Genomic DNA, 72,089 nt, shown 5'->3' on the forward strand with positions numbered 1-72,089 from the left:
ACCTGCTTTTTATGCAGTTTTCCTCCATTCATACAGCCTGGTTGTCAATCACACAGCAGGGTGGCTGGCCTGGCAAGGCCAGTCCCCTTAGCCAATTAGATAGGAGTGCGACTTGGGTTACCAAGGAAGCCCATGGCAGGGGTCCTAAAACCCCTCCCTCACATCCTGCCTAACCAGGCTCTCAGGCACCTAAAGGAGGGCTTTTGTGCAGAAGCCTGTGAAAAAGCGATGAACAAAGGGACCAAACCTGTTTTGTCGCGCATAGTAAAACACGAGAAAGACTTTAACAAAAAGAAATGGTGAATAAACCGGGCCGGAACCAAAAACAATGCATTTGGTCAAGCGGGTTTATGTTTGAGGCTAATATAATAGCCTAAAACATTACCACGTTTATGTAAAATAATCATGGTAGAAAAGCCATGTCTTAATGGAAAGGGAGCGAACACTGCCCCAAGAGGCACAGACAAAAAGGGATAAGAATGAACCCTTTCCAATACTCCATGGAAGATGGGGTGTACTGGGTCTGTGGTTTAAAGTGACTAAGGTAAAGTTAATGGCAACTTTACCCTTTTCTAGGGGACTGTAGTAAGCCCCAGAAAATGGAGTCAGTGGGAAGTCTAAAAGACAACCTGGTGTCACTGCACTGAAGGTTCTAAGCGACTTCAATTCAACACTACAGCTAAGTCAATGCCTAGTCTGGGATGCTGATGGAAGCCCTTATTGATGTATTTTTATGTCCAGTTCATTTACTCTGGATGACAACCCTTATATAACACCCCTCTCTCAGAATCCCCCCGACCCCGCTGAGCCAAGAAGTAGGTTTGTTTTGCAAATTTAAAAGGTTTATTTGAAAATTAAACAATATATATATATATATATATATATATATATATATATATATATATATATATATATATATCACACTTTTATAATAAATTAATGTTTGATAGCACACTTGTGAAGATGATAGTGATCAACAATGGATAATGTTACAGTGGTACACTCTTTTTGATGGCTTAGAAGTGATATAGAGAATATAAATTAGCTGAGAATGCTTTTATGGCTTCAAGGATAAGGCAATGATGAATGAACAGGCAGTACAGAAAATAACTTGATATGACTTCAACAAAAGACAATGTAATCACTTTTCTTTGACAATTCACCCCCCCCTTTATGCAAGGTAAAGAGATGGAAGGAAAGCACGCAGTTCTCAGGAATGCAATCACATATAATTCAGTTCCCCCCAGCAAGCTTAGAGGAAAAGGGGTGATTTTAACACAGGCAAAGTACTTTAAAGGTGGTATGCAAAGAAGTGAAAAATATGCTAAAATGATTTTAATTCCCTCTATAGGTTCAGGGTGGGTGACAGCTACTTTGTATTAGTTCAGGATCACTTTAGCAATGCTCTATGAATGATTGTCAGGTGGCAAATGAATTTTAGCAAGGAAAGCAAGGACAAATATTTTTACACGTGGCTGAAATTAAGCAAAATGTCAAATCGCGGCAAATTTAGTCGCGTGCGTCGAGCGCAATTACGGAGGCACTATAAGGAGTAGGAAGTTGGTTCTAGGTTCGTTGGAACGCCTAGAATCTTAGCTTTAAGATGACAGTTAAAACTCGCTCCGGTTCCGGAGAAACGGCCGATTTAGTAAAGGTAGTTTTTCGGATTTGAAATTTTAAAGCTCAGAATGACAGATGACAGTTTTCAGTTTTAAAGATGGCAGAATGACACGATTCTAGGAGGCAGTTCTAATAGGCTAAAATAGTTTGGATTAGATTATTTTAAACTAAGAGATTGGTTTTGGCACAGTGCTAGCTGGGTACTCACACTAGATTTTGGACAGGAATGCGACTTCGTCACCGATCTGGTCAGGATTGGCTGGACTTCTGCTAGCGGTTCTTCACAGCGATCTGGTCTCTGGGTCTCCGGTTCTGTTATCAGTTCTGCTCGCGGTTCCGGATACATCGGTCTCTGGTTCTGCGGGTCTGGATCAAGTGGATTCTTAGCAAGCAGCAAACCGCACAGCCCGGCGGTTGAATAGTTGCAAATTATTTTTGAGGCCTGCTGAAGAGAACTCAGCTTGTGGGTTAGCCTCTCTGCTACAAGTTCTGAAGTAAAGTTCTAGATTTGAAGTCTGGAGTCTCCCGGCAAAGCGTCCCGCAAGAAAGTGGAAAGTGAATGTCCCTACCTGGGTTCCAGTGGCTCTTTTTATGTGTTTTGAAAATGGGTGTGTGCCTGGGCCTAGCTAAGCCTGCCCCTCTCACTTATCATTGGCCAAGCTTTCCTCTCTCCCTTGATTGGGGAAAAGAAATGGAGTGTCAGAGTGATGCTGTAGGTTTTATGGTCAGAGGAACCTCCCCTTGTCAAATTGCACACAAATCTATTTCTGACCCAAATACATATTTATCTATGTACCATTTTTCTAATATTAAAGGTCCAGTTAACATATTTTCTGTAGCACCAAACCATCCGATCCTTGTCTTTGTACGATGTTGTGTCCACTTATGACAGAATTCTCCCCTTTTCATCCAGATAACGACCTCTAAACCTTTCCAGATTTTACACAAATGTGCACCAGGGATATGGGTTCCAGATGATAAAGTGCCAGATTTTTAACATGCATACATTTGGAGTAACAACCTTTTTTTCCGCTAATATCCCCAAGAACATACCACAGGGTCCTAACACCTCTTAAAATGTACACAGAAAAATCACAAGAATGATAATGTTATTTATATAATTTTGACAAGTCCGCACTATGAATTATCCATCTTTTTAAAATCATTCTCTGGCCCCAAAGGGGTGTGATTTTCCAAAGCACATGGTGGAATTTCTGGTTTATCCCCTTCCCCCAAGCTCAGCTTGCTCTCACAGGCACTGCCCCTCCCAGTTTCTCCCAAGAGGAAGCCATTTTACGACCCCCCCCAATATAACATTTGCCTGAGTCCAGGACAGGGCTTTGTTCAACTTCCTGCAGTCTGCAGGTACGACTCCCCTAATTCAATCAGAGAAGTGTCACCTCCTTTTGGTGGGGGCAGCAGGATGCAGCCAGGCCTGGGAAGAGTTGTTGAGCCAGTTCAACTCCTGTCGGGGGTAGGTGTCAGGCAGAATTCAGCTAAATGTCACTTTAGTTCCCAGTTTTCTACATTCAAATCCAACTTACAATTTTTGCACATGCAGCTAGAATGCTGATTCTAAGTTTAAAAATATGACATTTAAACAATTGCAACCCATGTGACACTCACAAGTAGGTCACTCATTTATTCTAAACATTTCGATTTTAGTGGCTTTAAACCAAAATTCACTTAAGCTGCTGACATCCCCAGCTATTTTTATATATACATTAAATAATTACTTCCTTCAAGTCATTTCCGAATATGGTTTTACATTGTACCCACCTCTTAGCAAGTCTTTCCTTGGCCTGGTTTGGATTCATTTGTTCAGTTTTGCACAAAAGTCTGGTGGTTTTAATACGCCGGCTGTCTGATAGTGGTGAGCACCAGTATTGCATCCATTTTTCACATTAAGAAAATGAATTCCCCACAGTTCTGGGTTGCTTTTGGCAATCAGCATTGCCATTCCCAATGGTTTCAGGCTACTGTGTGTGTGGCCCAATGGTGGATTTAGGCAGTGCCCTCCTGTGCTCACAACATAGGCAAAAATGGGTGGCAGCCTATTATTCATGTTTTCCCTGTGCACTCTCAGGGGAGTTCTGGCCATCATGATGTTTTCAATGCCAGTAATGCACAGTTTTATGATAGGGCTTGGATGCATGGGTAAAAACATCCCACAAGCCATCTCCCTCTTGCGATGGCCATTCTGATTTTTCACTGATGGAACTCGCAAGATCTGGGATGTTCGCCTCATCTTCTTCCAATTCCGTAGAAGGCACAGTTCAGCATCTTTTCCTCCCTCCAGTTGATCAATCAGTCGATCAATCTCCTTGCTGGTCCTGATGGGAGGATTGGGCGGTACCCCGGGCCCCTCGGATCTTCGCTCCCGGTCCCCAGGTCGCCTTCCGTGGTCAGTCTCCGGGTTTTCTTTCTCCTAGGACAACAAAGCAAAGCGGCAACACACATTCCTAGACCTTTTTCCACCACTATTAATGGTGTGGTGACCATATACATTTTATACATCCGAATACATTTTGCAGTCTGATTTTAAAACAAGATATAACATGAAACATTTTTACAAGAATCAAAATATTTTAGAGACTATATGTGGGATATTTTAGGATGGGAACTGAATTACTCTGGAGCGGCCCCCTCTGGGATTCCAGAGGATTCCTCCAGTTGCTACAGAGTGTGCCTGGGATGGCAACACTTTAGCTGATTTATATGTACCCTCTTGTCTTCCCCTTCCGCCAGACTACCTTTGGGGATGCATATTTTATAGGCTACAGGGGAGATTTTGTCTATAATTTCAAACGGTCCCTTCCACGTAGGAAAACATTTTCGCTGTTTGGCCTGGTTTCTTTGGAAATTGTATAGATAGACCCGGTCCCCCACCTCGTATACTTTCCTGGTGGTTTTCTGGTCGTAGCGGGTCTTCATACTATCAGTTGATCTTTCTAGATTCCGCTGAGCATAGGCAAAAGCATGCTGAAGGTGTTTCCTTAAATTCTCCACATACTCATGAGTTGTGGAGGCATTTATCAGTGTCTGCTCTTGGGTCCTGTAGAGCAAATGCTGGGGAAGCACCATCTTGCGTTTGGTCATCAACTGAAATGGTGACATTTTAGTTGCAGATGAAGGGGTAGATCTGATGGCCATTAGGACCAGAGGTAATCGGATATCGCAACTTGGCCCAGAATCTGCCACAAACTTTTTTAAGATGCTCACAATGGTTCGGTTGTATCTCTCTACTGCTCCAAAAGAAGCTGGCCTGTAAGCAATGTGTAGCTTCCTTTTGAGCCCAGTATCACCCACATCTTTGTCATTACTTCACTGGTGAAGTGGCTACCTCTGTCTGACTCAATCCTTTGAGGTAGACCAAAACGGGAACAGATGTATTTAATCATCAGGGCAGCTGCTGTTTCTGCCTTGCAATTTGGGGCAGGGAGACATTCCACCCACTTGGTAAACAAGCATGTAACGGTCAACATGTACTTGTTTCCTCTAGACAAGCGAATTACAAGGCCTACAAAGTCGATTTGCAAATCTGGCCATGGCAGTGTCATCCCCCTCTTTTGGAGAGGTGCTCGGTGTGTGAGGGATGTTGGCTGAAATTGTGCACACACAAGATACCCCTTCAAGTATTGGTCGAGGTCCTGCCCCATGTGTGGCCAGTATGCAACCTCTCTTAAGATCTCAAGTGTTGTGTGAAACCCCCTATGACCGGCGGTGGCCGCATCATGGGCGTGACTTAACATCAGGCTTCGGAATGAGGTAGGAACCACCCACTGATCATGGCCAGCTTGGGATTTCCTTACCAACAAACCGTCTTGGATTCGGAACCTTTTTGGACATTTCATCAACACTCTTAGGTCCTCTTTCCCAATGTAATCGGTATCCGTCAGGGGAAAGTTCTCAGGGTCCTTAATGTGTTGCTAAAACTTACCAATTATTGGGTCCCCCTTCTGAGCTGTAATCAAATCAGCATCAGGGGTCTCCTTACTCCATTGTGCCGTTGAAAGATCATTGTGAGCATTTGTCTGGGACCTAGTGATAGCAGTGACCTGGATTTCCCCCAACAGGGACTCAATCTCTATTAGATTCCCTTGGATGGCCCCGGTTTTGGCCAGCTGATCAGCTAAGTCATTTCCAGTTTTGTCTGGTCCCTCTATTTTGGAATGACCCTTGATCTTTTTCCAGTAGATGGTCATCCCATTCGATCTGACCAGATCATCAATATTTTGGATCAACTTCCCATGTTTCAGGGGTTTGTTATTAGCACATAACATGCCTCTGGTTTTCCAATTAACCAGGTGCTCCACGAACCCGTTCCGTACATAATCCGAATCTGTGATTATGACCAGTTCGTGGAGTTGATGTTGGACAGCAGTGAGGATGGCCTGATGCACAACCATCAACTCTGCCACCTGACTACTTCAGGGACCAATTTTGTATCCAGCGGAGGGTTCTGGAAACTCCTTCACCCATGCATTCCCTACGCCGGCGACCAGTTCTTTCTCCTCGTTGTTGTCAACATCGTAAGAGCAACCATCCACATAGACAGTGGGCATTCCCTCACACTTGTCTTCTTCAAAGACTTTGTGTGGGGAATTAAGGTATGCCTCTATGTTGTCCTTGATTTTTAGACTTTCATCCTCGAGACAGTTTTCTCTGGCACAATCATGCAAGTCAGCCAGACCTTGCGCGAGGGGACTCTTCTTGTTTTGGCCATATCTGACCTCCACAGGAAAGCCTTGCATTGACAGAATCCAGGAAGTAATTCGGGAATTACTCACATTTCCGGCCCGGATTCTGTCACTTTGGAGATATTGCAGAGGCTGGTGTGGAGTCTCGGCTATGATTTGTTCCCCCTGGATAAACAGGCGGTAATTCTTCAATGCCCACACCGTTGCCAGGAGTGCCTTCTCACAATCGTTGAATTTTTCCTCCACTTAGGATAAAGTTTTGCTCGCATAGGAGATTACTTTATTGACCTTGTCATGCTTTTGGTATAATACTGCTGTCAAGCACGTATTAGAGAACCCTGTCTCCAGGAAGAACTCCTTGTTTCTGACAGGGTAAGCTAGGCAAGGCGCTTGTGAGAGGCTTCTCTTGAGTTGTTTTACTGCCTCGGATTGTTCTGGAGCCCATTCCCACTTGACCCCCCCCTTCAAGAGATGAATCAGGGGTCTAGTGATCTCTGCGTAGCCTTCAATTAACTTTCTGCTGTAATTAGTCAGTCCAAGGAGGCTCCTTAGTTCCCGCAGAGTTGTGGTATCCTTCAGTTTCTGAAGTGCTTCCACTTTCGTTTCTTGGGGACAGAGACCCTAAAGGGGTTAATCTCATGCCCCAAGAAATTAACACGGGTTCTACACCACTGTGCTTTCTGAAAGGAAAGTTTTGCTCCGGCGGCCCTCAACTGTGTCAGAACATAACGGATGTCCGCTATGTGTTCTTCCACAGATGAACTTTTGATGAGGACATCATCTACATAAGCCAGGTTACCCCTCGCACCCAGGTCGGGCATGGCCTTATGTAGGAAAATGTTGAATTAATTGCCGGAGTTGAGGTATCCGAAGGGTCCATGTGTACTGCTGGCCCCCAAAGGTAAAAGCCAGTTTGTATTGGTCCTCTCTACTGACAGGCACGGTCCAGTATCCATTGGTCAGGTCTATTGCAGTGAATACCTGTGACCCCTGGATCTGGGCCAGCCCTTGGTCAATGTAGGGCAGAGGCCATCGGGAAGTATGGACCCGTTTGTTGAGCTCCCTAAGGTCGGCGCAGAGTCTCCACTGGCCGTTTGGCTTCAATATTCCCAGCACCGGATTATTGAAAGTGCTGTGGACTGGACGGATTATTCCCCAGGACTCAAGGTTCTTAATTATTTCAGTAGGGGACTCCATGGATGCGAGAGGCAAGCGATATTGCTTCACAAACACTGGAGTCATGCCCGGGTCCGTGGGAATTGTTGTTGTGTGGATGTCGGTGCGACCACAGTCATATGAGTCTACCGCAAAGAGATCTTGGAAATCCAAGAAAACTTGTTTCAACTTTTGCTTCTGTTCCAGAGTCACGCAGGCATCAGCTAGGTTGACTCTCTCTTCCACCATCTGCCTGAAGCCTGGAAAGACTTCTGGTTTAGCTATCTCAGCGGCCTCCTCCAGCTGGGTGGAGAAGTCCCTGGTCAGAGTGCTGATTTGGACTGGAGGCTTCAGGTGGGAAAGGCAGCCCTCATGGACCTGGAAAATCACCTCATCCCTTCTAAAGTCACAAGTCACGTCTTCCTTACCATAAGGGCAAGAAGTGTACACCAGGAAGTTCCCCCCATGCCGGGTGAAAATCCTGTCTGGTGTTGTATTGTCCTCACTGTCACTGTCAAAACAGTCCTTGGGGATTGATCCTAACAGTTAATTTCCTAAATCAATGGAGAAATGTCGGTCAACAACCGCTATCCCAATAATGGTGCCTGCGGCTAGAGTTATACTCTTTAAGTCGCTGTTATCCACCTCTATTGGAATGGTGTCATGTTCTATGTTGACTAATGGTGTTGGGTTTACCCCTAACCCTTGCTTTTGGAGAGAAGCATTTAGATGTACATAAGCATCAGGGTTTTTCAATTTTTGTCCTCTTTTAACTTTCACTTCCAGGGAGAATTGTCAGGTCCTTTCTGGGATTGTGACTTCCTCTTTAAGCTGAATTTCAACTGCATAAGGTAGCAATTGAGGTGACCTAAATGCTTTTTCTTGATCATCAAAGCCCATGGGATTATCCGATAATCGGGACCAAGCTTTGAAGTTTATTAGGTCCAAACTAATGGCGAAGCAATTGAGAATGTCACTGCCTAAGTAAAAGGCGGCAGTGACGTCTCGCACGACCCAACAATTATGGACTATGCTCTTGCTGCCAATGGAGATTTTGAGCATACACCTGCTTGGCAGGAGATGTTTCGAATTGGGTGTTTCCAGATCCATTTCCCATTTGTCTATCAGTTTGAATGTGGGAATGGCTGGATCTTTTGGGAGTTGGCGGAACATGGCTTTGCTGATGACGCTCTTACCGTTGTTCACACACACTCGGGCGAGAACAGGGTCCTTCCCATCATTTAACTGAACAGGGATGAACAACTGATCTCCAATTTGCTGAATATCAGCCAAGCTCTGAGCTGATTTCACATCTTTCTGGACTATAGGAGTGGGATTTTCTGATTGTGGGTTGGTAAAGAATTTCAGAGTATTTCCTTCCAGTAGGAATACCACCTTAAACTGGAATGAAGGTTGATTTTCAGAAATAGAGAGGACCCCCATCACCAGTCTGTTGTCCTACTGCTATTACTGTCACGTCTGGAATTTGGTTGTTCTGGAAGTGAAATTCTACTTGGTCAGATTTTTATTCAACCATGTGGCAGGTGCCGTTTAAACTAACATGGTTGACACTCTACTTTAATTTTATTGGTCGTCTAGTCTGGGTCCAGAGGACCTTGTTCACGCAATCTATTAGGGGTGACAACCTTCTCAGGAGGTCATTCCCTAGTAAACAAGGTGTGCCCTCTGGAGTCACTACTATGACCGGGTGTTTCACCTTGTGTCTCCCAATTTTGAGGTCCAAATCTGCAGTCCCCTCGACAGGAATTTCCTTCCCGTCAAAGTTCTGAAGTTGTCCAGGAAGAGAGGTGAGAGGAATACGGTAATTCTCCCCCCTTCCTGCATTTAGTTCATCAAAGGCCCTTTTGGACAGAAGGGTAGCTTGGGATCCGGTGTCCACCAGTGACAAAATTATACCCTGCCCCTGTACTTGTACCGGGGCATAGTATCTTCCCTCCTTCTCCTCAAGGGGGCACAGATAATGCACATTTTTGGACAACTGTTGGGCTAATTTTCTGGTTTTGGACATGGCGAGAGAAGAGATTTGGGCAGAATTCTGTGGACTGCCTGGGGAATCTGAAAGAAAAAGTTGGCAACTGGAAATGGTTTCGGGTTCTGGGCCGCCCCCCGCTTTTTGGAGGCAGTCATCAGGATGGGTTTGACCCATGGGATTTTGGTTTTGTTGGTTCTGGGTGAAGATGATGGGCGGCGACAGCTCAATCCCCACATCTACCCAGTCTGGGTTGAAATCCCTTGGGACCCATTTTTCCTTGGGAGGAGTTCCCCCATCTCTGAAGGAGAAGATCCTTTCCCCAGGATCCTCTGAGGATCCCTCTCCCTCAAATTGCAAGACCTGTACCTCCTCCACAAAATGGGTCTGTTTGGGTACTTGTTTTTCCTACCTCCCCTCTGTTCCTTGGGTGGCAGACTTTCAGGGGTAGGAGATTTTGTTTCCGGTTCCTGGTTTTCCAGGGGCTGTTTACAATTTGGGAAGGAAGCTTCCTCCAAGGCTTTACACCCCCCCTCCCCTTGTGCCTCCTCCCTGGCAACCGGTGGGTTATCGGGGTGCTGCCACCGTCATTGTTCTGGGGCACCAGGCCCAGAGTTTGGGGCATTCTGTGGTGGCATGCTCATCTGAGGGTTCTGTTGAGCCCTCAGTATGTGACCCAGATCCCGTGCCATATTTTGGACCTGGCGCTCAAGTTGGGCAACCCGCTCAGGCTGATACGGGGCTTTATTTTCTCCCCTTTGCTGATCCCGGGAAGGGTAGCTATTCCTTCTCTGGTAATACCCCGGATTGGGAAGATTTGGGTACCCCTCCACCCTTGGCCTCCCCTGTCCCGGATTACGTGGTCTGGGCTCAGGGAATTGGGGAAAGAAGGATGGATGGTTTTGGGGTTGGAATCCTTGTGGATACCTGGGGAAAAAGTTTGGCCCAGGGTTTGGTGAATTTCTGCCCTCCTGTGGGAAGTTTGGAGGGAAGTTCTCTGGGTTAGGTGCTTGATTAGATCCCCCCCCCTTGGGCTGGAGGAGTCCACACATAACCCAGGATGGGTCGGTTTCCCTTGGAGCGGGGACTTACATAATCAGGGGAGCGAGGGACCCCATTTGTGGGACTACCTCCTTGACTCCCTGTCTGTGACTGGCCCGAGGGCCTTCTGGTGTTAGAGTTGTTCTGCGCAGGCAGGTTTTTTTTGCCCCCATCTCCAAATCTAAAACGGGGGCAACCTTTACCTCTGCTACCTTGGCAGCAGCAGGGGTGCTGTTGGTTTTGGGGTTTTTCTGCGCATTACTTTTATTTTCTATGGGCTTCTGCACCTCATAGATTCGGGTGGCTTGCTCAAAGACCCAGTCTAAAGATCTTTTCTCATGAAAATCTCTCACGAGCTGGGTCATTATGTACTTGGGAAGAGCATGGAAAAATGTGTAGATGAATTCTCTGCTGTCCGTGCGCACCCTTCTGGTGGTCTGCGCAAAGGCATGCTTCAATTCTTGCACAAATTCTTGTGAGGCCTGATCCTCCCAACATTGCAAATTGTAGGCTGCCTTGCGAGCCTCTTGGGGATTTCTATGTACAGAAAAATGTTTCAAGATGGCCGCCCTATATGTGGACCATCTTGAATGGTTTTGGTCCTCCAGCCCCGCAAAGAAACTGGAGTATTCTGGGGAGAATGTCCATTTGACGTACTGGATGCAGCTACTGCTGTCCTTCAAATGGAAAGGCTCCATCATTTGCTCATAGAGCTCCAAGTGTTCCCAAACAGAATACTTGGCGTTCTTATGATAAGGCGTGATGACACTCCTGATTACCTTAATCTGTTTTAAGGGGTCCTTAAGCAAGGCCCTTTTCACCTTATTGGCCTTTTTAGTTCGGGTAACCCTGGTCCATTCATCCTCTGACTCCGAAGCACTGCTCCCAGAGGTGCCTGTCTGATCTTCCAGGTTTTCCCGGATTCTGTGAGCCTGGGAATAGCTGGCAGAATGTGGGGACCTGGTCTCCTGTGTCCTGTGATGCTCAGAGGAGTCTTCAGATCCCTCCTTGCTACCAGGAGTTGATGGGTACCCCCCCCAGTGACCTAACTGGGCAGAGGTTTTTAGGATGCCCTTAGGGGGCCTAATTTCCTGGGGTTCCCCACTAAATTGCGCTGTACTTAGGTGCCCATACCCAGGTGCCCGCCCATCCATTCCTGGGTGGTACTTGCCTATGAGCCCCATGCTTTTCGCTGGATAGTAATCTGCCATCCCTATGGCCGTGTGCTCATGCGTGCCAGGGGACATGGGGGTGGCAGAGTCCAGGGACTGAGAGAGATGAATGCCTCTGGTACTATGGCTTCTGAGGTTATGCTCAGGGTTTTCCCTTTCCCAGCAAACTTCATCTCTGTCAGCCCCTGCTCCCTGTTGCAATACAAGAGCCTGCGCTTTCAGTTCCTCAGTTAAGGCCTTACTAGACTTTATCAGTCTCTCCTGCATGGCTACCTGTTGCTGGAGCCTATCATTGTGCTGACAGAGAGCCTCATTTTCTCTCTGTGCCTCCTGATTGGTCCTGGAGTACTGGGCCAGTCTCTGCTGCAGGAGGGTTACCTCCTGAGTCCCATCCCTACTGGCCTGCTCCTTTCTTGCCAGAGCCTCCTCCACCCTCCTGGTGTGATCTAGCAAGCCCTGATGCTCTTTTTGGAGGTCACCCAGCCCCTGGAGGGCCAAGTGATTTTCTTCAATTTTTCTTTTTAAATGGCAGACTTCCTGGCCTAAGGTATCCCTTTCCTGACCAAGAGCCTGCATTTGTGACGCCAGGTCGTCCCTCTGCCTTTGAAAGGCACCAGCTTTCTGGCGTTCTTCATCAAACTCTGCCTGGGTATCCAGGTCTTTCAAAATCAATTTATTGCTTTCCTCTTTCTCTCTGTCTAGTTGGATTTGCAGGGTGGCTACCTGCTCTGTGCATGCCCTGTTGAAATTGATCTGTTGCTCCAGCTTTTTCTGGCACTGCAGTAAGGAGTCCAAACTGTCTTAGTATTCCTTCTGCAAAGCCAGGATTCTGGTATCCTGGTCAGCCTTTTCCTGTTCCAGGATATCCATATCCTCCTTCATTTTAATGATGTATTGTCTACTCTAGTTTTCTGACTCCTGGCTTCTGGGCAGCCTCTGCTCAGAAGAGACTAGGTCAGATTGGGCCTTTTCTAATGCCATCTGTTGCCTATTTGCCAGATCTTGGCCTTCAGCACATTTGTCCTGCATGGCTCCCATATATAGATACAAATATGCCGCTATCCTGGCAATCTTATTGTGTTCATCTTTGGCTTTAGGAGCCATATATAGTTCACTCAGGGCCACATGTAAGGGACCTTGATCTCTCCACAAATCTGACCCAGTTGTAGTGACCTGTTGTGTGATCGCCTGCAACCATACATTTTGGTCCTGTTCAGACCATTCACCTCTCACAAACAGTTTATGTAAGAGGTGCTCCCTAGCTATCTTCATATCTACCAAGGTCGTCATTCTGGAACTTGATTTCCTTCCTGACTTACAGAAGTTTGTATTTTATTTTGCAAAACAGACCGTTTCCTTAGAGCGTTCCTTTGAGGAGTGCTTTACAGCGTAACACAGCGTGGTGATCTAACCGGATATGTATCCTGTCAGCTGACACACTGTATTAATCTGCACAAGTGGTAAATCTAATCCAGAATCTCCCGGACGAGCCCCCACTTTGTAAGCGACTTCAATTCAACACTACAGCTAAGTCAATGCCTAGACTGGGATGCTGATGGAAGCCCTTATTGATGTATTTTTATGTCCAGTTCATTTACTCTGGATGACAACCCTTATATAACACCCCTCTCTCAGAATCCCCCCGACCCCACTGAGCCAAAAAGTAGGTTTGTTTTGCAAAGTTTATTTGAAAATTAAACAATATATATATATATCACACTTTTATAATAAATTAATGTTTGATAGCACACTTGTGAAGATGATAATGATCAACAATGGATAATGTTACAGTGGTACACTCTTTTTGATGGCTTAGGGGTGATTTTAACACAGGCAAAGTACTTTAAAGGTGGTATGCAAAGAAGTGAAAAATATGTTAAAATGATTTTAATTCCCTCTAGAGGTTCAGGGTGGGTGACAGCTACTTTGTATTAGTTCAGGATCACTTTAGCAATGCTCAATGATTGATTGTCAGGTGGCAAACAAATTTTAGCAAGGAAAGCAAGGACAAATATTTTCACACGTGGCTGAAATTAAGCAAAATGTCAAATCGCGGCAAATTTTGTCGCGTGCGTCGAGCGCAATTACGGAGGCACTATAAGGAGTAGGAAGTCGGTTCTAGGTTCGTTGGAATCTTAGCTTTAAGATGACAGTTAAAACTCGCTCCTAGCACAAACGGTTCAGGAGATACGGCCGATTTAGTAAAGGTAGTTTTTCGGATTTGAAATTTTAAAGCTCAGAATGACAGATGACAGTTTTCAGTTTTAAAGATGACAGAATGACACGATTCTAGGACGCAGTTCTAATAGGCTAAAATAGTTTGGATTAGATTATTTTAAACTAAGAGATTGGTTTTGGCACAGTGCTAGCTGGGTACTCACACTAGATTTTGGATAGGAATGCGACGTTGTCACCGTTCGGGTCAGGATTGGCTGGACTTCTGCTAGCGGTTCTTCACAGCGATCTGGTCTCTGGGTCTCTGGTTCTCTTATCGGTTCTGCTCGCGGTTCCGGATACAGCGGTCTCTGGTTCTGCGGGTCTGGATCAAGTGGATTCTTAGCAAGCAGCAAACCACACAGCTCGGCGGTTGAATAGTTGCAAATTATTTTTGAGGCCTGCTGAAGAGAACTCAGCTTGTGGGTTAGCCTCTCTGCTACAAGTTCTGAAGTAAAGTTCTGGATTTGAAGTCTGGAGTCTCCCGGCAAAGCGTCCCGCAAGAAAGTGGAAAGTGAATGTCCCTACCTGGGTTCCAGTGGCTCTTTCTATGTGTTTTGAAAATGGGTGTGTGCCTGGGCCTAGCTAAGCCTGCCCCTCTCACTTATCATTGGCCAAGCTTTCCTCTCTCCCTTGACTGGGGAAAGAAATGGAGTGTCAGAGTGATGCTGTAGGTTTTATGGTCAGAGGAACCTCCCCTTGTCAAATTGCACACAAATCTATTTCTGACCCAAATACATATTTATCTATGTACCATTTTTCTAATATTATAGGTCCAGTTAACATATTTTCTGTAGCACCAAACCATCCGATTCCTGTCTTTGTACGATGTTGTGTCCACTTATGACAGAATTCTCCCCTTTTCATCCAGATAACGACCTCTAAACCAAAGCACATGGTGGAATTTCTGGTTTATCCACTTCCCCCAAGCTCAGCTTGCTCTCACAGGCACTGCCCCTCCCAGTTTCTCCCAAGAGGAAGCTACTTTACGACGCCCCCAATATAACATTTGCCTGAGTCAAGGAAGTTGCATTGTTCTGTCCCTTCCAGTTCCCAGGTGCTCCACCCCTAATCTAATCAGAGAGGTGTCACCTCCTTTTGGTGGGGGCAGCAGGATGCAGCCAGGCCTGGGAAGAGTTGTTGAGCCAGTTCAACTCCTGTCGGGGGTAGTTGTCAGGCAGAATTCAGCTAAATGTCACTTTAGTTCCCAGTTTTCTACATTCAAATCCAACTTACAATTTTTGCACATGCAGCTAGAATGCTGATTCTAAGTTCAAAGCTATGACATTTAGACAATTGCAACCTATGTGACACTAACAAGTAGGTCACTCATTTATTCTAAACATTTCAATTTTAGTGGCTTTAAACCCAAATTCACTTAAGCTGCTGATATCCCCAACTTTTTTTTATATATACATTAAATAGTAGATATCTACGCGAGCGAGATGCCCTGCGGCTGCAATACTGCCCAATCACAGATTGCCAGAACACACAGGAAGACTTTGAGAGGTTTCACACCAGCAAAACCCAGACAAGATAGCTCAGGTGGAGCAGGAATTGGAATATATCCAAAAAGAAAGTTAAACATAAACAAGGCTCAAGTTATTAAGCAGCATGGTACAGTGCCTGAAGAAGGTCTAGGATAGACCGAAATGCATTGGACAGTAAAATAGTTGCAAACGGCCTTACAAAGATGATGTATCAACAATAAATACATATATATTTTACTTCATTGAATCCAAGAACTTTTTTCAACATACTTTGATAACTCGCAGATATTTTTGAGATAACGCAGTGGGTTTCCCACATAGGTCCTTCCAGCAGACCGGCAATACTAATCCGGTCAACATCATATCATCTCACATGTTCTGACATTCTGTAACCTCTGCTTTTTACAGGTAAACAGTCACCAGTGAGAATATCATGCTGGCCCCAAGGGGTCAAGCCTGGTGATAGTGAAAACAGGGAGGCAAACTGATTCAACAGAACTTTGCACTCCTCCTGTTGTTCAGAAGTCAGCTGAGAAGAGAGATTAACTCCTTCTATCTGTTCATCTAAAGGTTGGCCTCTGAGGAGGTCAGTTAGAGGTTCACTCTCCTCTTTCCCTTGCGCTGAAGCTAGACGCAAAGCTCCTACTTCTGGTCTCGAGACATAAGCCTTTAAACTGTTGGTGTGAAAGACTCTGGGAGCCTCTTTAGTTCTGCCTAAATCCACCAGATAGTTTACCTCTCTAAGTTTGCCCACAACCTTGAAGGGTCCTATCCATTTGTCCTGCAAGGCCCTCTGCCTTGTTGGCACCATAACTAATACATGCTGGTCTTGAGAAAACTCAACCATCGTGGCCTTCTGGGCATGCCAATGTTTGACCAGAGCATGATCTGCTTTTAAGTTATCACATGCTTCTGCCATCATGTGTGACATTCTCCTCTGGAGACCTATCACATAGTCAGTAACTCTGACTGGCTTGGGGGGAGGAGCACTCTCCAACCCCTCCTTGATCAGGGCCAATGGACCTCTGACTGGATGGCCATAGAGAAGTTCAAAGGGACTGTAACCAACTCCCTCCTGAGGGACTTCTCTATAAGCAAAGAGAAGGCATGGCAGTAGAAGGTCCCACTTTTTCTTAAGGGGTTCCTCTAAAGCACCTATCATGCTCGTCATAGTACAATTAAACCTCTCTACCAGTCCATTTGTCTGTGGATGGTAGGCTGTAGAGATGGTAGGCTGTAGAGAACTTGTAAGTGACACCAAAGTTTTTCCACATGGCTTGCATGTAGTGGGACATAAAAATTGATCCCCTGTCGGATATCACTTCCTTAGGAAACCCTACTCTGGTAAAAATACCAAGTAGAGCCTTAGCCACAGCCTGAGCCCTAACAGTTCTCATAGGTATGGCTTCTGGGTATCTTGTAGCATGGTCTACTACAACCAGGATAAACCTGTTCCCTGAAGATGTGGGAGGGCCAAGGGGACCGACAATGTCAATGCCCACCCTCTCAAAAGGAACTCGCACCACTGGGAGAGGCACCAGGCGTGCCACATTCTTGGCTCCACTCTTGCCAGAAATTTGGCAAGTGTGACAGCTCCTACAGAATGTGTCAACTTCTGAACCCATCTAAGCCAGTAGAAGTAGGGAGAGAGAGCCTTTCCTTAGTCTTCTTGAAACTCAAGTGACCAGCCAAAGGTATCTCGTGGGCTAACTGTAGGACCTGGAGTTTGTTGGCAAGGGGCACTACAAGTCTTTTCCAGTCCCCAGGGTGAAACTCAGTTGGGTCACTGTAGGAGAAGTCATCTTCCCAGCATAACCTGTGCTTCCCAACTTCTTGCCCATCAAGTTGGTTATCAGCCTGCTGTCGAAGACTTTCAAGAGTAGGACACTCTCTCTGTCCTTTGCTAAAATCTGCCCTGTTGGGTCCACCTTCTGCCAGTGACGACTGCGGCTCAGGATGGTCAACAGGGTCAAGATCCCCAACTAAGACAGTGTCTTCTTCCGGTCTGACTCTTCAGATACTGGCTCACCCACACAAGGTTGCACCTCACACTCTGCCTCAGCAGGTGGAGGGATCACAGGTGTGATCTTGGACAGTCTCGGTGATGTCCTTGTTGGTAGCACAGGGGTGCTGTCTGTCTTTTTCCTGGAGGTCTTGGGTTTCCCCTTTGCTTCATTCTTTCTAGAAATAGCAGTGAGCAACTCCTGTGGAGTGGGAGTGATAGTTTCCTCTATCATCTCCTCTGGAGAACCTCTCAAGGTTCTTTCCCTTGCAGACCTAGTGAGCGCCTGTCCCCTCTTACTGGGAGGCCTGGGGGTGCTTGACACAACTCCAAGAGTTTTTAGGTCATTACCCAACAGGACTCTCCCAGGTACTTCACTCAGCACAATAACAGGTATTTTGACAATCATATAATTACACTGGATGAGAGCTGGTAACTGGGGAAGCATTTGCACAGGACCTCCAGCTAACTTGGTGAGGTGTTTGGGTGCCTTAGCAACATCCTCCACCTTGAAAAATGATTCATCCACCACAGTTATGCTGGCTCCAGTGTCTCTGATGGCAGAGTCTCCTGACCATTTACAAGAACACTATCTTTATAATACGCTTTAGTATTATCTTGGATGGAATTATAGACATCTAAATTCTGTTGTTCCCACAAACCCAGGGACACTAAAGAAACACTAGCCGTGACTCTCATGGGTTTTTCAGCCAGTAGGTGAAAGTTTCCACTTGCCATAGGGACTTCTTCCTCCGGGGAGAAGGCTAAGGAGACAGTGTGGACGCCTGAACGTTTACCCTTGAATCTGGGATCCCTTTCACATGGTCAGTTGACCCACAAACATAACATTTCCCAAATGTCTTAATGAATGGGGGTTTGTTCTGACCTCCATCTGGTTTGGGTCCAGATGGTGCACTAGGCTGATTTGGTTTTCCTGGTGGTTTACCCTTATATCGTTGTTTGTGGCCCTCTTTTGGATTGGAGGCATTAGAATTCTCTTTGTTGTCTTTCTTTGGTTGTTTCCCCTCATCCTTTTTCTGAGTAGACCCAGAATCCTTGTGAGTAGCCCTGTTGGCAACCCACAAGTCAGCAGCCTTAGTTAGCTTCTTCGGATCTATCTCCTTAGAATCAGCCAAGTGCTGTCTGAGCTCAGCAGAGCAGACATCAAAAATAGGCTCCAACATTACAATATTTCTTATTCCTTCATAAGTGTTTACTCTGTAACCCTTAATCCAACCATCTAAGTTTTTCAAACATTCATCATGCTTTTTGAGGGTCCTAAACCTCTTACGTTACTGGGAAGGGGTCTTCCCAAATCTAGCAATTAAAGCTAGCTTCACACACTCATAATCCATCCTATCCACCTCCCCAACTCCATCACAACATCAGATGCAACAGCAGGTAGCCTACAGAAGAACCAGGGAAGCAGTTGATTCCCTGTGAGACCTTGAATACCATGGTTATACTCAAACATTGCCAGCCATTCCAAAATATCAAGCTTAACCTCACACATACCCACAATTTCTTTAGCCATACAGGGTGTTTTAGGACTGGAAGACGTAGAGGACTCTGGGAGAGAAGCATTTTCAAGAGACAATCTTTTCATTTCTAGTTAATGATTCAACTCCATTTCTCTGAGTTTCAGTTCTTGATATTTGTGTTCAGTTTGAGCATTTAAATGTTTGAATTCCAGTTCAAGCCTCATTTTCTCTAGAGCAATTAATTCAGGACTGAGTGTAGGACCTGTGGGGGTCCCAGTGGACAAGGGTTGAGGTTGCTGAGCAGGTAAGGGAGCAGAGAGACCTACATTAGGAGACACATCTTTTTCTTCCAATTCATCAGTAGCAGATACATTAACATCATCAATACTTTCCACATTTGCTAAGCAGTCAGGTATTTCAGACCCACTCCCTAGGTTTGGACACTTCAACAATTTTTCAATCAATTCAGACTTTTTGCCTTTGGCAGAGAGTTTCTTTTCTTTACACATGTTTCTTAAATAATCAGCAGTGTAACTGAGGAGTATCTCCTGATTGTCGCTTCCCATATCAGACATGATTAATATTGCTTTTTAGTGATGTTAGCCTTGTGGTTAGTTGATCCAAGGTAATAGCAGCACTCTAAGTGTAATTACTATACTTTGATCCTCACCGCTGTACACCAATGTTAGGCAGAATTATATGCGGTACCCTTTGGGAACACCACACACAAGTAGGACTACAAGTGACAGTACAATTTCACCTTTGGTACAAGCCTGTATTGCACAGTTAAAGTGGTAGCAGTAGCGGAGCAGCCAGACTTATCTCAAGAGTAAGTGAGCAGTATCAAATAGTTACACAAAGGATAGCAATTACTATGATTCAGGCAAACAATGACTCAAGGTTTTCAAGTAAAAGAATATACATTTATTTCACTCTTTAGTTGTGTAACATTACACGATTATAAGCAGTCTAAAATATTATTCTCTTAATACACCAAACCACTTCCCTTAAATTCCAGACAAGTTAAGCTCACAAAATGAAGTGGGAGCAAAATGGCACTCCAGCAATTTAAAAGGGAGGGAAAGACAAAAGTTAACAGAAATGGATCCATACCAACAGGTAAGTACTCAGAGCAAGCGAATAAGTGAGACTACAATGATAAAATCAGATTGAAAAGGCTTAGGGCCAAAGTCAATGGTTCAAAGTCTTTTGCTCAATATACTGCAGTTCAGGGTAGTTCGCGGTAAAGTTCGTGGCACGGTTTCCGGACGAGGTTGGTTGGTAGAAATGTTACTTCAAAGAGAAGAGAATGACAAGCCCTCGGATTGGAGAAAGATTTCTAACACTTTCACCGCGGCTGAACGAAACGCACAAACGGATTTGCACAGTACCTTAAAACGGAGAGGGGGCTGTAGCTGAGGCAGACGTTCCTGGCAGTTCCTGCAGGCTCACGGTTCCTGAAGCGACTGTCGGACTGATCAGAAGTAGGAAGACTGGAGGGTCCTGCACTACCCACGGAAGAAACCAGCAGCAGCGCCAAACAATGAATAAATGAAAGGTGCGCTCCTTAAAACCCAACCAGGGTCCAACCTTCCTGGCTATCCGGCCCACTTTAGCTCTTTACAGCGAATTCGACCAGAGGAGGGGTCCTGGCTTGCAGTTTGGGTGAACTGGTTGGTCCCACCAGCTCAAGGGAAGAAGTTTCCTGGAGGATCTTCTCTGTAGTCGGATTCTGGAGATTCGGACCTGCAGCAGGGCTTCACCGGGCAGTTCAGTCATTGTAGGGGTCCTCCTCTTCCAGTTCCTTGTTGGTTCTTTCATTCCAGTGGCGACTCTGCTCTTCCAGTCCCAGAGACCTGCTTTTTATGCAGTTTTCCCCCATTCATACAGCCTGGCTGTCAAGCACACAGCAGGGTGGCTGGCCTGGCAGGGCCAGTCCCCTTAGCCAATTAGATAGGAGTGTGAGTTGGGTTACCAAGGAAACCCATGGCAGGGGTCCTAAAACCCCTCCCTCACATCCTGCCTACGCAGACTTTCAGGCGCCTAAAGGAGGGCTTCTGTGCAGAAGCCCACAAAAAAGCAATGAACAAAGGAACCAAACCTGGTTTGGGGCGCAGAGTAAAACACGAGAAAGACTTTAACAAAAAGAAATGGCGAATAAACCCGGCCGGAGCCAAAATAAAATGTATTTGGTCAAGTGGGTTTATGTTTGAGGCTAAGATAATAGCCTAAAATATTACCACAGTTATGTAAGATAATCGCGGTAGAAAAGTTAGGGTAGATAACACTGCTACCAGCCAAGTCTTAATGTGAAGGCAGCGAAACACTGCCCCAAGAGGCACAGACAAAAAGGGATACGAATTAACCCTTTCCAATACTCCATGGAAGATGGGGTGTACTGGGTCTGTGGTTTAAAGTGACTAAGGTAAAGTTAATGGCAACTTTACCCTTTTCTGGGAGACTGTAGTCAGCCCCAGAAAATGGAGTCGGTGCGAAGTCTAAAAGACAACCCTGTGTCATTGCACTGAAGGTGCTGTGTAACACACATAAAAAATATGGTGCCCTGGAGTATGTGAGGCTCCAGTGCCAAGATCACACAAAAAATCGAAACACACATAGCAAAACACATGTAAGAGTGGGAAAAAAAGGCTCACACTCTTACCAGGTGAAAAAAATAAATCCTGGAAATCCAGCAAAGCTGCCGAGGGACTCAGTAGGTAAGGGAAATCAACCATTTATGAGAATTCTCCCTAACAGCACGCACCTCCTTGTTGGCGTTAGTGGTCACATAGGTATTATCCAGTTTGTTCAGATGGGCATAAAAGGTGTTGACCGATTTGCCTGGCAACTGCTTGGCCTGCCAAGTTACAAACCACTCTCAAGCAGTATTTACCTGGGAATCGAGATCTGAGGCCACCACTCCAGTGTAACACCATCTTCCAAATCCCGATTTAGAATCCTCAGGAGTCATTTGTGTGTCTTATTCTCTGCAAGGTGTAATATGCACTTAGTGCACAGCAGCCATGTCTGACTCCTTGATGGCCTTTAGATAGTGTGTCAGTTGCTCCATCTATTATTTCTGACTCAGCGAATTGGACACTTGTGCCAAATGCTGTCGAAAAGGCCGGCTTGGATTCAGCAAAATGGCCTGTAGAGACTAGCGCGTTTCAAACCACCACTGCCAGTGTGCCTGCCTCTGTCATAGGTTTGCTCGAGGTGAGATGAGCATACACGCCATCCTTATCCATTGCATTTGGGAGATGCTAGTCCAGTCTTGTTTGAACTTTGAGTTGTGGGACTTGAAGTCCTGGATTTCACCATGGTAAAACCAGGACTACAGGTCCCGGAATGCAAAATTAAAACCGGGTCTGGACTGGAGTCTCCCGAATGGAATGGATAATGTTGGCATGTTTTGGTGTGACCCACCTCATTGGGAGTGCTGTGTCCTGTGCTATTTCAACCAACACCGAACACCAAGAACCTTGGGGGATGCAAACCCCTGTGGATTGTGAGGGAAAGTCATGCTCTCATATACAGCAATTATGGATGATATACAGCAAACATTGAAATGAGGATTCTTATACTCACAGAGCTGTCAAATGACCAAAAACGAAACCCTCGAGGCCTCTAACATGTCAGGAAACCCGCGAGCAGGGAAGGCTGAGAAAAAAGTCATCATTTATTAAAGTGATGATCCTTTTACATGCAAAGTGAGCCTTTCATCTCTGTGCAATGGCTTACTGAAGTCTGCCTCTGCCAATGACAAAGCATTGACCTGGTAAAGTCTGCAGATTTCACAGCCCAGAATTGGAAAGCCTTCCTGTCACATCCACCCAAAAACTATTTAAGTAGTTTGGAGTGAGGCACAAAAGTTATTGTTGGGGCTGGGTTGAAAAAAAATACGAATTTTTGATTCCTGAAAACGAATCATGCACTGGTATAAAAGTGTTTGCAATTAGGTTAATTGTAAGTCTACATAATTTGTGTTTGCCCCGTTACTGTATATATTAATTATGGATGCTTCGATTTATTAAGAAACTCATTGCTAGTGAAGACACGTTTTCAGAACAGTTTTGCCCAAGGTCACAAGGCACTCCAGTGCAATCCCATAGGTCTGAGTACCTATTAGACTGTAACTCAAAAGTACAATGCAGCGCGCACTTTATCCGAGTGATGCAAGATAAGTGCTTGTCTTTCAAACTAATCACAAATCACAACTAATTATCACCTTTATTAGGGCAAATACGTGTATTTATGCTATTAAACTCTATTACAAAAAGGTAAATTAAAGGGAACTGCGCTTATTTCCAGTTCGAATGGAATTGTCCTCAATGTGGTGGGTTCACAGCCATGTTGTCCTTTTAGTGAGGTGGGCGGAGCTATACAAATTAAGCACATTTTTGGAGCACAGGATATGGGGGTTTGAGCAATGTATAAGTGACCCTCCGGCACTCTGTGACAAGTTGATATCTTTGTACTCAAACATCCTTGTGCTGCTGCGCAGTCCTGCCCATGGTCTGGGACCACCTTTTTGGTAACTATACTTACAGGACAATGGTGAAAGAGTGAGTTGCGTTGAAGTGTCATTAAGGTTGTGCACGTAGGGTCCCAATGCTTTTCGTAGCCGTTGCCAGGGGCCTTGCATGCTTTTTGCAAGCCTTTGCTTTCTAGCAGTGTTCTCGTCTACGGTAAAATCAAATTTGTAGCCTAACTAAGCTCTCCCTTGGCGACAGCTCAATATTTTGTTTTGAAATTATTATTTATTGATAGGTATTTCTGTTTTCCAAAGATGCGAAGTTCGTCAGCATGAGCGTTTCCCATACATTTGTGCGGCTACTACACAAGCAGAATGCATTAAATAGATAAATATGAGAAAAATATCACTCCAATGCGCCAACTCCTTAAATAATTTGATGAAAAAATGTTCTGTTTCGTGAGTCAGATCAAATTTATTTTCTTTTTCACACTTTTTTCAAAATATTTCATGTATTTCTTCAATCAAATAAATCAACTTTGTGTTGTTTTCACACTTTTTTCAAAATCTTTCATTAATTTCTCAACACGTGTTTCCCCATTGACAATTACAATGGTTCATCAGGAGAAAAAAAAGGGAATCTTAGTCTGTTTGGAAAAAAGGAATGAGGAAAAGAAAAGGGAGAAAAAAGAAAAATAACATTTTTAGAATTATATTTTCCCTTTGCTTTTCTATTGAAAATAAATAGTAATCATTATTCTCTGTATTAAATAATGTGTATAATAAATTATTCCTCAGTGGTTGAATAGCACAAAATGAAGTAGTGGAAGTATGTTCCCCGCTGGCCTGCCCCTGCTCTCCACAAACCCCATCACCACGCGCAATACAAACCCCATATCTGGATCCCGTCTTTTCCCCATTCCCCACCACCAGTGTGTAAAGGGTGAAAGAAACACAGTGAAAGAAAAAGCAAAATGCATTTTAAACAACCCCCTTTGCCTTTATGCATTGTCCCCCACAGCATGCATCTTTGCACACCCTGCCGTTTCTAATCACACAGCATTCACACCTCTTAAGAGGCATGCTAAAGGTAAAAGCCACACCACCCATTAACTGCACCTAAATCTGTGTCTGCAGTTATTTTCATGTTAAGTTATGCAACCAAAAAAAAACATTCTGATTACTACGGTAGAAGGGCTGTGATGGAGCTTGTGAATGGGCTTTATCTCAAGTGGGCCACTGAATAAATAATAGCAACCTAGGACTTCTACCATAGCTCGCTGTGATGTGAGGTTGCAGCTGATTCAGCAAGTGGCAGGTTCGAGTCCCCAGTAAGGTCGAAAGCTGTTTAAGGGAATGTTGGACGTCTAGCAGTGTGACCCGTGACGCAGTGTTTCAAGTAAAAAGCAGAGGAGTACCGCTCCCCCCCACTTCAGTCACTGAGCTTCCTACACCACTCCATTGTACCTCACCATTGTCCATTCTATCTCACGTGCCTGTGCATTCATTTCACTTCAGTGCCTTAGTGGTGAGCTTCACACACCAGTCCAGAGCTGCGAACTCTGCTTCACATGCCAGCGCAAAGTGCGTTATATACGTGTACACTGTACTTCCCATACCGGTGCACTGTACAGGGCATGTCAGAGCACTCTACAACATATGCAGTGTTCCATGGACGCCCGCACTAAGGCACAGACATTGTGCTTGCACGAAACCTGTGACACTGAGGGGAACCCGTAAAACCTTGCAGGCGATGGCCAGCGCATTGCGCGTTGGGGTTCAGAATCCAAGGAATTAAATCTGAAAGAGGGGAGATTCAGCCCACTACATCAAAGATGGCTCCGGAGAGAAAGGAGCTCTCCAGGAATTCAATCTCCTTGTACACTGGCAGGCCCCGAGCCTAAAAGCCTTACTCACCCCAGAGGGATCACAAACAGCCGCCTTCCTGGAGCTGGGCTGGTGGGAAAGGGAACACTCTTTATTAATGCAATATTTATTGGGGAAACGGGCATATTAAGGATTGTGCTTGATCCCTGCCTCCGCACAGTCCAGGGATTTTTGTTTTACAAGAGTAGGACAACTTAATTGTTTAACTTTTTGCTGCCAGACGGTATTGGCTCGAAAAGAACCTGGAAATTCGAGGGCGTTCTTCCAGTGAAATGAAGCTAGATAATATGGTGCTAGTTGCTTTGTTTGATATTTAGGGACTAACATGCTTGATCATCTCTCTCTCCCTCTCTTTCTCTCTCTCTCCCCCTCTCTCTCACTCTCTTCCTCTCTCTCTCACCCCCTCTCCCTCTCTGCACTCCATTTGCTTTGGTTTACTAGCTCACTCTATTCCTCATCTGACTGTCTCTCTGGGTAAAGTGGGGCTGTCCAGTCGACCTTTGCTTGTGCCACCCTAGGTATTGCTAACTGTACCACAGCCAGAGTAAAACCACAGCTATATTGAAGGAGGGGATGTTGTGGGAGTAGCATGACAGCAGCATCCCCTAAGGTATGGTTTGGCTTGGTATTTGCAGACACCCATTTTCATTGTGTCTGTCCTCCAGGAATGTTGCCATCACGCGGACGGTTCAATGTCCATACGGGGGAGGAAAAGGTGCCATGAATAGGCTCTATGGGGATTACAGCACTTCGGATAGACCCTTGTAACTGACCAGGCTACAGGGTATACAATGTGATCCTGGAAAGGCGTCCCCAACCACGTAGACCCAGGGGAGTAACAGGACAAGCAATGCAAGAGAGAATGGGGTCACGTGGATGAATCGCTGGAAACATTAAGCGAAATCAATTACTCACTGTGTAGGAGCCCAATGAGGGGATAGGCCAGGCCAGGGATAAAATAAAATCAATTAAATTATTATTCACATGTTAATTTACATCATACATAAAGCTGAATCCATGGTAAAACAGCATAAAAACACATAATCAATATTAAATACATACAAGTAAAGTGCACAGTTATCTCAGAAATGCCCTGCAATACAGGCTATAAAGTGCACAATGCTGAAACAAATTTAGAACAGAATACACAAAAAGAAAATCCAATGTCAAAAATAATTGGCACAGCAAACATCGAACCAGAAATTTGCAAAGAAAACAATATTTCTTTTAGAAAAATTAGGGAGGGTGAGGACAAAATAGGGGGTAAATGTCAGCAGCACAAACTCCCTGTAAAATCCTGTGAGAGTCCTCAAACCCCCATGAAATTAACTTTAAGAAAAATCTGACAAGCTTAGGGTACAAAGATGGTAAAAACCAAAAGATTACAACACTTGTCACCATTCCGACCTTAACAGTCAACCACCAGTACTAGGTGCAGCTACCACCGATCTCTTGTGCTACACTGGTATCTCAGGGTAGGTAGTTTCGATGACCTCCAAAAATTGTCTAAGACGTCTGTCTCTTTAACAAAAGAGAGATAGGGCTTGATAGTCGTCTCCCTCAGGACAGGACAGAAATGGTAATAGTTTATTGGGAGCGCAAACAATTTAAACAGACAAATCGGGGACATCTTGATGTGGTTTCATGTGTCCTTCCATAGCCTGATTCATCCTCTGTACATATGGATAATTGTTGCGTTCCATCTTAATCCGATTCATGACTAAATAACATCAAAAATAAACAAATAAAGAAAAAGAGAAAGAGAAAAAAACAGACTTGTGATAAATTTAAAAACACATAATTAAAAATCCTTAACCTAGCATAGCAACCCTACAGTTACTCCATACAAGTAATTACAATGTAGAACTTGACATTAGTCCAATACACCTACACAAGAAGCTCAATTCAGAGTCATAATGTGGAAACCTTGTTAAGTATAAGGACGTAGCAAAATGTTCCGTCCCCATTCATCTACTGCGGATATTCAATTAAATGCATCCGACAGGGCAGGTAGCGAGGAGAGGAGAACCTAAATAAATCAAGCTACTCACTACACTCCCTCGTGGCATAAACATAAACCCACAGAATAGAGCGTTTTGACAGTCCAACATTCAACATCACAATCCACACCTTCAAGATTGAAGAAGATCACTATTCCTGGGTGGGGCCACAGGAGAGGGAGAAGAAGAGGAAAAAGCCTCTCTGTTCCAAAGTAGAGGTTTCCTGGTCGAATAAAGTTCATATGTGAAAGAACTCGATGTGAGTCCCATCTGCAGAGTATCTGACACTGCAGAGGAAAAATGAGGGGGGGGGGGGAAGAGAAGAAAAAAGAAAACAAAAAGTCAGAATTAGCAGCACGACCTATCCAATGCAATGGAGAAAAAGCATCTGCATCAAGAAGTAATGGAATACTATGCAAGTCGGTTGAAACCGTCTGTCCATATACTTAGAGAACACACCAATTATTCAGAGAGAAAAACTGCTCAAAAGCCTTTTACCCCGATTAAACTGGTGCTAAATGAAAGGAACTAGGCGTGGGCGACACACTCTAATTATTCAAAGGGTGGAACTGCTCAAAGGCCATTTACCCCAATTAACATGGTGCTAAATGGAAGAAACTAGGCGTGGGTAACCCACCCAATCACTGTCGAGCCATGTGCTGAACACCGGCAACCAACAAAACTGGTGTACATCAAGCATAATTGTGCCCTGCCTTAAGGGCAAATTGCTATATGAAAAAGACTCAGAGAGTAATGCTCTCCCAACACTTCAGGGTTCCCATGAAATACCCTGTGACCCGATCCTTCCATACCATCGTAGAATTGGGTAAAAAATGGAACCGTTTAAGGGCCAGGCGGGTGAAAGGGAGGCTTAAAGGGCAGCCGCGGTCTTACCCTCCTGCCAACGAAAATGCTACTTGTGGCTGCGTAGTGTCCAGTCACTCGTCCATTCTTGCCAAATTCAAAGGCGGACGACGAGTAGGTATCCTATTATCCGTCGGCCGTCCTCGCATTAACCACGTCACTCCAGTGAAAGCTGAACTCAGATAAGCTTCCGCATCTGTCTCCTCAAATAGAGAATCTAAAGCACATGTGACTCCAAAGAAAGGTCATGCGGCGTTCGAATACATATGCCGGCTCTTAAAGGGACAAGGCGAGCTTGTACACTGAATTCGTGGATGCCGCACCAAAAAAGTGCTATTCCAACTAGCGAGGATAGGAGGGTAAACATGAACTCCAACCCCGTGTTTGAACCAAAATTCAAATGTAGGTGAAATATGCATTCCACCTCAATGTGGTTACATAATGGTCCATGTCCAAATCGGATCACCTATGTCTAAGGTACCACGAACGAAGGGGTATAAGACACAGTAAGCCAGCATAATTCCAAAAACAGGATACCGATTTCAATGGAATAGATAGAAAATGAAGAAAAATACTGAAAATCACCCTTAGTTGTGCCCCAGACCATTATTATATCGTCTATATATCTCTTATATAGACGTAACGCTGCAGAGTAGGGGTTGGAGTCATTTAGAATAAGAGACTTCTCGAACTGCCACATATATAAGATCACATAACTGGGGGATCCCATCACCGTACCCTTTACCTGTAAGTAGTAAGAGTCCTTAAATTGGAAATAGTTCTTGGTAAGAGCTAACTCCAATAACTGAATCAAAAATACACTAGGAATGTGTTGAATCTCAGGGCGGTTGTCCAGAAAGCTTTTGATAATCTGTAGGGACTCAGCTTTGGGTATGTTAGAGTAAAGATACTCTACGTCCAGAGTTATTAGCACCTCATGTTCCAGATTGAAAGGTACATTTTCAAGGTGTTTGATGGCATCTGTAGTATCCAATACATAAGTGTAGGTTTTAGCTGCTAGAGGTTTCAAAAAATAATCAAACAATTGGCCCAATGGTTCTAGTATAGAGCTGCATGAAGAAACTATAGGATGGCCGGGAGGATTTATGGGATCTTTATGTATTTTTGATAGTACATAAAACAGCGGGACTCTAGTCCCTTTGGCCGTAAGGAATAAAAATTCCTTTTCACTAATAATTTCTGCCTCGCATGCTGCCAAACAGATGACATTAATTTCCTTACTAATCCCTTCAGTCGGGTCTCCACTCAATTTATGGTAAAATAAGGGATTATCAAGTTGTCGCATAACCTCTTGGTCATATTGGGTGGCATCAAGGACCACGATACCACCCCCCTTATCTGCCTGCTTAATTATAATAGTAGAGTCTTCTTTCAATCTTCTAAGGCAGTCCTACTCCCTTTTAGAGAAATTAAAACTGGGTGTACGCTGTTGGCTATCAATGCATTTGTATAGCAAATTGAAATCTCTAAGGACAGCCTTCTCAAAGATTGCTGTTTCTTCAGAGACCATGTTAAGACTAGGCGTAAAGGTGGACTTGTACCTAAACAGAGTATTGGAATCCACGTCAATTTGTTCTCTTTCGTTGGTGCCAAAAAAATCTCTCAATCTAATTTTTCGAAATAGACTACGTAATTCAAATTCCGTATCCATTTTTGAAGGATTTTGCATTGGTACAAACGAAAACCCTCTCTCAAGCATAGAGATTTCGAGAGGACTTAAAGGTCTGTGGGAAATATTGTAAACCTCTGATTTGGGTATTATCTCCGATAGGACCGTCTCCTGGTGTGAAATTGGTTGTCTTATGGTGGTGGTCCTAGTTCTGGAGGAGGAAAAGGGAGGTTCGGGCCCGGAAACGGAGTACTATGGCCATACTGGACAAAAAGAGGGGGGGGGCATATTGAGGATATTGCCAATAAGGTCTGCCTCCTCTTCCTCTATGTTGTCCTCTGTTTCTTCGATTTCCTCTATTACGTGTTCCTCTGTTAGAATATGACGTGCTGAATTCGGAAGACGTATCAGAAAAAGTCACCCTCTTCATATAAGGTACTGTGCCTGTTTGAGAGGTATTAGGATTTTGCCAGTGTCCTGGTCCTTTATATTCCGCGTTAAGATAGGGAAATGTGCCTTCCTTAGTGAAGGCCAGAATGTCTTTCCTAAGTTTGTCAATTTTTCTGTTAGTTGTTATTTTAATAAACTCCTTTGTTTGCTTCTCAATAAGGTCCAATTTATTCTTCAGGTTAGCAATAGAAGTGTCTAATGAGAATGTGGTCTCTGCTTTTTCGATTTCTTCACCAATTATGGTGCTCTTTTTAAGTGCTGTGTTAATTGTCAAATGCATAAAGTCACGCTGCATTTAATAGCTACGCCGGAAAATGCCTGTTTATATTCTGCGTCATCAATAAATAAACTGGGTTCCAGGCATACCACGAAGCCCTGAGGAATGATGTTCTTTTTCAAATATTCAGTTAGCAGATGACTATGCATTTCCGTGCGAAATATTTTCTTCCTGAGTTTTAGAAGAGTTTCACTGGTGATATTAGAATTGTCGAGGTGGCGCTGTGGAGCAGCCCAAGATGGCTGCTTAACTCTTGAGCTCCGTGTGGCTCCGGTGAAAATCCGCCTTCAACTGCGGCTGACTCCATCCTGAACAGCCGTCGCTGGTATGATCTGCTGCCTCTACACTTTTGGCTACATCCTGAAAAATTCCAACCTGAAACAGACCCTGGAAGCCCGTGAACGGACGGACCCTCTACAGCCGTGGCCTCTTGGCCTGCTGGGGCCTTGGCGCGTGACCAGCCCCCCCCCACCGCTCAGGCTCCTGTTGCCTGCAACTGGTGTGGAGACGCGGAACAGGACGCCCGAGTGCTCTGCCCCTGCCCCTCCTCCGAGGGCCCTCACTGTGCCGCCCTGGAGCATGCTGTTGCGCGAACGAGTCCACCGCAGGGACCTGCGCCGGAGCATGTCCTGGCCCCTTCCTGGACGTCGACTGCCGGATCCTGCAACATCGAGCTGCGCGGAGCAGCCGTGCCGGAGCCTAGCTGCCGTGCGGGGCTGAGGCTCGCGTCGATCAGGTGAGGAGCGGGTGGGGGCCTACATTGGGGGAACGCGGCCCCTCCTGGACTATCCATCGACCCGCTGCCCAGTTGTGCATTGGGCCCACGGGACCTCTCATCCTTCTCAACATTGGCCCATAAGACTCCCCCTGCCCAAACTGGAGGGCGCGCCCAGGGGATCTCATGCTGCTGGCACCTGCCACCCCTCCGCCTCTTCTCACTGGGGCCCTGAGCTGCAGCATACCCCACTGGCTGCTGAAAACACTCAGATTGGAGGCCCCCCCGGGCGGACTACACTCGGCACCCGTTTAATCTCAAATTTACGGCGCCTGGGCTCCTGGGGAGGTGTTCTCTAGCAGGCTGATCTCATACAGCGCCTCCCAACCATATAAAGAAGATAATCCTCACGCCATAGCTACTACCTGCAACTGTTGGTTGGCGACTTCTCCTATTTGGCTTCACGGGTGGCCCAGTGCTGCTATCCAGCTACGCCCCCCTTGCCTCTACCTTTACCAGAGACTGTCCTTCCGGCTGCCACGGGGGTGGCGGCCTCGGTTCTCCGTAATCTTAGACCCTTGGCAGCTCATCCTTCTTCACTGACTGCTCTGGTGGACCTCCACCAACTCCAGGACTGTGTTGGTAATGCCAAATAGATCTAAAGGGGCCTCTGGGAGGGGAGCCATGGATACATTTACCAAGTCTGTCCCGAGGGTGGAGGCGGGGCACACATCATCCGTACAGGAGGATCCTGAAACTGATCCTCACTCTGGTGTGAGGACCCCTGATCTGACTACACTTATGGAGTCTATGGCTAAGAATTTTGCCTCCTTTCACGAGAAATTAGACAACATTAATGCTAATGTTGCCTCCCTAAAAACCTGAGTGGATCAGGCAGGCACCAGAATTACTGAAGCTGAAAGCAGGATATCAACGAATGAAGATGAGATCCATGTGCTACAGAACACTGTTGTCTCCTTGTCGCGCGACATGAAGAGTGTGAGATCCAAGTGTGACGACCTCGAATCGCGCTCTCGTACAAACAACCTGCGCATTATTGGGGTCCCTGAGAACACTCTTAAGGGGCGCATGGAGGGCACCGACGAGGCCTTACTCAAAGATCTGCTGGGCAATCCGGCTCACTGTATTTTACTGTTGAACGCGCACACAGAGTTTTATCACTGCGCCCCAAGCTGGGGGATATCCCAAGGCCCATCATCGCCAGGATTCTCAACTACCAGGATAGAGACCTTATCCTCCGACTGTCGCGTGAGAAGGGAGACCTACGCCTCAAGTCCCACACCATCAGGATCTTCCCAGACTTTTCAATAGCGGTGCAACAGGAAAGGAGCCAATTCCTTGGGGTTAAGAAACCTCTTAGAGAACACAATGTCCCATACGCCATTCTGTTCCCGGCAAGTCTCAAAATTACTCACAACGGCAAACTGTACTTCTTTACTGTCCCGGACAAAGTGGCGAAATTCATCGAGGCACAATATACCACTTCACAATCCGGCAGGTGACTGCGCTAGCGATGATTAACCGAATACGACTCAGCCCGACGTGGCTCATCTTGTCTAGGAATCCTTGATTCTGTATGTGATGATGGAAATAATCCACTGCTAACCATGCGAGCTGGGACCCCTCGACATACATCCGGGCTATGGCCCAGCTCTGATACTGTGGGAGTGGAGCTGGACTCTGGCCTTGGATACTTCTTCCGTGTCACCTTGCTTCCGATAAATTACTGGCTTTGGGGCCCAACACAGGCTCTGTCTTCCGCAGAAACCGTCTCTGACAGCCCATGCTGTCTTACATGACGTTCAAGTAGCCATCCACACGGCAACAGCGCACCTCAGTGCAATTGCAATGCTTATGTTTTGTTGGATGTTACTGCTTCTTGGCCCCAGTTGGGTATTGGAAGGGGCATATCCCCGTTGGATTTTGCCCTCCAACCTCTACTTCTCAGTGAGTGTCGGTTTAGTTGGCGGCACCTGCATCCGGGGTGGGGGGATTTCCACTGCAAGTTGTGGGTGGGCAGTGAGGGTGGGGGTGGTATTGTTGGGGATCGGGGTAACATTATTGTAAAAGACGGGGGCAGAGTGGCAGAACACACGACATCGGGGCACCCCCACTGGGGCTTGCTTCACTCTCCATGTAAGTTTCGACAACAGTGGTAGGATGTAACCTAGTCGTTTGAAATGCCTACAACAGTGATGTCCTGGAATGTCCAGGGCTTAAGTAACTACACCAAGGCCCGCAAAATCATGGCCCACGTCAGTAGAAATGGATGTAAGATATTACTCTTGCAGGAAACGCACTCTACGGGCCCTCTAACCAGGTGCATGGTGCCATCATGGGGTCCCCATAGATATTCCACCTCTTACTCGACTCATGCTAGAGGGGTGTTGATAATGATCCATAGGTCACTTAAGTTTGTACTCCACAAGAGCTATATAGACCCAGAGGGGAGATATGTTATTCTACACTACGCAATAGCTAACAGGGAATACTTGCTAGTGAATACTTATGGCCCTAATGTGGGCTCTCCCGACTTTGTCGACCAGGTGGTATCCTTATTGCTGGCCTATGTGGGGGTGCAGATCATCTGAGGGGGACATGAATTTTATATTAGACAGCACACTGGACAGAACAGGTACAGCCCCCAGACCGCTGTCCAGCACGGTGCGCAGACTCCTAGTACACACCACACCACTTGACATTCGAGACGCATGGCGAGCACTGCATTCACAGACACCTGAGTACACCCACTACTCCTCTGTGCATGATAGCTCCTCCAGAATTGACATGTTCCTTCTGTCTAGTGCACTGATGGGGAGGGTGGTGGAAACTCAGATACTGGCATGCACCCTATCAGACCATTTGCCGATCCGGATAGCCCTAGAATTGGGGGTGCCTGCCCCTACCATTAACTCATGGTGTTTCAAGTCCTTAGCCCTACAGGATATAGTATTTAAGGCTGATATTCTTTCCGACATCCAGTCCTATTTTGAGCTTAATACACCCCAGTCCACTTCCTCGGGGGTCCATTCGGAGGCTTTCAAAGTTTTTATCAGGGGAATGTCCATATCAAGGGAGTCGGGAGTTCTCAAGGCCATAAGAGCAGCCCTTGCCTGCTCTGAAGCCAAATTACTAACTAGAAAGTGTTCATCCTTTTCCGTTGATCCTGCCACCCTCTCCCAGATCAGCAAAGAACACCAATTCTTTAATGAACAGGCCACCAGGGAAGTTCAATACTTCAGCCGTCCACAGGCGGCACAGAAATATGGAGAGGGGGATACACCTGTCAAGATGCTGGCTGCATTGGCTAGGGGTGAGTGGGGCCAAACTCAGATTACTTGCGTCAAGGACAACTTGGGGTCGGAACGGTGGTCTGACCAGCAAATCTTGGAAGTCTTCACGGACTTCTACTCAGAACTGTATTCTCAACCCCCCGAGCACAGTGAGTCCCATATGCGTGATCTCCTCAAGCAGATCTCCACAACTCTCGTTTCCCCCTCAACCAGAGACCAACTGGACTCCCCCATCCTGTTGGACGAAATAGTCGAGGCTATATCCAAATTCCCCAAAGGAAAAGCACCTGGTCCCGACGGGCTGACAGCAGAGTTCTATCAGAAGCACATGGCCATTCTGGCCCCCAAACTACTTGAAGTTTGGAACAAGTCACTCCGGCTAGGCACCCTTCCCCCAACACTGCGTGAGGCCGTTATTACGGTCTTACTCAAACCCTGTAAATCCACTGATGAGTGCGGATCATACAGGCCCCTCTCGCTAATGAATTTGGACACCAAAATCTTCGCCAAAGTAATTGCCAACCGCTTCCTCCTGGTCATGTCATACATGGTCCATGACAACCATTCAGGCTTTGTACCTGGGAGATCAACGTCCCACAAGATTAGAAGGTTGCTAAATGTCATGTCCCGCATTGACCAAGGAGCGAGCACAGTCGCGGTCACACTAGATGCCCAGAAGGCGTTCGATATGGTGTCCTGGAAGTATTTGTGGTTGGTGTTGGAAACTATGGGTATAGGGCCTAATATGATCGACTATATTAAGTTGCTGTACACTTCCCCTGTGGCCAGGGTTCGAGTTAACTCCCAGACATCCGGTCTGTTCCCTCTCTTTAGAGGCACCCGACAGGGATGCCCGTTTTCCCCGATCCTGTTGGCCCTGGCAATAGAGCCAATGGCTGACTACGTCAGGGGCCGGCACGCACACAAGGGGATACGGCTGAAAGACTCCCCTGAGATTATCTCGCTCTACACGGATGATGTGTTACTCTCCATAAGAGACTCGGCTGTTCATCAAGACCCAATTTTACGCGATATCACTCGTATAGGCACATACTCCGGGTTCACTATAAACTATACTAAATCCGAGATCTTCCCCCTCACCAGCTCCACGCTGCAACCCGCCACTGAGTACCCGCTCCGCTGGTCCCCGGATGGGATCAGGTACCTGCGAGTCCAGGTGCCCCTGACCAAAGATACGCTACTAGTACACAACTACTGGGCCGTGGCAGAGCAGGCCGAGGCCAAGATTGCGTGCTGGCGCACCCTTCCACTATCACTAGCCGGAAGACTCTCGCTGGTAAAGATGATTTTACTCCCCAAGTTGTTATACATATTCAGTAATGTCCCTATCTGACCGGGTAAGAGATACTTCACGAACCTGCATAAGTTGTTCGCTCAATTCTTATGACACTCTGGTGCGGTGCGTAAGAAGTGGTCAGATATGTCACTACCCTATGATAGAGGGGGCTTTACCACCCCAGACATGCTACGATATTGGACTGCATCACAGGCTCAGTTCGCATCGTACTGGTACCCCGAGCCCCCACCTCGTCCTCACGTCAAGCTGGAGGCTCTGGCTGCGGCAGGCACCAACGTAATGTCATTAATTCTAAACCGGCAGTATGAACCGGATTCGCCCATTGACCCTGTCCACACCTGGGGTCTGATGTTCAAAACTTGTGCTGAACAATTCCCGTACTACAAGTGGCTCCCTGCCTGGAGCTTTCCCGGGTTGGAACCCACACATGATACCACCCTGGCCCGACACTGGAAGGCCCTGCGATACCGCGCCCTCACTGATTTCTATCCAGAGGGGCAGTTTATAACACCGCAGATGTGGAGGCCAGGTCACTCGGGTTCCGTTCTAGAACTTCTGCAGTTCTACAGACTCTGCGTTGCTTTCTGGAATGCATGGCCTGACTTCCCCAATGAACCCCAGGGCTCCCCTGGGATTGCCTACATCGCCAACTCGGGTGGCGCTCGTGGGGTAGTTTCTTTACTATACAAACTCTTACTGACCACTGCTTCTCCCCAGCCATCCAAGGCCCGGGATGACTGGGCATCCGAGTTGGAGTTGGAACTTACTGATCAACAGTGGGGGAGGATGTGCTCTCATACCAACAGGGTTTCCCTAAACTTCCGCTACCGCACCATACAATATAAACTGCTAAACAGTCTGTATTACACTCTGCGCAGAGTCTCCAGGTTTACGCGCTCTGACCCTCGGCTCTGCCCTCGCTGTGGCGCGGAGGATGCGGGTCATTTACAGATGTTCTGGGATTACCCAGAACTAGCCACATTCTGGAGTAAGATCATAGAAACGTTTTCTGTAATCACTGATTCTGTTGTTGATCCCAACCCGATGGGGATTCTGTTTGGGGTGTGGCAGCCTGGGGGGGCTAAAGATATTGTTAAGTTCCTGAATGTGAGTTGTGTAGTGGCTAAGAAATGTGTCTTGCAGAACTGGAAGAGCCCCCCCCTTCATTCCAGAAATGGTTAAATTTACTCACGTGGTTCCGAAATTGCGAGGAGGAGTTCCTGGGTATGCTCCCAGCCTGCTCCTGCCCCCAAAATATATGGGCCGCCTTCAACAGCTACTTGAATAGCTTAAATGACACCTCCTCGGTGGACGAGACCCCCAGCGCTCTCCATTAACTGTTTGAGAACTTGATGCCCCGTGATATTTTTGTTACTCAACTACTGTTGTCCTACTGTTGTTTATATGCCCTTGCATTTATCTATACATGTACTAAATTTGTTTTGACTGCTCTGATGCATGTGTATGCTATATGCCTCTGTCAACAAAAATAAAAGTAAAAAAAAGAATTGTCGCCAGAACCTGGAATAGCATCTATAATGTCAAAGAAGGAAGGTACCTCTATCGCCGCAGCTAATTGTTCCTCCGAAAAGAAGACCGAATCTGGTGCCGCCATCGTGAATAGATGCTAAAGAAAGAAAGAATAGTGGTGGAATGAAAAAATCTCTATCCTGCAGTAGCGTGCCACAGAATCTCAATGAGAAAAATATCAATCAAATTAGCCCATGCAACAAAGTGTTGTACTAATATGTGATCCTGGATAGGTGTCCCCAACAACGTAGACCCAGGGGAGTAACAGAACAAGCAATACAAGAGAGAATGGGGTCACGTGGAGTGAATCGCTGGAAAAATCAAGCGAAATCAGCGAGAGGGTTTTCATTTGTACCAATGCAAAATCCTTCAAAAATGGATACGGAAATTGAATTACGTAGTCTATTTTGAAAAATTAGATTGAGAGATATTTTCGGCACCAACAAAAGAGAACAAATTGACGTGGATTCCAACACTCCGTTTAGGTGCAAGTCTACCTTTACGCCTGGTCTTAATATGGTCTCTGAAGAAACAGTGATCTTTGAGAAGGCTGTCCTTAGAGACTTCAATTTGCTATACAAACGCATTGATAGCCAACCGCGTAAACCCAGTTTTAATTTCTCTAAAAGGGATTGGGACTGCCTTAGAAGATTGAAAGAAGACTCTACTATTATAATTAAGCCGGCAGATAAGGGGGGTGGTATTGTGGTCCTTGATGCCACCCAATATGACCAAGAGGTTATGCGACAACTTGATAATCCCTTATTTTACCATAAATTGAGTGGAGACCCGACTGAAGGGATTAGTAAGGAAATTAATGTCATCTGTTTGGCAGCACGCGAGGCGTAAATTATTAGTGAAAAGGAATTTTTATTCCTTACAGCCAAAGGGACAAGAATCCCGCTGTTTTATGTATTACCAAAAATACATAAAGATCCCATAAATCCTCCCGGTCGTCCTTTAGTTTCTTTATGCAGCTCTATACTAGAACCATTGGGCCAATTTTTGGATTATTTTTTGAAACCTTTAGCAGCTAACACCGACACCTATGTATCGGATACTACAGATGCCATCAAACACCTTGAAAATGTACCTTTCAATCCGGAACATGAGATGCTAATAACTCTGGACGTAGAGTATCTTTACTCTAACATACCCCAAGCTGAGTCCCTACAGATTATCAAAAGCTTTCTGGACAACTGCCCTGAGATCCAACACATTTCTAGTGAATTTGTGATTCAGTTATTGGAGTTAGCTCTTACCAAGAACTATTTCCTATTTAAGAACTCTTACTACTTACAGGTAAAGGGTACGGCGATGGGGGCGTCCTTCGCCCCCAGTTATGCAATCTTATATATGTGGCAGTTCGAGAAGTCTCTTATTCTAAATGACTCCAACCCCTACTCTGCAGCGATACGTTTATATAAGAGATATATAGATGATATAATAATGGTCTGGGGCACAACTAAGGGTGATTATACTACTTTTCTTCCTTGGATCAATTTCGCTAAATCCACATTTGAAATTCACTATGGCAACTAGTAAGATCTCGCTTCCTTTTTGGGACCTTGCCATTAAGATTGACACAGATCACATTTTCGTAGATCTATATCGCAAAGAAACAGATTGTAACACCATTCTACGTTTCGATAGCTTTCATCCTCAAGCCCTTAGGGAGAGTATCCCCTATGGGCAATTTTTGAGAGCAAGGCGTAATTGCACAAAAATCAGTGATTATTCCACACAGGCTGGAATGATTTCCACCAGATTTATGGATAGAGGCTTTCCCCCATATTTACTCAAACTGGCGCGGAAGAGAGCCAGATACCAACATCGTGATATATTACTTACCAAGCAGAATAGACCCGATATTACTAACTGACGTATTGTATGCGCGACTACCTTTAATTCACACCCTAAAGAGATCAAAAAATGATCCACAAACATTGGCATCTTCTCCAACTTAATAACCCTGACTTGGAACAACCTTTGTTTTCTTTTAAAAAGGGTAGGAATCTTAAAAACTGGGTCTCTCAAGCAGACCAATCCAAATCTGTGCCCCGACAGCCTACTATCCATTCACAGTGGGGGTTTCAACCGATTTTGGGTCATTTACCATGCAGGTTTTTGTATTGCTTGTAAATCCACCACGGCCTGCTCCACTGTTACCATCAACAAGAGAATACGGTCCCTCAAGCAACATACTACATGCAACTCTACGAACGTGATCTATGTCATTATCTTTCCATGCAAAAAATCCTATATAGGAAAAACAGCTAGACCCATTAAAACGAGAATCACGGAACACAAATCGAGAATTCGTACCAAAACCATTAATGCTCCTTTAGTGTCCCATTTTTTAGAAACAGGTCACAACTGTGATGATTTCAAATGGTGGGCATTGGAATGCGTTACAGGGATGGATCGACTCAACATGGCAGCCAGACTTTCCCAACGGTCATCCATGGTGTGAGCCATTGGTGACATACATGACTTAGGGGCCTAGACATTTAAATTTAAACCACCAGGCCCCCCGATGCATTTTGGCTACGTCCATTATTGTATGCACATGTGAGAGCTGTGTGGCTGGGGATAACTCAAGATACTTTCAGGTCCTCCATCCCTCTCCTCCCATGGCCCAGGGGGCATTCCCCTTGCATATGCATGTAGCTCCCTCCATCCCTCTCCCCCCATGGTCCAGAGGGCAGACTCACCCAACAGCCAGCCACTTTGTATGACATCTCCTTCCATGTAGCGGGGTAGTTAGGAGTTCCGCAGCACCATGGCATCATGCGTGGATCGTGGGTATTTGGCACAGCAATGTGTTATTATCTGGCTGGCATCACACACCAGCTGCACATTGATGGAGTGCTATAGCTTCTGATTGCGGTACACCACCTCCACGGCATGTGGGACTACCAACTCTACGTGGGTGCAGTCGAGGGCACCAATTACATTGGGCATGCCTGCCAGTGCATGGAATGCTATTTTGGTGGCATTTGCCTCCTGTGGTGTCAGTGGTAGGGATATGTAGGAACTTGTGTGCTTCAGTAGTGCATCCAGCACTTGGTTTAGAACATTAGAGAAGCATGATTGCAACATGCCATGCATTTGGCCCACTGCGTGTTGGTAAGTGCCTGTGGCCAGGAAGTGGAGCACAGATGCCACCTTCAGCAGAGGGGGGATGGCTGTGCGGATGTTGATCAGGCTGACCAAGTCGTCCTGTATTAATTCCACTATGTTGGTGATTGTGTCCCTGTCCAGCCGGTACAGGGTGTGGATCTGTGCTGGGGTTAAGTCAAATGGATTGGCCCTTATATGTGGAATTGATGGCTGCCTGTGGGGAACAACTACCTGCACTGGTGGGATTGGCTGGGCCAGTCTCACCCTCCTTCTCCTTCTGCGTCTCCTCTGTGTTGCCTGTTGTACTGCCTGCTCAAGGAGTAGCAGTGCAGGCATGTCCTGAAGCCCCAGTATGGCAAGTGCAAGTGATAGCATTTTGGTTTGGAAAGGGGTGTGGTGTGTGGGTGTGCTCCATTTGTGCTGGCCCTGACTCCATTGCCTCCACCTGTGTTGATTGTGTGCACCTGTGGCACTTGGTTACACAGCAGATTACTGTTAACGGGAGATCCGCGATGCCGGTATTGCCGGCATCATGGTGGCCCTTCTTACTGGCATCTCGATGCCAGTATGTACATGTCCGTACGACTCGTGGTGTCCTCTTTATTGCGGGATGCAGGTATTATGGGCATGCCACCCGCACACGCGCCCGTATGCCGGTACGGTGGTGCATGGCCACAGCCAATCCTTGACGATGCTGGAGGGACCGGCGTCTAGGGTCGTAATATTACGGACTGGTAATGGAGGCCGGGTATTGCCTTACCGGCTCCATTATTACCGGACCGCCAACCTCATAATGAGGCCCTATGCCTTGTTCTTAGTTTTGATATCATCAGCTCTCTGCGTGGTCACTTTCAGTCTGCTTGCTCCATTGTCTGCAAGTTTATCTCCTCTACGAAGTTATCAGGCTAAATTCTGAAAGGTTGTTTGAGTGAATAGAGTTTATCACATATGCAGTAAAGTGGCGATGGAGAAGAGGGGGGCAGGAACGATATACACCTGTCATTTCTGTAACATCTGGATAAGGGAGGGAGCGGAGGGATGAGGGACGCATTTGTCTGTCCCTCTTTAATCCCCCCTCTGGTCGAGATATCAACCACACTTCCTCAAAGGTCCTCCCTATCAACGTATTGCTTTGGAGACCAAACCTTCATCACCCCCCTCAGGCCGCCATGGTACTTCACATGTTGGTCTACACTCCAGGTCATGTAGCAGCACTCTCCATTGGTTTGCACCATACCCATCATCCTATGCAGTTGCAGGGATCTGGAGGATAAAAGAACTGCAGCACTTCAGAGTTTGTGTATATTCATCTGTTTTTGCTTCTCTACATCTAACATTATTTTCATCCTTATCGTCTTCTTAGTATTCTTCTTGCACTGTGCCACAGCCACTCTGATGGCACAAATCACACTAGCACTAGGGCTGCTTTCAGCACCTTCAGTCTGTTGGCCATCCATGATGGAATCCAGGAAAATATAAGTGACAGCTAGTCGCCATCTTCCCCTACTGAGCTTGTGAACTCTTCCATCTTGGCATGCAGGTCTGACAGCTGCATTATTGCATCTGCAAGGGTCCATTATATTCATCATGGGCAGGTTGGAATGCATAGCAGGACGGCCAGTTCTTTGTGAAAATGCCTCCCTCCATAGCTGTGAGAAGATCCAGGATTTATCTGTTGTGGAGGGCCATGAGTATGACGGCTCAGAGTTCTTCTTTTATAGCATTGAACCCTTTCACCATTTAATTGATTCTCTGCAACAGCTCCCATTTGGTAATCTGAAGCCATTTGGCACCCATATGGACCTGGACCCCTGGAATAACTAAAGCAAAGATCATCTCAGTCCTGCTGAACAATCTATGCTCTGGCGGTATTGCATCAAGTGCTTCTTCCATCCTGGTTGAGATATAATTTAATCTCTTCACTCTGGTCAGCTCCACAGATCTTCTCTTCCTTAGGTGTGCATCCATCTTGGGGAATCCATATTCTTTTATGTCCTTTTGAGGCATTACCAATGCAGGTGTATTCAACTGCACTCAAGATCATATCCAGTTTGGTGGTAGTTGCATATATGCCTCGGAACCACATGCCCATTAGTGGTCCAATAGTACTTCTGTGCCGACCTTCATACCCGTTACCTTGGATATTCGTTTGCTTCCTCTGTTCATTTTAACTTTTACTGCACCATCATTGTTTGTTTGTTTGTTTATTTATTTCTTATGCGCTCCAGATCCAGAGGTATCATGTATAAGGTATCATTCTGGGAACATAGGGAAGCATTCTTGAGTGGTATTATTGGCAAAGGACCTGCTTTGTTTTCGACCCACCTGAGCAGTTTGGCACTCACTGCTTATTCCATGAGGCACTTGTCATTCTCCTTCTGGACCACTTCTACTTGAACTGTCAGGAGTGCATGTGGTTTGCATCCCATCATCCCTTCTACCCATTAATTTCCTAGGAACACTTGTCCATACACCAACAATTGAGGTCCTTCCAAGCATCCTGGCATTCCCCCTACTTCCTTTTTCTCTGGCTTCGGGCATTGCAACTCTGTTTGCGTTACTATTCTAGCTTCCCCTCAGTTTGGGCCATCCAATATGAAATGTATTAGTTTATATGGGCTCTAATAGTCTTCTGTCATTGCTTGAGTTTTTATACAGCTGCCCTCATAAGGAAATGTGTTTTGTGACATCCATCGCAGTGTGGGCCATTTCCCTTGAAAATGACCTCTTGTAGTGCAGAACGCTAAGTGCATTAGGCATTGTGCTCTGGCTGCTGGAATTTCTGTCACTATAAATGTCCTAGAAGCACGCATGGTGTAGCGGATGAGAGAAGAAATAACAGCTCTCCCTTGTTGTCTCTAGCCCTACCTTGGTCATGTACTGGTACCACATGTTATTCGTGACGTGAGCCGAATTTACCAAATAAGTGTTTACATCTTCACATTCAGTGTCAGCGCTTCCCTTAAGCCTTTTTACTTCTTGGGCCATGCTGGTAACCAGCTCAGCTACCGCTGTGGTTGCTAAGGGAACAGGTGTTATGTTAGCATATGCTTGAATGTGTGTGTAGTGTAGTGTAAGGGAGGCATGGAATCAAAAGTGAAGACAGACACAAGAGGTGCAAGGTTCAAGGGTGTTCATTGAACAGAAAGGGTTGGAAAAACTTCTATCTCGCCCTATATCTAAAGATGGGAGCACACTCTACCATCAAATAATAAATAACACAGTCCTAGTCATGTCTGTCAAAATAAAGTGGCCTATACTAAATAATGCTCTGGCCTTCTCTTACACTCTTAAAATAAATGTGTGCATGGAAAAAGGTGTATTTAAATGAAAATCAGTATTATACCATAAAGGATCAAGATGGCTGAGTCAGCTCTCCTCCCCACGTTGAGCACCACAGAGTAAGGCGGCCCCCATAGATAGGACGACACACTCTGGCTCGGGTACTCAAAACAAAGGCAATTCAAAACGTGGATCGAGGCCCGCCTGGCCGTCCATGTTAAAGTCACTTATTCTAGCGTTCCAAAAGTTCTTTGACAGTTCAACAAAAAGTTCATGTAGGCCCCCCCTCCGTCAGCCTAGAGCTCTCAAAGTTTTAACAGTTCACATAGGCTTCCCTCAGCCGGGCTCTGACCTCAATCAACAAGTACCTGATTCAACGCAGGTCTCCCTCAGACCTCGCAATCACAGCACTTGCATGGGTTCCCTTCCCCAAGCTTAATTCACATTTGTTAGAGATTCCCTTACCCTAACTTCTCACACTTCCGGTATCCCTCAATCGGGCTCGGGCATTTTACTGATGTTGAAGACTTTCAAATGTGCAAGGATTTTACTATAGACATCCGCAGCACCACTTTGACTTTCTGAAAATTCGCTGCAGGTCTCCCTCTGCCAGGCTTGGACCTCTCAATCACTCACAGTTCATCACAGGTCTCCCTCAGTCGGGCTCAGACCTCTCTGTGAAGACCAGAGGGGGGGGGGTCTGCACTTCTGCTCTCTATATGGTAGAGGAGAGGCACAGAGGACCCCTGCCAAGATTCTCTATTCAGTAGCTATGGTCGAGCAATCAAGGCCTAGCTTCTCGGGAGGTGATGTGAGCTGGTTCTTAAGTACAGTGTATTCCCCAAGCACCCACAAAGGAATGTCCACACACTGTATCGGTTACAACACAGTCTTTATATAATTAATATTCAAGGTCATATACACAGTCAGGATAACTCACTTTGTACTCTGAAAATCAACAATGGTAAATATGTACAATTCTAAAGTGGTACCACTAACGTTATTAGATCGCATTAAAAGTGCATACGGTCAGAATGGCACACAGATCAAATAAAGAGGAAACCAGCAGTAGAGAGAGGAAGGAAAGCAAGCTTGTTGAGCAATAGGCAGAATGCAGGTAACTACCGTTAAACACAGTTCTGTGTAGAGAGCCCCCCACCTGGGCAACCTGTAGAAGAAAGATACAAGCCCAGTCCATATATTGTTCACACTAGACTTTCCAATAGTTCTGCAACCCCAAAGTACCTGGCGTTGTAGCGTTCCTCATCAGGGAAATCGACAACACTTCTTGGGTGTCCTCCCTTTCAGGCAGGAGTCACAGGTCATCGAACGTCCGACGAAGAACAGGTTGAGCTATGACGGTGATGTGGCCGCGTCATTCCTAGAGGTGCTCGTTGACGGGGAAGCGTAAACGTCCTGCCAGGAAGAGGCGTGCAGGGCACCTTTGTGTTGATAGTTCTGGACCGCAAAGAGTTAAAGAACTGTGGCCCAGCAAGGGCGTTGAGTCGTCGGCGTCTCTGTGGTCTTTGGGTGGCGAGAAACCGACCAGTGGATTCTCCTCGGCGCGTCGACTGTCAGGTCTTCTCCAGCAGGATACAGCGGCGATGATGCGGACGAGAGCGTCCTTGGATCAATGAAGTTCTTAGGCAATGGGAGCACAGCGGCTCCAGTCGGTGACAGCGTTCGTCGACAGTGGCGAACAACAGTCCGGGCGCTTCTCCTTGGAGTTCCTCAGCAATCCCAGTATCGGATCGGCAGCCTGTCGAAGGTCTGTCTACCAAGGAGCTTATGCAAAGATCAGCTGTGCACGATGGTCCCTCTTAGCTCGGGAAGAGGGTGCCTTACAGGTCTTCTCTGGGTCAGTTCTTGAAGCACAGCCGCTTTCAGATTGCGAAGGAGAGCAACAGCAATTCTTCTCATCCAGCAGGGTTTCAAGATCAAGCTTCAGTTACTCCAGTTACTCGTCGTAGTAGACTTCAGCTTCTAAACACGATTCCTAGCAGTGAGAGGTCCCCAGATATACTGTTGATCTCCCATTCAATCCGCTGGGTCACACTCAAGCGTCCAATCACGACTACGGTCATTCATGCAGGCAGCCAATCAGGCACACGGGGGATTCAGGTCATTCACTTCTCTCCAGACACTCACAACAAGTTATGTGTATTGGGACAAGTACCAAGCCATTCAACACTCCATGCTGTATTCATACCGGTTTCGGGCAGGGCTGTCTCAACCATTGTGTCAACCACCAGATACTAGACAGCCACAACATAGGCTGTATATTTGTCACACTCTCCATTCACCCAGGTGCCACCCACAGGCATACCCACAACCTACGGACATTGAGAAGGCTCCAGCCAGTCTGGTCGGCACTTCCCCACACTACCATATACGGAACTTGCACCCAACAGCCAGTCAGGGGGAAGGGACAGAGGCAGTGCTTCCCGGGACTTTGGGAAGATCAAGGTAACAGGTGATGGAAGGCAAGAGGGCCATTTTGTGTCTATCCGGAATCTACCGATTCCAATGACAGGGCCTGGGCATCCCAAAATGGAGGACGCTCAGGGCACCAGTCATTTCAGCACGAAGCTGCCACCAGCCCGTACCCTGTTCTGTGGGTCACACACAGGTGCCCAAAAACAGACACTAGGGGAGCAGGGATGCGCCCCTACCCATGGGTGCAATAAGGGTATCCCATGGTTCTGTTCATCAAACTAAAAGAGAGAGAGCTGCACCGCCAGGAGTCCCACATGAACTCCTGCATGGAAAACTCGACAGAACACACGATAAAAAGCAGTAAAGGACAAGGATACGGATGCCCTGTCCCTCCGATGCATTTCCAGCATCATACTCTCACTTTGCAACTCAAAGTGATTAACTTTCCTTAGGCTTTTCTTACCTTGAAACCAAACACAGTTCATATCGTTTAGGTTTAACATCAGTGCTCGCTCAACAGAGACTTTTGACTGGGCACTGTCGCTTTGCCGGACCACTCTGTTATACTGTATCGCTATTATTCATCACTTGCTCGCTTTAACTCACCGGTTGCGCTGGTTTCTTTGTTCGCATCCTTTATTTGGGAGCCAAGGATGACACCACAGCTGCAGCTTCACCTCCCCAACTTCGGGAGTGCTGCTGGTATCTTTCAAATGCAATGTTGGAGGCACTGTTCTCTTTTGCTCTTTACTCTCAGGGGCCTTGGTTGCTGGGCTCGGACCCCTCCTTAATGATTCTCACATGGGGTTCCCTCAGTTGGGTTCAGACCCCTCTTGATTTGAAAAGTGTAAAAGCCTTTGGACTTCATGTCCCAGAATAACACTTTTCTTATTTCACTCCCACTTCGTCAGCTCCCCTATGCAGCATTCCGGGGTTTTGGGAGCTGCATGAGGGAAATGGGATAACTTGTTGAGGTCAGGGTCTCGCCACCTGCCCCTCAAAGGCCGGGGCTTTCCTGTTTTGCCAAGGTGAAGAGCTATGGAGTGGTCACTGCCAGGTAACCCCCAGCTGCCCCTAGTTTGGCTCTCTGAAGTTACTCCCTCGCTACACTGCAGCCTCGCCTCTACTCACAGGCCCAGCAATTAGGCAGTCCTTCTTCCTCCAGGCATTCTGGGGTCTCTCCAGCTTGAATGCTCTGCTCTCGGCTTCTGTGCACCATCCAGCCTCCCCAGCTTGCACAAAGTGTGTCTGTGTGCTCCATCCTTCATGCCGACTGGGACGTTTAACAGATTTCATGATGAAAAGGGAGGTCTGGCCTTGCCTGGTCTCTTTACCGGGACAAAATGGTGGCTGCCTATAGGAATCCCCGGTGTATTGGTTTCTATGGGTAATTCTCATAGCTCCCTCTTCTTCCTCCCAGCGGTTTGGTAAATGGGATTTCTAGAGTGGAGGTAGGAATTGTGGGAGTTGTAGTATTTTTGAGAGGTGGTAAAAATATTGTCAGAAGATAATTCAAAGCATCTTCCCTTCCAATTTTACAGCTTTATCAGTGGCTTGCTCTATAGTAAAGGGGCCATCAAATTGGGACTTTTTCCAGTTTCTGATAAAGTTCTGAAACAAAGCGAGATCTCCTGGGTAAAAGGGTGGTGCTTTGAGCAGTTCTTGTGGATTTACTGATTTGGCGTCTAATCATTCTTCTTCAACCTCCCCTGTCTCACTTTCAGCTTTTGAGAGATTAAAGAATTAAAGATAAATCACTAGCCATCATTGAAGCAAGATATGTATACATTTCATTACCCAAAACAGTTGCAGCATTTTGGGAATCTGTCAGCGCTCTAGTGGGAGTCACATGTGTCACCCTGTCACCACCTCAAAAGGAGTTGAATGGTGGTCAGAGGCAGGCTGATTGCACAATACAAACATGGCTATGGGTAGGAAATGAATCCATCCCTTTTACAGAGTCGTTTTCACTTTTGCAATTTTTTCTTTGAGCAGCTAGTTGAGGCATTCACAGATCCTATTTGTCTGAGGGTGATGTGCGCAGGAAAACGTTTGCCTTATTCCCAGTAGAATCGTGATGTGCTTGAAAACTTTGTTTATGAAGTGCAGCCCATTATCAGCCCCGGAGGACTTCAGCACACCCCACATTATGGGAACACCTCTCTAATGAGGAATCTCGCTGTACAAGCAGCATCAAGGTGGGTGCATGGACTGGCTTTGATCCATTGAGATAATGAGCATATGACCACTAGCATATACCTGTAGCTATTGCAATTTTGGACCATGTCGATGTAGTCTGTATTGAGATGTTGAAAAGGCCCATTAGGCCTGGGTATTGGTCCACTCACTACTATCAACATGTGTCCTGCTGTGAATCGTTTACAAACAATGCAATTATGCATGAATATGACAACATTCTCCGCCAAATTGTGAAGGAACCAGTCCTCTGCTATGTGTGCAGCAAGACTCTCCTAACTTATGTGGGGTGGGTAATGCAGTTGCGTTAAAGTTGTCTGCAATAATGCAAGGGGCGTGACCGGCTTTCCGGTGCTCTGCTGTCACCACAGCACATCCGTGGGGGATACTGAGCACCCCCTCCTTATCCATAATTCCTTTTTGTCTGCTGGTGCTCATCCCTGTAATTCCATTATTTGGGTAATGGCAATGAATTAAACCCTACTTGCATTACCATGGTACGTACTTCTGTGTGTCTATTGGGAGAGGTATGGAATAAATGTATTTCAAGGGAATACGCTTCCTTTTTTGCTTCTGCATCTGTGCCTTCATTGCTGTGGGAAACCATGTCCTCCCCCTTTGTGTGGGTTTGGCACTTCACCACAGTGATGGTCGATGGGAGTTGCAGTGCATCTGTGAGTCTGTCCTATAGGGGGCATGCTGCACTGGTGTGCCGTCAGCATGTTGGAAGCCCCTCCTCTTCCATCATGACAGTCCTACATGTACTGTTGACATCATGTATGCAGAGTCGGAGTACACTGTGATCTCCTTGTCCGCATGTGTTTCTAGTGCAATTATGAGTGCTACCAATTCTGCTTCTTGTGCTGAGAAGTGCATGGGTTAGATTGTGCTTGCCACCACATCAAATGTCCTGTTCTGTCTCAGTTTTACCACTGCTGTCCCAGTATGTCATTCTCCTGATATCTGCTTAATCATTGAGGACCCATCAATAAAGAGTACCTTCCTTCCTCCGAGTGCATTTTCTCTGACCCTTGGGATGTCATCATAGTATTCTGTGTATTTAGTGCAGTCATGTACATAGTCTCCTTCTCCCACTGGCTCTGCAATAAATGTAACCAGATCTGCAACTCTTCATCTCACTACCTTTATTGCTCAGTTTGAGATGATCACCTCATATCCCGATGCTCTCTGTGTAGTCAGTGTGCTTTTGGGTTTCTCAAGAATGGTAAAAAGGGCATGCTCCACATAAAGCATAGTCCTGTAGCCCATGGTGATACTTACCGACCTTTTGATTGCAAAGGCAGCTGTAGCCAATGCTTGTTCGCAAGGGTAATGGCCTCCCATTACTGGATCCAGATGCCCACTGCAGTGGGCTATCAGTTCATGCCCCGAAGTAGTTTTTTCTATGTTAGTACCGCTGTCATCACCACTCCATTCGAGTGCGAGAATAAGTCAAATTCTGCACTGTGATCAGGAATTCCAAAAAGTGAGGCTGTGCATATTGCCCTTTTCAATTCATCAAATGCTTCAATTATTTCGCCTGTCTATATTAGCTTGTTATCTTCCTCTAGCCTCTTTGAATCCATTTAAAAGGGGTATAGTATATGTGATGAAATCGAATACCCAGGCTCTGCAATAATTGCAAAGACCTAAGAATTGCTGAATTTCCCTCACAGTCTTAGGCTGTGGCATTTTCATAATTGTCTCTGCCCTTTCATGTTTTACCTTCCTGCCTTCTTGTGAGATCAACTCTCCAATGTGTACCACCTCTTCCTGGCACTATTGTGATTTCGCTTTGTCCACCATGTATCCCTTCGCTGCCAGTACTGTCATCAACTGTATTGAATCTTTTCGACACTGCTCCTCTGTCCTGCTACACATCAGAATATCGACCACATATTGAATCACTGTGCTCCCTAGATGTACATTCTCCAGGTTCATTTGGAGGACCCTATTAAATATGGAAGTAGACTCACAGTACCCTTGTGGCAGTCTTGTGTTTACTCTTTTTACTTCTTTATAGAAACAAGGTAAAATCTTGTGATTCCTCATGAAGGGGAATTGAGTAGAATGTATTCTTCAAGTCTATGACTGTGAAATATGTGGCTTCTGGTAGAATGCTACCTAATATTGTCATTGGATGGGCAACTAAGGGAAACATGCTTCGACAATATTGTTTAGAGGGCGTACATCCTGTATAAAATGCCACAACCCTCTTGTCGCCTTCTTCACAGGGTACACAGTCATGTCACATGGAGACTCAGATGGTAGTAAGATTCCCTGTTACACTAGTGCAGAGATTTCTCAAAAATGCATTTGTCTGCCTCCTTAGATAGAGAATACTGTTTTGCCCTTGGCAGAATCGCGCCTGGATTCAATTTTATTTTGACCGCTCCTATCCCTTTCAACAAGCCAATGTCATATGGGCTGTTCATCCATAATATGTTTGTCACCTGTGCCAGATCATCTTTGAGAAATACTGGTGTTTTCTTTATCAGTGTCATCCTCTGTGGGATTTCCCTTTACGTGATTCTCATCCGGTAAGTAATGCTCATAAAAAATACTGTCTCAATATCTGAATAGTCATCCCGAAACAGTTTTTGTCTGTCAGGTCAGTCAGTCTGTGTCCTTCCCCTACTGAAATTACTGCTCTCCATGCTCTCCCTGTGTCATCCGTCCCATGAATCACTACTCTCTTTCCTTACTATAACTGTCTTTAATTCAAATGCGTATACCTGCCCTTCCTCCTCCTCAAGGGGAATTTATGGCCTGAACAGAACATCATTTGGTAGCCAGAGTAATTTACCCTGTATCACTGGAAGCCATGCTAGAAATATTTCCTCCCCATACTGAAATACCTTGGAATCTATCAGCACCCCCCCCTCTGTATGGTCTGGTTTCAGAATGATTGCATACATTCTCGTGCATTCAGATAGTGAATCCCTCGAGTAGAGCACACTAACCCCTGATCAGTGAACAAAATGGTCATGTTGAGCTTACTCATCATGTCCCTTCCCATAATGTTAACTGGTGTCTGGAGGAAATATAACAGTGGCATGGTAAAATCATGCTTTCCCGCGTAGACTGGCAATTCGTCAGTGAATGGAACCAAATCTGTGGCCCCAGAAAAACCTTGAGCATTCATGGCAATGCCTGACATGGGGTATCTCCCTTCCCTAACAGTAGATCGGGTGACTCCCGTATCTACAAGAAAGGAGAAATTCTTGTCACCTAGGGTTACCCCCACACGTGGTTCCTCATTTGTGTCGGGTGTAACAGATAGGATTGAACACATCAAGTCAGTCTAATGCTGTTCTACTGTGGCTACAGCACTAACACTACAGCTACATTCCCTATCCTTGATGTGGGAGTCTGTACTGTGGTATCGAAATGTCTCGTGGCTACAGTGTTCTGCAGTGTTGGTGCTTGTGATGTCTGTGGTTGCTGCATATACACAGGTGCATGCAGTGTCTGCATCATATGTTGTTGTAACTGTGCCAGCAAATGCTGCGCTGGTGCCATTTGTGGTGCATAGGTCTGCATCTGCATGTGATCTTGGGCATAGTCGTCAGGTTGCTTTGTAGTCTATACTCTAGGGTCTTGCTAATTCTGTTGCATTACTCCCTTTCCCTTACATACTCGGGCTGTGTGTCCCACCATTCCGCATGACCAACATTGGAATGGGGCCCTGAGTGCTGGGTATGTCCCCGCTAGACCCTTCCCCTCCGTGCTGTGTTTAATATCATTTTCCTTTCCCCATTGGCACGCCTCCTCTTTCCGTGGCCAATGGTTGGCATCCCCTCTTCCTGCAAAATATTGCACTGCCTTTTGTTGCTGGTACTGCACATTCTTTGTAACCACTCCCTCTCCGCTTGTCAACATCACCCCTTCCATTGCATATTTGGATAATTGTATCTGAACTAAATTAACTTCTTTTTGTTTCCTTTCCTCACTTTTCTTTCTCGCATTCTCTTGCATCAACCTACAATAAAGCACTTTAGTCAATAGATTTTCTGACCATGGCTTTGCCTCCATCCCCACTAATTTCTTTGATTGCTTCTGTACTTGTTCTGGTAGTCCGTGACTGAGCATGTGATAAAAAAAGCCCACAGTTTTGTCCCTCGGTTCACGAGTCTCAAGAAGCAATGTTTTTGGATCTCTTGAATATATTAAAATGTGTCTTCATACTCACACATTTTGCGTGCCATAATCACGCTGAAGAGGAAGTGTCAAGTATCGTCCCCACTCCAGTTGCCCCCCCTCCCATTACCTATTGAGTTCACACCAAAGTATGTGACGTATGAAGAACAGTTCAATCAGCAAAGAGCAGCATATGGGCTCTGCCCAGTACCTATCAGGATGACAGCTCCTGTTAATATACCGACACCTAAGAGAACCTGGACAGTAAGGTATCCATCAAAAGAGCTATATCTACATTCTAAACAATATGATGGTTGTTTGAATAAAATACCTGAAGAAACAAAGAAGATAATGAAGGAAGATGAATGCTGATGTCATAAGAAATCGGATTGACGCACATATAGAAGATATAATAACCTGAGAATTCTGACAAAGAGACGAAATACCATGGATAAGTGACATCTTGAGCCTAAGGTGAAGAAGTTGATGTCAAAAGGAAGAAACTTATGCCACATACATGATGAAGATATTTAGGTAGTTTAAGATGCAAGTAACTGCAAGAGGCAAAGAAATTGTGAAGCTTGCTAAAGCTTTATAGTTGATAGATTGCTGCAAGCGCCAATGTTTATATGTATATACCTCAAGAAGCACTTTATGTATGAATGAAAGTCCACTCCTCACATAAGCAGAATGAACAAAGGTTACAAAAGGCCACAGATGGAGTGTGTCGCAGCAAGAAAATCGAGAATCAAGACAGAAAAAAACTCAGAAAAGGATGACCATGCCAAGAAGCCAAGGTCTTATTTGACTGGAATAGGCCGACATTGGATAAGGTTAAGATGAGCCACAGACGTCAGTAGAAATAAATCAAATATATACGAAAAGACACAGAGAAAAGCCGATTTCATGGTGTCCAGTCATGTGACAAAGGCAGGCTTCAAGGATGAAACTTTCACACCTATGCATGGATCCCCGCCATGCCCATACTCCTTAAAAGTTTTCAAACTACAAAGCAGTAATTGACACACGACTGCTGAGGTGATGATTGATTGTAGCATAATTGGTGGGAAGCTGGGGTGCAGCCGAGCTTCTCTGCACCTGGATGTTCTTTCTGTGTGCTTCTAGACATAGGTGGAAAAAGTATGAGTGGGGTTGATGCCAACCCAATCATAGTGGACCATGTAATCTAGGGTCCTATAGTGTGTAGAGCCAATGGGACGTCGTAATTTTAGTGACGTTCATAGTGGCCATTTTGAAGGGAGAGCTTAGTTGCCCCACCTGACATTTATTATCCAATCTCCTCTCCCTATTACCATATACAGATATATTTCCTATGTTAAGTTACCTTCCTATAATCAATCACGTTGCATGTTAGGTTTTTAGAAGTGCCACGTAGAATGACGTTTAATACGTGCGCAGGTTGTACATCAGTGATGACGAGTTTTTGCTATAAATATTCTGTTTTTTCTAAAAGTAAAGAGAGCGAGAAGATCGAGCGGTTGTTGATGTTCATTGTACTCCTCGTTTTATGAACTTGTCATTAAACAGACTCCCTTTACCAAACTATTCAGTTGTCTTAATTATTTGATGCATGAGTATGAATCTGCATCACCATCTATCTCGAGGGTACTGCTACTCATCTTAAAGGGCTGTTTGGAGATCATCCAGTTCACTTGGTAGCAAAGTTTAGATGGTTTGATTAGATAAAGATACACATCGACCATCGACGTAAGTAACTTCGGGTCCTCGGCAATATCACAAGTCCTTTGCCATCTGGCTGATAGAACGAGAAGCTCCCCGTAGATAGTGATTAGATTAATTTAAAAAAACCTGCAGGTTAGGTGTGACGGGTTCCTTGCTTTCCCCCAAAAACCCCTCCCACTTCTACGAGTAGCCGATCGGACGAGCAGCACGGAGAGGCGGTAATGAAGGCGGTGATCCCCAGAGTCCATAGATGAAAGACATGCGAACAGTGAGTAAAAAAAGACTGAATGTTTTGGCAAAGCATGCATGCATAGAAAACAAGTAAAGGGAAGGTAACGGAGGGAGGCGGGATAAAAAAATATGATGTCAGACTAAGAGTGTAATATAAAATATTTATACGGGGAAATAAATTGACTTGAGTGTGGCCGAGCATTATAAAGAGTTATCGTGAGTGTGGCCGCGATAAGAGTATATGCCCAGTGCGAAGGTTTTAAAGAACGCTAGCAGAAGCCCTTACCTAAAGTCCTGTTAATAGGATGACGTAGAAGACCAGGTTGATTAAAGGCGACCTAAAAGAGATATGCTTAAATTCCATGTGGCAATAATCATAGTGGTAAGATGCATCTGAGAGAGCAGATGGCATAAGGTTCATGTGGCTGGCCAGAGTTTGTCTGTTTGTTTTATGTGTTTAAGGAAACTCGTGAAGTCATAATCAAAAACAATTTTTTGTGAAAAAAGAGCACGAAAATTGCATGATCGTTGAAGGAAATTATTCCATTACATAGATTGATGCTTGTTTTTTAGCAAGAGTAAAGTAAAAAATATATTGTTGATATAACGGGATTGGAGCTTGCGACGATTCGTGCTCACTCATATTGTTGATTGTTGAAATGCAATTGTAATAAAGTGTAAAGTGAAAAAATAAGCAAGTGTTATATGAATAAGGGATAAACAAGTTAAGCACGGAAGACATCACTTTGTTAGTACACATGTGCAAACAGTTGCCGAAACACGCACCTAAGCTTAAACAGTACAGTGCGGAATGAGTTAAAAGGACCGCAGACAAAATGTTTATGCTGTGCCCCCAAGGTGGATTGCTATCTAAAACGGTGCTACAGCACATGACGACATATTTACATGCCTCATACACTAGTAAAAAGTTAGACAAGTGCCTGGCTAGTTTAGAACGTTGGAAGACGAACCAGGATGAAAGAGAGGAGGAGCCGCCGTTAGATTGGATACTGAATATATGCAAATAGAGGGGGGAAAAGCGGCTTCAGCGCCACCAGCCCCGCCTGAAATAAAAAACAAAGCTAGTAAAGACGAAGGATTGTCCCCACTAAGAGAACTTAAAGCAGCAACGGGATATAGTAACCCGTCATATGAGTCACCTATGCAAATTAGTGACAAAAGCCCAGAACAAGAAAAGGAAAGAAATAATGCCTCCAAAGTCGCGAGGGACAAGGAGAGGTACGAAAAGGAAAAAGGTGATCAAACACAAGCAAGTACATGTCTAGGTACAGGAAGAGAGGTAAAGAGATGGAAAGGAGATGAGGATAGAACTGATGAGATGGCATTCACACAGAACAAATGGATGGGAGGTCAGATTTTTTTGAAACTCAATGGTAAAGGCATTGATGACATAAGACAAAAGGGAGCATGAGACGAACAAGAAAGAAGGGATAAGGAAAAAGCAGGACGATTGAGAGATGAATGAACGAGTAAAAAGATAGATAGAAACGAGAGCAGCTATACCATGATGAACAGGCTAGAAAACAGGAAAAGGCAGAAGAACAAAGAAAATGTGATAATAAGCACAGAATGATGATCAGGAAAGAATAGAACAAAGGCGAATAGAAGAAGAAGAGCAAAAGATACAAGAGAAGAATATAAGGAGATGGAAAGATGAGGAAATATGAAGAGAAAATGAACGAAGAGATACTAGGAAAAAAGCGGAAGACAGAATTAGAGAGGAAGCGAGGAAACGTAGAGAATTTGATGACGGCATAGAATGCAAGCAAAAACAGAGAACATGTGATCTCGAATATCTGGAAAGGGAGGTTAGAAATCCCGATCCAGTGGTGGAATGGGAAGATTACGATTCAGTACCAGGCATGTCTAGAGTAAACCTAGAAGATGATTTCAACACCAGAAGTGTCAGAGAGACAATCAATAGAATATATGATGAGATGGGACTAGAAAAAGTAACCTAAGGAAAAGGAAAGGATGAGCTTCTTGAAAGCACTCAGTTGTATGACACTGAAGATGCTTCATGCAGCAGCACACAGAGAGCTGTCGTTAGATCGGCTAACACTAAATAGCAATGATGAAGATGAGAGAAACTGCACAAGTTGGGCACAGGCAATATCAGATGAAGAAAGGAAAGCCTATGAAAGAGAAGAAAGAGAAGAAAGAGACACAGAGCAAGGTTGCGAGAAACGTTTCTCTAGGGGAAAAGGAATAAAATGGTCGGATTCAACCGCGTCCACATCTAAAGTGCCAAAGTCAGTAACACAGTCAGAACGGCATGAAGGACTGCCACGCGGTCAGAGGGGGGTGTCTCCTCTGCCATACGTAAGCAGGTTAAGGACATTGCCAGGCAGATGGCGATGTAGGAATATTATTCCTGCGGTAGACAGACAAATGATGAGAGAAGAGAAGGAGTTTAGTTCATCACAGATTCCCTTATTAGAGAAGGGAGAGTCAAGGCCACAGTATATACCATAGCCACAAATGGATAGAGAGAATCTAAAAAAACAAGCTCCCAATGTTGACATCTGGAGCTGGGAAATGGATACACGAGTTAGAAAAAATGACGGGAGTTAATACGTTAGCTATAGGAGATATCAAGGGACTTTTGATCGCCATACTTGGTGATAGAGCTGATGATGTTTGGACACGATCAGGTTACCCTGGCGTGACTACAGTTAATACTGCACATGACAGAGCGCCATTTAATAATTGCAGAACTGCGGTATGGAAAGTGCTGTGAGTGCTATACACTGACACTTCTGACATGGGAGCTATAATGACACGTACGATGAACGAGGGACATGATCCATTGACTTACATTCAGAATTTCCAATATGCATAGGTGCTGGAAACCTGTGAATCTTGGGGGAAATCTATACCCGTGTTTTACCATATATTATGCCAAGGGCTGCCAGAACAGGTGCAGAAGCAGCTCAAGAAGTTGGTAAGAATTGAAGCTAAGCCCTGGTCTGAAATACAACGACGATTGCGCATTATTGCAGGCTGCTGCAAGAGAAAAATTGCAAGAAGAATGATGCAAGAAAAGTCGAAGAAGCCAAATTAGTGCAGAAAAAATTGCCGAAATATGCCATTGAAGGAGTAATGTTAACTAGCATAGATGGATCCAATGCGCAACAGGTTAATAACCAAAGACAGTTCGATCAAACCAATAAGAGGACGAGGCTACCAAGGAAGGGGATGGCAAAATAATCAGGGAGGTTTTCAGAATATGCAAGGTGGAAATCCGAATATGCAAAATGGGCAAATAATCAGACCACCGCCAACGTGTTGGATGTGTGGGATGACAGGGCATCTAGGGCATATGTGCTGAAGTCAAGGGATGGTGCAAAATGACCAATTTACAAGAAGGGGGATGATGAATCCACCTGCGTTTTTGCAGCAGGGTGGAGACGGATTTGCGCAGAATCAAACTGTACAGCAGCAAGCGCCGAGAGTGCAGCAAAGCTTACAGCAACAACAGACTGTGCCCAATTTCCCGCAAGGGCAGTCTCAACAGTCTCCGATGCAACTTCTACAGACCACAGGCACAGAACATGTATTGAACTCTAGAGCAGGAAATGCTATGGTTGATGGAGGAAATCTGTTCACTAACTGTGGGACGTAATTGTACATGGACTAGGACAGCTCATTGGGAGACCTGATGTGTTCCATCGTGTCAGTGACACTAAACCCTCACGATGAACCAAGGGCAGATGTCACTATAGGGGATAAAGAATATTCGTTCCTAGTGGACACTGGTGCGACACACTCGTGTATACATGGAGGCAAGTTTTGTTTATCCGGGTGTCACCATGAATACCACAAGCCGTGTTCCTTTCACAAAAGAACTTCCAGTTTCCATAGGAGAATGTGACATGAAGGTGCCACTATTATATCCGAGACAGACGCCTGTCAATATATTGGGACGAGACTTGATGACAAAGCTGAATATGACAATCTCGTTCACTGAGAAAGGCATAGTGTGTTCAACTCCAGGAATGCATTATCTAAACATGTGCGAAATGATCAGAGCATACGCAGGACGAGTGGCTATGAGAGCTATTCCATTAGAACCTGAGATATTCGCATAGGGAGTGCGCATATTAATGTCATGGCTACCAGGCTTTGCAGGCAGAACAATGAGAACACCAGATGAGTTTCTGTTGAGGCCAAGAATGCCTATACATGAGGAAAAGGGACACATGTTTCCCTTGACAATACATGGAGCCATAGTGTGAGCAGAGATGGCTTTGCTTAATGGCTGTGATGATGAAGGCAGACAATGCTGTGATATAATCACCATTGGGGAAGGTTACAGATTGACTGATGTCACTGATGACGATCTGTTTGAAGAACAAATAGGTGAGGACGAGATGACATTTGAGGTTAATCTCATTTATTGGATGAAAATGATTAAAAGAGAGGTTCCACAAAGAATGATTATGGCACAAAAACGTCCTGAATATTTTGATAACGACATGGCAAAGGTGCCTGTCTCAGTATGGACTACAGGCCCTAATGACGTAGGACTACTAAAGGGAGTTGGAGAAGTGAAGATTAAATTGAAACCAGGAGCAATTTTAACAAGATCACGACAATATCCCATGTCTAGAGAGGCAGATTAAGCGATTTTCAAGACAATTTCTGCCATGATGGAGCAAGGCATCTTAGTGACGTCAGAGTAGTCAAGCAATAAGTCAGTGTACCCTATCAAGAAATCAAAGGGAGGGTCTTGGAGGCTAATACAAGATCTTCAACCGATAAACCAGACAGTAGATGCCGAGTTCCCTCTCGTCCCTAATCCGTCTACAATCTTATGTAGCATACCTGTTGAGGCACGTTATTTCACAGTGATTGACTTAAAAAATGCATTTTTCTCAATCCCATTTACATTCAGACAAATTTGTCTGAAAAGCACAAGGCTGCCTCAAGGTTATTGTGAGTCTCCTTCGATTTTCAATGGAGTCCTACAGATGGACTTAAGCAACATTGCATTAGAGAGTGTTTTTTTGCAATACGTGGATGACATTTTAGTCTGCAGCACAACAGAGGAAGAGTGCAGACGTGATTCCATTCAGCTATTGACTATACTTGCAGAGAATGGATATAAAGTTGACAAGGAGAAGTTACAGTATTGTCAACAGGAGGTGTTGTACATAGGCCAATTGATTTCACATGAGGGAAAAAAGGTTACTCATGAAAGAGCTGAGGCTATTTTTAGAACAGCTAAGCCACACACTGTAAAACAAATGCAAAGTTTTCTAGGATTATGTAATTATGTCAGGGCATGGGTCTTTGACTACAACTTTTGTATCAGGCCCTTATTACAAGCCTTAAAGAAAGCACAGGCAACAAAAGAAAAAATTGTGTGGACTAAGGCCTTGGAAGAAGGGTTTGATGAACTAAAAAAGGCCATTTGCATGGCACCAGTTTTAGGGATTCCCAATTATGCAGAGGAATTCTACCTGTTTTCACATACAGATGGAACTGTTATGACAGCAGTCCTTATACAGAAAACCACGTTGGGGTACAAATCCCTGGCATACTACAGTGGGATATGACTCCCTATACCAAAATATTGAGTTGTCTTAATTATTTGATGCATGAGTATGAATCTGCATCCCCATCTATCCCGAGGATACTGCTACTCATCTTAAAGGGCTGTTTGTAGATCATCCAGTTCAACGCCTACGTCAGATGTGTCTGGGTAGTGTGCTACGTGGGCCTGCTATACAGCTGCCCTACAGTTGTTGAAAGGTGCTCCATTATGTGCTGTATTTTGTGCCGTCACTTTAGGATACCCTGCTTGCTTCCAACCATTGTCAGCTACTTCCCCAAAATTGGCAGAGAGCAAGCTCTTCATGTTGCCCACTGCTAATGTTGTGCATGCTGTCAACCTCAATAACTCATAAATCCATGTTCCTGCTCCTGCAGTCAATGAGGGCAATTTACATCTCAACTTATCCTTGTCCATTTGTTGCTATGGTATGTATTACAATCAACCTCCTCCCTTTTTCAAATAGCGAGAACTGTTTTAGCCCCATGCTCTTCTCTGGCTTCCTTATGTCCCTCATTACTGTCAATGCTCCCATCATGGCAGCCCGCTTCCATCTTGGTAATGCCCTTAGCCTCTGCGCATACGGGGTATCCTCGCCTGTGCTATGCAATCGGTTCTTTGAGTACTTCATGTGCCCTTCAGGTTCTAGCTTCCCTCTTTCCATTTCCTCCTCTTCATCCCCTAGTATTTCCTGTTCTGGTCTCCCTTCTTTCGGAGAGGCCGTGCAGACTTATTCTTCATCATTGCTGTCCCCTTATTCCTCATCTGTCCCCATTGTCCCTATACTGTCATCACTTTCTTAGTCTCCATCCACAAAGCTCAGTCATTTCAGTAAATATTTTTCTCTGGCGTCCTCTTTTCGCTCTATCCCGTATGTCACTTCCATCTAGGGGGGATCCTGCTGTGCTTCTGCTTGCCTTAAAGGCTGCACCATTATCCCTTCTGCTTTGATAAAATATCACAATCATCCTTCATATTCCCACTTCCCCATCTTCATCTAAAAGTCTGAGAACCGTCATTATTTCTTCCAATTCCTAAAGGCATCTCTCCCTACTCTCCTCTCTTCCACGCTCTTGCTTTTTATTCCTTTCTTCCACTTCCATTCGCTGTGCTTCCTTGATAATTCTCTTAACTTATGATTTCCTTTTCTCCCTCATCACCTTTGCTTCTCTCTCTTGTCCTTCTTCAGCCTTTCTTGTTTCCCTCTATTCTGCTTCCTTTAGCTTTCTCCTTCATTCCTTTTCCTGCCTCTCCTTCTCTACTTTCATCACCTCCTCCATTATTTCTGCCTATTCCCTTTCCCACTTCTATTCATGCTCGTTCATCTTCTTCCTCTTTTTCCCATTTGCTTTTTAGCTTTCCTCTCTGGGTCTCCTGGCTCTACTGTACTCCTTCTGTCTAGTTTAAGCAATATTTGTCCTCCCACCCACTCATTCGGTGGGACTGCTGTCCCATCATTCCCTTTACATTGATGTGTTGCTTCCTCACCCCCCCATAAACTTTGCCTGCAGGGCGCTGTGCTCTTTGTGCTCGTCAGTCATGGTCCCTACGTTCTGATTCGTTAAGTGTGTCCTCACTACTATACACCAGAGGTGAATACTCAGGATTGGTGTAAACTGCTGCTGCTGCTTTTAATTAATTCAAGGGGTAAAATCCCTAACCTCCCATTGCTGGGTTACTTGTCTGAGGAGGAGCTGTGGGCAATTTGCCCCCCCCCCCCACATCATGATCGTTGAGCAGCCACTCTCCCTTGGGTGTGTCCACCTCCTTGTCCTCAAGCATCGTCCATAGCTCCAATATTGCTAGTCTGTTGCTCAATTCCATGCCTTTGTATGCAGCATGCAAATATGTGCTCATGTGTTGTAGCACAGAGTTCAAAAGACTTTCTTCCCAGGGCCATGGCCTGGTCATTTTTCCCTCTGTATCGCAAGTCCATTCTGTTTTACACTTGCATATCTTGTCCTGATATCACGGAGGGTCTTGCACAAACGTTTTAGGGGAGTATCCCCCATGATGGCACTTCACTTTCTGACTGCCGATACTTACTTGACCTCTAAATAGGATTTTTGTGTGTTTCAGACAATGGCAATCATATCTTTACAGTTCTTTTCAACTTTAAATAAACTCTTCCACAACACAACAATGTCTGATCATTTCCACCAGCATCTCCGGCTTCACCACCTCCAACAAGGGCGCAGCTACAAGCTGCCAACACTGTAACTTTCGCTTTAAAGGCCAGTCCAACCCTCCATGTGCTCCCAGAGCCATACCCAAGTTTACAGGGCCAGTTAGCCAAGCCTTCACTTGGCGTCCATCACCTACAGGGCCACAAGACAAAACATTTCCCCTTTTTTCCACCAACAACTGTGCCCTGCTCTGGGTCGACAACTTTCAGCAAATGTGCTGTGTCCTATACACAATCTCCTTCTGACGTCATCAACCACTGTGCATGCAAAAACATATGAAGGCACTCCTGAACCAACACACTTATCAACAATACCCCAACACAAACACCCCACAGCCATCGTCCTGCTTTTATTCAGAGGGGATTATCAGTTAAAGTGCCCACTCAGCCGTGTGGACCTTCTTCTACACCGCAGAATAGGGTAACCTTTTCAGCTTTGTTTTTATTTCTTTATATTTTTCTGTAATATCAACAAGGTACCACCTTCCATAACCTAAGCTAAGAAATGGAAACAGGGATCATCTCTTCATGCGTAAACTAAGCTAACGCCTGCAAACAGGCATCATCATTTCATCAATGAACTAAGAGAGTACCTATAAAACAGGAATTAATCATCATTTCATCTGTAAACTAACCTAGCACCTAGAAAACACGGATCCTCTCATAAATTACAAAAATAACAAGTCACAACACAACAATTCCATCCAAACCTGTATTTGTCATATTGCTGGACTCATACTTAAAATCTGTGGATTTGTCGAAGCGCTCAGACACTGTCACTCTCACAATCTGCCACTCCACCTTCTCGTCTGCCGGATGACCCACGGGGAGTGGGCAGGACTTTCACCAAGGCGGCTCCCGACGACCGTCTCATTAGTTCATGCATGATTGGCAATCCAGTCCTTGCGGGTCGTGATGCATCCCTTCAGGCTCGTAGTGGGAAAAAAACTGTATTTTACTGGGGCATTGACTTACCATCCTCTACTACCACTTGAAGTGGAGAGGCAAGGATAAACCCCCAATTACAAAGAGCAAAAGGTCTGTTTCGGGGATTCCCCATGCCCAACAAATGCACAAGTCCAAAAATGTGACAAAACCAACGGTTTATTAAGAGATCTCATATTCAGGAGCTGAAAATGGAAAACACAGGATTTCCAATTCTTTCTCTCAACTGATTACAGGCTCGTCGAAGTCTTTTAATGGGCTGTGACATCCTATGTGACACATTATTCTACAAAAAGCTAAGGTTAGCTGGGGCTGGCTAGTGGATCAAACCACATATGGTTCCCATATGGGGTTAGTGCTCTGATTGGATATGCATCATTTGGTGGCTCCACCTGTGACCACCTCCTAAATGTTGCAAGTGAAAGCATGTCAGGTTAGTGCTTTCTAATTGGACAGTGCAACAAAGGGTGAACTGATGGAGAAGGTGGGTAGGGATTGGTCAGTGAGGGTCTTCTCAGCCTTGGCACATTGGACGGTTATCAGCCCATGAGCAACAATGCAAGGCGATGAGAACAGCTCCAAAAGTGCTGCATGTACTAATATGGTTACCATCTCTGATAGATTCAGCTTTCATCCTGGTATTATTTTGTGTTTTGCATTGTCTGTGCTGAGCTGGATGGGAATGACTGTCTCTGTCTTGCTCAAATTAATAGGCTTTGTCCCCCAGTATCAGATCACGTGTGTAGAGACCACTGGCTTGATTTTCCTGCTCCACATTTACTAGGAGGTTTATAATGTATGCATGCCTGTGTCTAATCTACCAATACTGTTTCTAATATCTGCCTTTGTCTGTATCACTGAGTGTTAATGTGAAACTCTCTCCATTGATAGCCTTGGCTGGAACACCTAAACCGGCTGCACAACCCATCTGGTCTGCACTTTCCTGCTAAAGAATCTGCAAGTGAGGCTGCTCCCTGCATTTTCAAGTCTTCTTCTTGCTTTCCCTTCACTTCGCTGTAACTGCATCTTTCATTTTGATTTTCATGGCTACCTATGTTAATTGCATTCCGCGTTAAGCAAGATTTCTGTCTTATTCTTGTGCATCTTGTTTTACGGCATGGCAAAGAGTGTATGTCCTCTATCTAAGTGAGTTGAAAGCATGCTCTTCGTGTGAGAAGTTTAATCGAAGTGTTTGTGTAGCTTTGTGCAGGGATGCCTATGTGTCTCTTGTATTACTCATCTACGTCTTAGTCTTAGTTTACCTCCTCTACGATGTCATCAGGATAGGGTCTGAATGTTTGTCTGAGTGAATAGTGTTTCCCGCATCTGAGGTACAGTGGCAGTATAGTGGCAATGCAGCAGAGGGGGCCAGGAGCAATATGCACCTGTCATTTCTGTAACATCTGTAAAATCTGGATGAGAGAGAGACCGGAGGGATGAGGGCCACATTCATCTGTCTCTTTTCATTAGGCTTTGAAACATGGTTTTTGAGGTCCCATAGGGGCCTCTAGTTTTGTTCCTCGTGTCCAGACCGTTCCTTCTATGACAACATTGATGTTTTGCCAATTTCAGGCAACCGTCTCATGTATGAGGGTGGTGAAATCCGGGGAAAGTTGTGGGGTGCCCAAATGGCCTGTAGCCACTAATGTCTGGAGAGTCCTAAAGGTAACTATCTAAAATGTGGTGCAGATTGGTGAAATAGTATGGAATTGTATAAGGACCAAGGCTTCGCCAAGCCACAAACCCACAAACACATTTTGACTTTTGCTGAAATCTGGGGAAAGGGGTGGGGTGTTCAAATATCATGTAGCCATTAATGTCCGGAGGGTCCTAACTGGTAACAATGCAAAATGTGGTGCAGATAGATGAAACAGTGTGGAATTGTATAAGGAACAACGTGTTGCCAAGCCACAAACACATTTTGACTTTTGCTGAAATCTGGGGAACGTGGTTGGGTTGTCCAAATGTCAAGTAGCCAGTAATGTCTGGAGGGTCCTAACAGGTAACTATGCAAAATGTGGTGCAGATTAACAGTGTAATGTAGGCTCTATGAGTAAAAATGAATACAATTTAAGTTATGTTTGCTGATGAAGACACATTTTTTATTTTCTTCCACATAACTGACCATTCTTGACTTTAAAAAGCAATAGCAAAATCAATTTCCGATTGCTCCTCTGCCGACCATTCCATTTTTGGAGATGTATTAAACACTATTGTTCTGTAATAATTTTAAGTTTTAACTAGTGATATGTATTCAAGACATAATCTCGATTGTTCTGGGATTAATATATTGTTTTCAATTAAGATCAGATTGCCAATACAGGCATCTACTAGTTTACAGTATTGAGGAAGATCCAAATAAGAAAGAGGAATATTGTCCTGAATTCGTCAAAAGAGAGATGGAGATTAATATATTGATTGATTTCAAATACACAGATTTGTATATTTTAAAAATAAATGACAGATCTTGACTGAAAATGTCTTAACTAGTTTTTTCACCACTACTAACCATATAATAGGAAATATAAGTCCCCCGGTTTCATGAGAATTATATAATTTATTCAAGAACATACTTTTTTATTTTTGATTTCCCGACAAGAAAATAAGAGGACAATGGAAGAGGGAGCATTTGCAGGTAAAATAATATACCCGGGAATAGCATAATTTCGATGGCTTTCAGCCGACCCTATAAATCATGTAAAGTGGTACCAAACTGCTACAGGATCCTTATGTTAATTCCACTGTTATTTCGATTACCGCAATAATTAGAAAGTGTGAATAATCTCACCTTGACAGATCGAGTAGACCGCCAGAGAACAACCAAATGCTGCAGTGAAAGCTCCCCTAGGAAGGCCCTGTCCTCTCCGGTCTGGAGTGGGAGTAACCAGGGGAAAGAACAGGGTCGCCAGGGAAACCCTCGATAGGGAAGAAAACCCTGGTGGAAGCTGAAAGTGTCGTGGATCCGGATAGCTGATGAATGTCTTCAATTAGTGGCAGTGGAAGGCAGGCAGGAAGGCTTCATCTGGATGCACAAAGGAAAATGGTCAGAGTAGGTTCGTAAAGGAGGGAGTAGGAGTGGTAATTTAAACGACACTGTAAAGATGTCTCACCAGCAGAGCCAGGAGTGAAGAGTCAGATGATTGATCTAGAGCCTCGAGGGAGAAGTGAATGGGAGACAAGAGCTCTACAAGAAATTAATAATAAGGTCAGAATCGGAATCGGGAGAGAGGGAGAGAAATTCTGGGTGAAGGGCACTTACGGCTATCGGGTATCTCAGAAGATACGAAATCAGGGTTGGCGTATTTGTGACGCCGATGGGTTTCAGGGCTCCGCGAGAAATCCCGAGAGAAGGGAAGACTGGAATGGAAGGGGGAGTCCGGAGATGAGAGCTGAGAGACAAAAGGTAACAGAGTTAGTCGGAGAAATCAGATAGGAGAGGCAGAAATATTGGAATTCCTAGAAGCAAACTCATGGAGCGTCTGTTGATATAAAAGCAACGCGAGGAGTTGTCGGCTTCCGTGTTTGATAAAGGATCACGTGAGCAGGCAAGAGCATCTCGGAGAGACGTGAAAAGACTAGACTGCTATGTTCCGCACGGAAGTCATCTTGAGAAGGATTCTCGGGAGTCGCGTAGTGAAGAGCACCACACAACCGGTTGCGAGCCCACAGAGACCACCTCCCACAATGTGTAACAGTATACCCCCTCCTTCTGGGGGGAGAACCCGGTTTGCCTGGGTGAAAGAGAAAGACCGTCAAATCAATTTAGGAGCATGAACTTCAGAAGCTGGTTCCCAGGATCGTTCAGCAGGTGAATAGCCTTTCCAATCTACCAAAAACTGCAGTTTACCCCTCCTGTAACGAGAGTCACAAATATTGGCCACTTCATATTCAGATCCAGTAGCAGTAAAGACCGGAGGCGGAGGAGGTGTCCCCGATCTCTGAAAACGGTCCGGAATGACCAACTTGATTTGAGATAGGTGAAACACTGGATGAATCCTAGACCAGGAAGTCGGTAGGGCGAGTCTGACTGCAGCAGATCCAACCCAGTATAAGACTTTAAAGGGTCCAAAATACCTGGGAGACAATTTAGAAGGGACAAGATACCGGGGAAGGAATCGGGATGCCAGCCAAACAGAATCTCCCGGGAGGATATTAGGGGCTGCCCGACGATGCTTGTCTGCGTTCCTCTTAGCCCGATCTTGAGCCTCTTGAAGTGATAGTCTGGCTAGCTTCTGACCCTCTTATATATCTGAGATAAGACTGTCAACCCCAGGGCAACAGGAAGCAGGAATAGAAACGGTAGGTACAAATGAAGGGTGATACCCATAGGAACAATGAAAGGGACTGGTGTGAAGTGCAGAATGCTTGGCATTATTGTAGGCGAACTCCGCAAATGGGAGCAGTTCGACCCAATTGTCTTGAGCAGCTGAGATGAAACATCTCAAATATCCTTTCAAAGTTTGGTTTAGGCGTTCCGTCTGCCCGTTAGCCTGGGGGTGATATCCGGAACTTAAGGCTCTCTTGATTCCCAGAATATGACATACCTTCTGCCAGAAAAGAGAGGTATATTGGGGGCCCCGATCCGATACAATGGTATCTGAGAGTCCATGTCGAGAAAAGATTTCGGAAAGAAAGATCTTTGCCATAGCCGCTGCTCCAGGAAGTTTCACTAATGGGGTGAAATGTGCCAGTTTGGTAAATTAATCGATGGTGACCGTGATAGTGGTTTTATTCTCAGAAGAAGGTAGGTCTGAAACAAAATCGGTGGAAATTATCTGCCAGGGTCGGTCAGGAATAGGCATCCTTGAAAGTAAGCCCAGAGGGGACATCCGAGGAGACTTAGTCTGAGAACAAATAATACAGGCTGCAACATAATCACGGACGTCTGTCTTTACTTCTGGCCACCAAAAATGTAGTTGAACGAGCTCCAAGGTTGAGGCGTATCCTCGATGGCCAGCTGCTCGGGAGTCGTGACACATTTGTAGAACTTCTTGTTGTAAGGAAGGAGTGGGAATCAGAACTTGAGCTCCTCGAAAATAATGGCCCCTCTCTTCCGTGAGCTGATGAGTAGCTGCAATTTCTTCACATAAAAATTTGTTCTGATTAGTGGCTGTCAATACTTCTTGAAGAAAATCCGTTAGGACTGCGATAAATCTTGCTGTGGGGAACATCTTTTCAGTACAGAAATTAGGAGTTGGAGAATCTTTTCGGGAAAGAGCGTCGGCCCTTAAGTTATGCTTTCCAGGAAGAAAGGTGAATTCGATCCGAAAGGGGAGAAAGAAATAGGCCCAGCGAGCTTGTCTACTGTTGGTGGTCTGGGCATTCTGAAGTACTCTGAGATTTTGGTGATCAGTGCGAACTTTCACAGGAAATGAAGATCCCAACAACAGATGTCTCCATTCTTCGAAGGCCCTCTTAATAGCTAAAAGTTCCTTCTCAAGGACTGAATAATTCAGTTCTGCTGCGTTGAATGTTCTAGACAAATACGCGACTGGTCTTTCTTCCCCCTGATCAGAGAGTTGTAAAAGCACAGCTCCCAATGCGTATTGAGAGGCGTCAGTCTCCACGATAAATGGCTTAGTCTGATCCGGGGTGATCAAAATAGAGGCAGAAGTGAAAAGTTCTTTCAGAGTTTGAAAGGCACTTTGGGCTGCTTCGTTCCAGAAGAATGTGACATTCTTTTTTAGTAAGTGTGTAATGGGCAGAATGATTTCAGAAAAACAGGGGATGAATTTCCTGTAGAAATTTGCAAAGCCTAAAAATCGCTGAATGTCTTTAACACAGGAGGGAGTGGGCCAATCTAAGACTGCAGACACCTTCTTTGGATCCATAGATATGCCCTGGCTAGATAACACGAAACCTAGGTATGTAACTTGCTCCTGATGGAATACACACTTTGAGGCTATGCAGTAGAGATGGTTTGATTGGAGTCGACCGAGAACTATGTTAACATGATTGATATGGTCTTTCGGGTTGGCGGAATAAACAAGAATATCGTCCAAGTATATGATTACAAAATGGAACAAGATGTCAGCGAACAAATGATCCATGAATCGCTGAAACACTGCTGGTGCATTCACTAGACCAAATGGCATCACATGATATTCAAAGTGTCCGAACGGGGTGCGAAAAGCTGTTTTCCATTCGTCCCCAGGAGCTATTCTGATGAGATGATAAGCTCCTCTGAGATCGAGTTTCGTGTAAACAGAAGCCCCCCGGACTGCCTCTATGATGTCAGTTATTAAGGGCATGGGGTACTTATCGGGAGTAGTAATTTTGTTGAGACCTCGGTAGTCGATACAGGGACAGAGTTCATCAGAATCCTTTTTTGGAATGAAAAAGAGAGAAGCGCCCGCTGCGGAGACTGACTCAGTGATCAGACCATTTCGTAAATTGGCTTGGAGATAGTCCTTTAGAACTGCCTTCTCTCTTTGGGACAAAACATACATTCTGCCGAAAGGAATGGGTTGTTCTGGAAGAAGGTCAATATGACAATCGTCCCTCCTATGAGGAGGTAGAGTGGGAAATATAGGATTCTCAAAGACTGACTGAAACTTTCGATGACACAGAGGGATGATCTCTAGTTGGTTTATGGTGGGTCCTGTTAGAAGGTTTGACACTTCAGTAGGAATATGAACACCCACAGACTCCTGGGACAAACAATGATTGACACAGAACTCAGACCCTAGGAATAGAGTACCAGCTGACCAATTAATATATGGGTTATGGAGTCGTAACCATGGGAGACCTAAAATAACAGGGAAGTGAGCGGCTTTAATAAGGTCAAAAACCAAAGTCTCTTTATGGTTGGCACCCATACAAGTGATCGGTCCGGTCTGTTCCTTGATCGGACCAGAGCTCAATGGGCTCCCATCCACTCCTTGGATGGGAGTAATGATGGATTTGGATACCAGTTGTATCTCATGTTTCGTGGCCCAATCATTGTCCAGAACATTTCCAGTGGCTCCACAGTCAATCCAGGCTGGTATGCCCGTTAGAACTCGTCCTGAAAGAATCATGGATAAGGACACCACCACCATGGTTTGGCAAGTAGCTGTGTCAAGCGACATTCCCATTCGATAGGGGTAAATAGGATTTGGAGCCACTACCGTTCTTCCCCTTGAGGTAGGGCTTTGAAGTTTCCCGACTTAGGATTTGGGGTACACCGTGGAGGAACCAAGTGACAATCCTTCAAGACGTGTAGAGAGGAACCACAATACATGCACAGTACACAAGTCTTTCTTCTTTCTCTTTCAGAAGCAGAGAGTGGTCTCCTGACAGCTCCGATTTGCATGGGCTCTTCATTTTGGACGTGTGGTTTATTTCCTGTCGGATAATATTCAATAAAGGGTCGGGTACCCTTGCTCTTTTTACGTTCATAGAATCGTTCTTGGAAACGGTATTCAATTTGCATAGTTAGAGTTATCACGTCTGCCAGGTTGGCTGGGCGAGGAACTTTAGAAATCTCGTCTTTCAGCTTGTCTGTTAATCCCCTACGAAAAAGAGTAAGAAGAGCCTCATCCGGCCACCCTAATTCGGAAGATAACTGCTTAAATTGGGTGATATACCCTAATAGGTCCTTTCCGCTCTGTTTCAGGTCAAGGAATCTTTCCTGAGTGGATACTGTGATTTCTTTCCTACCAAACATGGATTTTAGACTATTAGAGAAAGCAGAATAAGAATCAAGGATTACATTGTTTGAGGTGACTAAAGGTGTGGCCCATGCCAAAGCGGGTCCAGATAAATGAGAAATCACAAACCCCACCTTATCTTTGTCCGTTGGGAAAAAACGAGGTTTAAGTGTAAACTGGACCGTACAGCTATCAAGAAATTCTTTGAGCTTGTATGGGTCGCCATCGTACATTATCGGGTGTAATGTGGACGGGGGAGTGTCAGAAAATGCTCTGGCAACTTGTTGTCGTAATTGTACATTGTCCTGTTTAAGTGACTGTACCTCTAAATACATGGCCTGCATAGCGGCCATTAATTGCTGCATTTGTTATTCCATAATGGTCTTCGTCTGTCAATATTATTTTTTTTGGGCGTCGCTTACTGTTAATTAGACTGTTATTTCGATTACCGCAATAATTAGAAAGAGTGAATAATCTCACCTTGACAGATCGAGTAGACCGCCAGAGAACAACCAAATGCTGCAGTGAAAGCTCCCCTGGGACGGCCCTGTCCTCTCCGGCCTGGAGTGGGAGTAACCAGGGGAAAGAACAGGGTCGCCAGGGAAACCCTCGATAGGGAAGAAAACCCTGGTGGAAGCTGGAAGTGTCGTGGATCCGGATAGCTGATGAATGTCTTCAATTAGTGGCAGTGGAAGGCTTCATCTGGATGCACAAAGGAAAATGGTCAGAGTAGGTTCGTAAAGGAGGGAGTAGGAGTGGTAATTTAAACGACACTGTAAAGATGTCTCACCAGCGGAGCCAGGAGTGAACAGTCGGATGATTGATCTAGAGCCTCGAGGGAGAAGTCAATGGGAGACAAGTGCTCTAAAAGAAATGAATAATAAGGTCAGAATCGGAATCGGGAGAGAGGGAGAGAAATTCTGGGTGAAGGGCACTTACGGCTATCGGGTATCTCAGAAGATACAAAATCAGGGTTGTCGTATTTGTGACGCCGATGGGTTTCAGGGCTCGGCGAGAAATCCCGAGAGAAGGGAAGACCGGAATGGAAGGGGGAGTCCGGAGACGAGAGCTGAGAGACAAAAGGTAACAGAGTTAGTCGGAGAAATCAGATAGGAGAGGCAGAAAAATTGGAATTCCTAGAAGCGAACTCACGGAGCGTCTGTTGAAACAGAAGCAACGCGAGGAGTTGTCGGCTTCCGTGTTTGATAAAGGATCACGTGAGCAGGCAAGAGCGTCTCGGAGAGACGTGAAAAGACTAAACTGCTACGTTCCGCACGGAAGTCATCTTGAGAAGGATTCTCGGGAGTCGCGTAG

Source organism: Ambystoma mexicanum, chromosome 1p (assembly GCF_040938575.1).
Source record: "Ambystoma mexicanum isolate Mex_15411 chromosome 1p, UKY_AmexF1_1, whole genome shotgun sequence".
Taxonomy (NCBI): domain Eukaryota; kingdom Metazoa; phylum Chordata; class Amphibia; order Caudata; family Ambystomatidae; genus Ambystoma; species Ambystoma mexicanum.